The 72,089-nt window shown below is 40.8% G+C and overlaps 1 long non-coding RNA gene and 1 pseudogene across 2 annotated transcripts; both read right to left on the bottom strand.

Moving 5' to 3' along the window:
- Window positions 1-8,053: 8,053 nt before the first annotated feature.
- On the bottom strand, window positions 8,054-24,803 carry LOC109559180 (uncharacterized). 2 transcript variants are annotated; one of them, XR_011566581.1, is made up of 5 exons: window positions 23,237-24,803; window positions 10,772-11,008; window positions 9,537-9,608; window positions 9,304-9,414; window positions 8,054-8,936 (listed from the first exon to the last, which is right to left on the bottom strand). It is a non-coding gene; the product is annotated as an uncharacterized lncRNA (long non-coding RNA). The 2 variants fall into 2 exon arrangements; XR_002180725.2 differs by having other exon boundaries at window positions 8,054-9,414; window positions 23,237-24,798.
- Window positions 24,804-63,078: 38,275 nt separating this feature from the next.
- Window positions 63,079-71,245, bottom strand: LOC139183103 (large ribosomal subunit protein eL37 pseudogene; annotated as a pseudogene).
- Window positions 71,246-72,089: the final 844 nt, after the last annotated feature.

Below are 72,089 nucleotides of genomic sequence, written 5' to 3' on the forward strand. Positions count from 1 at the left end.
CCCCTGGCCTCCACCCTCTAGATGCCACTAGCACCTCTTTCTCTCAGTTGTGATAACCCACAGTGTCTCCCACCATGGCCAAATATCCCCCCCGGGGCAACCAGGCTAGACCCTCTGTAGCCTTGAGGCAGTTGCTGGTCTCATGTCATGGGTACATCCATTGCCGATTTCCAAGCTCTCTGCAGGCTCTGGTGATTTCCCAAGCAGAGGGACATTCTTCATGTGGAACATTTCCCTTCATCTGAACAGGGACCACTCACAAAGTATGCTATATAATGGGGAAGAAATTCTAATCAGTTGGAGATCTAGAAAAGATTCTTTAAATCCCTCAGTCATCCTCAGGGAAAATATGGGATTTTCTGTTTCTTAAATGTGGATTATGCTTCATCTGAAGTCAACGTCCACCTTTCGTAAAAGTGCGAGCCTTGCCATTCGACAGGAGCAGTCACAGAAGGAAAAGGATGCTTCTGTGCTATTAAAAGGACAAATGTGTTTGTGCCTCGGTATGAAAGGTGTAGGAGAGGGGTCTAAGGAGAGAGTGGAGAGCGATGTAAGGATTTTAATAAACTAACACAAAGGCTCTGATTACATCACTATTTATCCACATGTGAGTAGTCAGTTGTAATGAGTTGAGCAGAACAGAAACAGCAGCAGGCACACCGGTGATGTGGCTAAATCCTCTTTACAGCCTTTCCTGCCGGAGGGATTCTAAAAGGACACACCCTCAGAGCTGCTGTAATTATATTTTTCTCACCCCATGATCTCTTCCTAATGGCAATGCTACCAGCGATATTCAGGTGATGAATTTGTTCCAACAGGTCAATGCATCATTTTAAACAACAGAAAACTCTTTCTCTTTTGCTAATAGTTTAAGCATGTTGACAAAGTCTGATTATAAATCTTTCAGAGATCCTTTCAAGTAGGGCCACCTACAAATTCAATTAACTGCAAGATTTAGCTGACAGTACTAGTTCATAATTGACCACGCATTATTTGGTTTTCCCTTTTTTAAAATTTTAAATGTCTTTGCTTCTTTCTCTCTTTGTGCACAGATGTGCATACACTATATTTCTCTTTGTGTCACTGTTTTATTATGACTTAAAACTGGAATTAAATATTAATATCAATACTTCTTACCTCTGAAGCAGATACAACGATCCTTGTCTGCCCACCTCATAGGACTGTGAGAATCAGACGGTAAAAGATATGGAAATGGTTTACAAGCCATCAAGTGCTTCAGCATGGAAAATACTATTGTCATTACTCTGTCCCAGTGAATAGAGAGGTCAAAGGCCTAAGAAGGTTTAGAGCTGAGGGGATTAGTAACCAAGTTTCCTAGGAGTCAGTGAGCTCTGGAAGGAACCTTAGAGACATCTCTCTTTGGCCCACCAGGATTAGAGTTAGCTTCTTTAAATAGGAGTTTAGAGCTCTGTATTTCTGAGATTTGTTTTCCAAACATTTGTAATTTATAGCATAGGAACTGTTAAACAGTGACATAATCTGATATTTGTTATTTTACTTCACGATGTGAAACAAAACATGGGAGTTCTTATATAGGGGCTTTGTATGCAGGACACTTGTTTTTAGGAGGTCTTGAAAAGTGATAGACATTTTCCAGGCAGAGGAAGGGAGAAAGAGCTTTACAGGGAAACCAGACCAGCAAACCACAGACGAGGAGGAAATCTACAACAAGGTTGTAGAATGTGTCAGAATGGGCACTTGGGTTGCTTAACATAAAGTATAATGGAAAAAGTTTTGGAGACTAGGTTGTATAACCATGTGAATATACTTAACACTACTGAACTGTACTCTTAAAAATGGTGAAGAGTAAATTTTCTGTGACGTATACTTTACCACAAGGAAACATTTGTATTATGTTTACTTCACCACAATTAAAATTAAACATTTAAAAAAAAAGAAGAAGATGTTAAGACATCAGTGCATAGTGGCCACAGTTAAAAATATTTGCGCTCCACTTCTGACTCAAAGTCTGTAAAGCTCTGTTGCACTGTAAGGAAGTGAAAAAGAAACAATCAAAAATCCAGCAAGAGCAAAAGGGGAGGGCAGAGACCCCGCCCCCTCCTTTTTCTCATCATTTTCCAAATAGTGAAGTTCAGCATCTGGACACTTCTAGAATAAAATTCCTTTTTAAGGGGTGAGATTATAGGATATTTTTCCTCATCTCTATGTTATTCTATATTTTCTTGCATTTTGTAATGATTGTGGATTACCTTTATAAGTAGATGGGAGAGTGCTACTTCAGTATTAAAGGAGGCACGGTACACAAACCTTTGCGATGCCTGATTATCACAGCTTCACAATGATCCATGAGGGTGAAGTAACCCTATTATTTCCAGTGTGCCGCCCACCAGCCCCAGAAAGGATCTGGCCCTGACACATGACTGCTCTAGATGTAGGAAGAAAGAAAAGACCCACAGAAAGCAAATACACTTTCCCTAAGCCTCAAGCCAGTCATCAGGCCAGGACCAGAAAACAGACCTTACCACCTTCACTACAAGACCCTTTGCCCAACGTCACTGTTTCTCTAAATCTGAGGTGCTTGGTGTATGACTGAGGCCACGTTTATATGCAGCTATGATGGGCTACAGTCCATGCGGTCACAAAAGAGATGGACATGATTTAGCAACTAAACCACCAACTGCTTCATTTACATCAGGGTTCCTCAGCCTCAGCTGGGTATTTGAGGCCAGATAATTCTCTGTGGAATGGAGCTATCTTGTGTATTGTAGGATAATTAGCAGCATCCCTAGCCTCTCTCCACTATTTGCCAGGAGCACCCCAGCACCCCATCACACCCATGTGACACCCAGCAATGTCTCCAGACACTGTCAAACGTCCCCTGGGAGGCACAGTCATACCAGTGGGGAACCACTGACCTACTCTTGGTGAAAATTCATATAATCAGCAGACTTCTCCTCTAGATCTTTGTCTGACCTGTTCACAGTTCACCAGACTCTGGGAGGTTTATGGTAAAAAAAAAAAAAATCCTACTAGGGGTGGGGGTAGGCTGGATTGGGAGTTTGGAATTAGCAGATACAAACTATTATATATAGAATGGATAAACAACAAGGTTCTATATACCACAGGGCATATAGTCAATATCCTGTGAAAAGCCATAACAGAAAAGATACAAAAAAAGAATATATTTGTATAACTGAATCACTGTGCTGAAGAGCAGAAATCAATACAATATTGTAAATCAACTATACATCAAGTATAAAAAAAATCCTGCTAAAAATCTTTGGCCTGTTCCTTGATCCTTGTGCAACTCAACCTTACTCTTTCCTTAGGAAAACTTAATTAACAATCAAGTTGAGAAGAAAAAAAGGGAATCTTATTTTGAGCCAAATTGAGGATTATAACTCGGGAGACAGAAAGCTCTGAGAATGGCTCTGCTTGTGAGAAGTCCAAGGCATAATCATGTACATTTTCGAGACACAGGATCATACACCAGAATGAGATCCTGATATTTTACATAAAGTTCACCAAGAATACTTAGTCCAGGTAAGCACGTACAAAGCCAGCAGCAAGTCACCACGACCTACAGAACGGGGTGCTGGTTTCGTTGTTGTCTTCTGATTCTTGGACCCTATAGACTGTAGCCTGCCAGGCTCCTCTGTCCGTGGGATTTTCCAAACAAAAATACTGGAGTGGGTTGCCATTTCCTTCTCCAAGGGATCTTCCTGACCCAGGGATTGAACCTATTGTCTTCTGTACTGCAAGTGGATTCTTTATCACTGAAATAACTCTATTCTTTTAAGAAGTTACATTGCTAGCTTCAGAAGAAAGAGGGGGGAAAGAGATCTTTAAGGTTGAACACACAAGCCTTTCATTGAGGAAGTCTGCTTAATGTGTGACACAAAGGCACACTGCACATTAGGGAGGAAGGGAGGAGCCCCGAACAGACACACAGAGAGACACACAAAAATTGTGTTTAATTTTTATGAGAATTTCCTTGTCCTGCCTTAAGATATAAATTTTATTTAGTCACTGCTAAGCGGACTCCTGGGTGGTTAGAGTGAGCAGCTCTAGTGGTGGTTTTGCTGTTTCACTGGTACCCACCTCCAAGTCTCATCCTTAGCCAAGCTTCCCTGAGACTCACTGCTTTCCCAGTGCAGTGCCAGATTCCTTCCTGCCAAGGCAGCAAGCCTGCGTCTTTCTCCCCAGCTCAGAGCACATCCTGCATCTGGATGCCCTGACGTCAGGGATGGAGAGGGCCCCCCTGGCGAGAGGGTGCTGGGAAGCAGAGCTTGCCCTGCACTTGCATCAGAAAACCTGGGTTTGACTCAGGACTCTGTCTCCTCCTCTGGTATCTTGTAAGATGTTGTGAGAACAAGATGAGAAGTTATGTAAGTGCTTAGTGCCATAGCGGGGCAAGTCACCCTTGTTGTCACTGTCACTGTGATTTTGAAGAAGCCACTTAACCTTTCAGGGCCTCAACATTCTCATCGAAAAAAGGAAGGGGTGGGGTCAGGTTAACTTCTGAGGTGGAACTTCTAAGGCGAGAACTTCTAAGGTAGGGTTCGGTTAACTTCAGGGTCAGCTTTCAAAGACTATTTGCTTTGTATAACTTTATAACTGTGTGTGTGTGTGTGTGTGTGTGTGCATGCACGCGCATGCTAAATCATGTCTGACTTTGCAACCCTATAGACTGTAGCCTGCTAGGCTTCTCTGTCCATGGAATTTTCCAGGCAAGAGTACTGGAGTGGGTTGCCATTTCTAACTCCAGGGGATCTTCCCCACCCAAGGACTGAACCCATATCTCTTGAATCTTCTGCACTGGCAGCCAAATTCTTTACCATTGTGCCACCCGGGAAACTGCAAAATGGAGTAGTTATAATTCCTTACAAGATTATGGTGCAAATGACATATTTTGGGAAATCCTTGCAAACTATAAATCAGATTAAACCCCTGGTGGGTTTGGTCAGTTGGTTGGAAGAATAGTAGGCAGGTGGGACAGACACGAGGCTACGGGGACTGCTGTGTCTGAGGGCTTACACCACACTAGGACTGCTCCGGCCATCTGTGAGTGAGACCTCTGTTTTTCGTTTCTCTGTAGGGATGTGCAGAAGGTAGCAGCCACCTGGAACCCTCTCTGGCAGTGGGGGATCAAGATCGACTACCAGAATGGGAGGAACTGAGGAAGCTTGTCATTCCTCCAAACACAGACTAGTTTTCCCTTCTCAGAGGGCTCAGGGGGCCAAAGTGGAGGTGATAACTATTGTAGGTTATAGAGAGGCTGCAGTCCATGGGGTCACTAAGAGTCCCACACAACTGAGCGACTTCACTTTCACTTTTCAGTTTCATGCATTGGAGAAGGAAATGGCAACCCACTCCAGTGTTCTTGTCTGGAGAATCCCAAGGATGGTGGAGCCTGGTGGGTTGTTGTCTATGGAGTCGCACAGAGTCGGACATGACTGAAGCGACTTAGCAGAAGCAGCAGCAGAGAGGTTGCCCTCAAAACTCTAAGAGGCCAAATTCTCAGCATGAGAATTAAAAGGTCTGAGACAAGCAGAGATAAATTCTAGTGGCTCTCTGAGGAATTCTTAGAGAGTGCTGTTTTGATTGGTCAACTTCTGGCGGTAATGCCCATTAACCAGGTGGCATGCAACAAACTCTTTACCTTCAGAGAAAATAGTGGTAATGAGATTACTGTAACAGTATTACTAGTGATGATGATAATAACGGTAGACTCTTACAGCTACTGTTCTAAGGGCTTTACATATATTACCATTTAAATCCTAACAACAATATTTAACATTTAGGTATTATCACTCTCAGTTCCTAGTACACAGTGCCAAAGCCCAAAGAGGTTATAGAAAGTGCCTCAATTTTCTGGGAAAGACCAGCAGAGCTTATCTTGAAGTCTTAAGTGGGAGTCAGACAAGAAATGGCGCTGCCGTCTCCCAAATGACAGACTTTGTACAGGAGTTGTCATCTGAGTTCCCGTCCCTGCTGGTGACCATAAATTTGTTTTCTATGTCTGTGATTCTATTTCTGTTTTGTAAATAAGCTCATTTGTACCATTTTTTTTTGATTCCGCATGTAAACAATGTCATGATATTTGTCTTTCTCTGACTTACTTTACTCGATATGACAATCTCTAGATCCATTCGTGTCATTGCAAGTGGTATTATTTCATTCTTTATGACTGAGTAATATTCCAGTGTAATATTCCATTCCCTTCTCCAGGTCATCTTCCTAACCCAGGGATTGAACCCTGGTCTCCTGAATTACAGGCAGATTCTTTACCATCTGAGCCACCAGAGAAGATACCAGTAAGAAGATACCAATATTCTATTGTATATATGCACTGCATCTTTATTCATTTATCTATTGATGGACATTTAGGTTGCTTTCACGTCCTGGCTATTGTAAATAGTGCTGCAATGAACATTGGGGTGCATATATCTCTTTGTATTATTGCTTCCTCTGGATACATGCCCAGGAGTGGGATTGCAGGATCATATGGTAGCTCTGTTTTTAGTTTCTTAAGAGACTTCCATACTGTTCTCCATACTGTTGGACCAATTTACATTCACACCAACAGTGTAGGAGGGTTCCCTTTTCTAAACTCCCTCTCTAGCATTTCTTGTTTGTAGATTTTTTTGATGATGGCCATTTTGACTGATGTGAGGTGATAGATACCTCATTGTAGTTTTGACTTGCATTTATCTAATAATTAGTGTTGTTGAGCATCTTTTCATGTGCTTTATGGCCATCTGTATGTCTTCTTTGGAGAAATGCCTCTTTAAATTTGCTACCTATTTTTTGATTGGGTTGTTTGTTTTTTGATATTGAGCTGCATGAATTGTTGGTACGTTTTGGAGATTAATCCCTTGTCAGTTGTTTTGTTTGCAAACATTTTTCTCATTCTGCGGGTTGTCTTTTCGTTTTATTTATGGTTTCCTTTCCTGTGCAAAAGCTTTTTAAGTTTAATTAGGTCCCATTTTCAATTTTTGCTTTTATTTTCATTCATTATCCTATTTTATTTCATTGCTTTAGTTGGATCCAAAAAGATCTTGTTATGGTTTATGTCAATGAGTGTTCTGCTTATGTTTTCCTCTAAGAGTTTTATAGTATCTGGCCTTACATTTATATATTTATCCATCTTGAGTTTGTTTTTGTGTACGGTGTTAGGAAGTGTTCTGATTTCATTCTTTTACACAGAGCTGTCCAGTTTTCCCAGCAACACTTATTTTTGCCATTGTATATTCTTGCCTCTTTTGTCATAGATTAGGTGACCGTAGGTGCTTGGATCTATCTCTGGATTTTCTATCCTAAACAGCCTCTATTTCTTACCAGCTTTGTCATCTGAGGCCAAATTCTCCCTTTCTCTCCACTGTGGTTTCCTCATCTATAAGAGGGAATAAATTATTTCTTCACAGGGTGATGATAAAATGCCATCAAAACAATGGACTTAAAAGTTCTTTGTAAAGAGTAAATTCTCATAAAAAGACAAAGTGTTCTTAGTTCTTGGGGGAAAAACTTTTTACTTTTCTATTACCAAATAAATACTAATTCACATCATGATCATTCACATCCATGATACTAAGGAACAAAAGATATAATCTCTTCATGCAGAGACAGCAGTTAACACTTTAATATAGATCCTTTGAGACCTTTCATTGCTTCCTTGGTAGCTCAGCTGGTAAAGAATCCGCCTGCAATGCCAGAGACCCTGGTTCGATTCCTGGGTCAGAAAGGTCCGCTGGAGAAGGGAACGGCTACCCACTCCAGTATTCTGGCCTGGAGAATTCCATGGACTGTATAGTCCATGGGGTCGCAAAGAGTCGGACAGACTGAGCGATTTTCACTTTCACTTTTCATTAAAATGAAAGGTACTCCTGTTATAATTTTGTAAAAATAGGTGCTGATGAGGTAGAGAAAGGGAGGAGTTTGAGGGCCGCAGGTTGATCATGTGGAAGAGGGCACTGGGGGTGGGCCTCGTGGACACATCCTTTCAGAAGCCCCACTGGCAGGGAACTGAATAGTCAGATAAAGCACTTAGTCAATTAAAGTAGGGAAACGGTGAACATGGAAAACACTGATTTTATTAAAGTAGGAGTTTTTTTAGAAAAGAAGAAAACATAAAATATAGCTTAATTTAACAATATTTTGAAGGGATGAGCCTTCTTCTTTAAGTACATAACAGCTGATGGGAGTTCTGTGTGGAATTTTTAAAAAGTAGAAGTTGACACAAGGTCACTGGTTTCCAGTCCCAACATCTTTAAAGAAGGGGGAGAACTCAGAAAGAGCTGGGAAGCAACCTGAGTTCAGAATTCTTCTAGATCAAACAAAACTTCCCCAATTTTTTCCATTTGTCTTGCACATGCCAAACTCTCAGATTTTGCTTTTGTTTTGTTTTTTAAGCTACTTTCCTGTTACTGTTTATTAGAAGCATTCAGTTTGGATTTTGCACAATAGCAATTCTTTTCCTCACTCATATTTCCTTGGTTTACGTAGTTATAAACAGAAGCACAACTGGCCAAACTAGTTTGTGGACAAACACATCTACCTCTTGGTGAACCTGAACCGTGGGGGCAGAAAAGGCCTTGAGTCCTGCCTCCTGGACATAAGCATTTGCTCTGCCATCACACAGAATGTTCAACTGGGAGCAAGCAATCAGTTCATCCAGCTTTGAAGGTTTCTAATATAAAGCTGAAACTCCAGTACTTTGGCCACCTCATGCGAAGAGTTGACTCACTGGAAAAGACTCTGATGCTGGGAGGGATTGGGGGCAGGAGGAGAAGGGGACGACACAGGATGAGATGGCTGGATGTCATCACTGACTCGATGGACGTGAGTCTGGGTGAACTCCTGGAGTTGGGATGGACAGGGAGGCCTGGCGTGCTGTGATTCATGGGGTCGCAAAGAGTCGGACACGACTGAGCAACTGAACTGAACTGAATACACTGTAAATACAGAAAAAAAATTGTGTCCAGGAGAATGCTTTTGCTACAAGTAACAGAAATCCAGACTCCAGCTGTTTTTGTTTTTGTTTAATAAGATGGGTTTCAAGGCTGGGGGATTCAGAGATTTCGTGGCGTCAAGGGGGGCCCCACATAATTGCCACTTCCCTGGACTGCTACTCACAGGATGGGCTTCATCTTGCAACTCTGGCCAGGAGCTGGGGCTTCAGGTGCCCTGTCTCTTGCTAAGTGGGAGTGAGGAACAATGGGCATCCATCCTGGAATCAGGTCCTTCCCCTCCATCTTATTGGCCCAACTTGGGCCCCATGCCCACCCTGGGACTTCTTAATAACACCATCAGAGGACTGGCCTGTGCTGCTTGGTCTGAACGTCAGCATCCGCTGCTGGAGCAGTGGCTGTGTTCAGCTTCCCATTCCCATGAATCACAGCAGCTGAGTAAGCACCCGAACAAAACTGGATTCTAGGAAGGAAGAGAAAAGCGAAATAGATGTTGGGAGAGGTGTAGCCGCTCCTACAGGAGGCTTCCCTACTTCACAGTGTGGCCTCGGGCTGGCTCTGTTTCCTGAGGCGCCACAAACGTACCTCCCTGAGGCATCTTTGCCCCTGGTCAGAAGTCCTCCCATGGCATCGTCCACAGTTAGCGATTCTGAGCAGCTAAAAGTGACAAGATGAAAGCACAGAAACTGGCCTCACTGGAACTCATGTCCGAACACCTGGATGGCTCTCCCAGTGCCCGCCACCTGCCCACGCGCCCCTTGGTGGTTCACCGTCCCCTCAACAGGAAGCTGTTCGAGGCTTCTCACCCCTTGAACGCCAACACCTGCTTCCTCCTCTCCTCATATCCTGCTGACACCATTTTCTCAGACTGTGCAAACAGCAGCTGCCAGACTGCTCCTTGCTCAACTGTACCCTCTGCCTCTGGCCAGGGTGCTGCCTGGCTTGTGGTCACAGTAGGTGACCCAGCCCCTCTGCCTCGACCTTTGCCCCAGTTCCCTTCCCACCAGCGTCCTGCCCTTTGCAGGCCACCAGCCCCTCTCTCCAGCTCTAGGGGCCCACAAATGTGCCACAAGCTCATATGTTAAAAATAAAGCAGAAAACCTCTTCCTCGACCTTCTTCCTGCTCATGCCTAGCTCTTTTTTTCCCCACAAAGAAAACTCTTTTAAAGTGTGGTCTAGAGTCCCTGTCTGGGCCCATTCAGTCCTCATCCCCTCAGCTCACCAAACTTGAACTTTTCACCCCATTATCAGGCCCCAGAAGCAGCTCTAATCCAAGTAATCAAAGGCCTTGCCTTTTGCCAGATCCAGGCACCTGCTGCTTTTGTCTGACTTGACCCCTCAGCACTTTCTTCATCCTGCCACATTCCTCTCTCGGCTTCTAGAGCATGCTCTCTCAGGGTGGGTTTTCTGGGTGGATTTCCATGGGCTTCCCTGCTGGCTCAGCCAGTAAAGAATCTACCTGACTCCTGGGTGGGGAAGATCCCCTGGAGAAAGGAATGGCTACCCACTCCAATATTCTTGCCTGGAGAATCCCATGGACAGAAGAGCCTGTCCATGGGAGACACGACTGAGCCAGTTCTCTCCTCCCTTCCTCCCTCTACCTCTTCCCTGCCTTCCCCTCTGTCCTCCTTCCACACTCTTGGCCCCCAAGTATCTGTTCACCCTCTGTTTAAACAGTGATTGGCAGGCCTGGATCTCCCTCTGGCCCTGTGGTGCCCACTGGCTGCTTGCCCGCTTCTACTGGGATGTCTCATAGCATCTTCAACCCAATATGCCCCAATCAGAACGCTTGATTGCTCCCCACCCTCTGTCCCTCAAACCTGTTTCTCCTCGGATCTTCAACCCCTAGGTTGACCATCTACACAGCTGCTTCAGACTCAACTTGGATGTCATTCTTGGTTCCTCTTGCCCCATGCCGCTCCTCTCACAAACTCCATCCGAAAGTCCTGTCATCTCTTCCCCAGGACAACGTCAGTCCATCTGCTTTTCTCCATCTCTAGCGGCAGTCATCTCGCAGAACCACAGTGATCATTGGACCTTGATTCTCTTCTTGCCTACTGTACAGGGGCCAGAGTAAGCTTCTAAAAATGTTAAATCAGGTCATCTTGCTCCCCTGTGTAAAACCCTGTAGTGGCTTCCTATTGTGGGCAGAACAAAGTCTAGAAACCTTATCATGGCCTAAGTGGCCTTAACCGATCTCATCCTGACCTCTCTCTGCCTTATCTCTTCTGGTGAAACTCGACTTTAAGCACCCAGGCCTTTTCTTGTGGTGAAAATGCAGACTTGCTCCCACTCAGGCCCCTTCAACTTGCTCTGCTATCTGACTTTTGCAAGCTTGGTGTCACTCAAGTCTCTGCTTAAAGGTCAGCTTCACAGAGGCCTTCCCTGGCCAGACAGAAGTTAGCCCCTGTCCCCCATCACTCTCTATGCTTAACTCATTCTATTTTTGTTCTAGAATGTATCACTACTGAACTTATCTTTTCACTTGTTTGTTTTCTCTTTCTCATTCATACTAGACTGTCGCCATCAGGAAGCAGAACATTATATCTTATTGACTGTGGTGGCTGTTGCACCTAAAACAATAGTAGGAGCAAAAATGAAGTCGTGTCAGACTCTTTGCAACCCCATGGACTGTAGCCTACCAGCCTCCTCTGTCCATGGGATTTTCCAGGTGAGAGTACTGCAGTAGGTTGCCATTTCCTTCTCCAGGGGATCTTCCGAACCCAGGGATTGAACCCAGGTCTCCCGCATTGTAGGCAGATACTTTACCGTCTGATCCACCAGGGAAGCCCAGGAAAGTAGGAGCAAATAGTAATAATAATTTAATGAATGAATAACTCTGCTTGTCTGACTTAAAACTTACTTTACAAAAGGAATAACCACCTTGGAATGGTCAATAGAAGTCATGGGACAAATAACCCATTCTTTTTTCAGCTACAACTTAATTTATTTAGCAAATATTTATTGCCAGGTTGTGTGCTAAGCACTGGAGGAAACCAGATGAAGAAAAACTAAAAGCTGATTTCAAGAGTTCAGAGGTTAGGGAGTAGTGACAGATTAAATTTAGAAAGTTGCAGTTTGACAAATACATCGAGAGAGGGAAGCAAAGGATGGTATTGGAACTCGATGGGGAGCATCTAACCCAGAAAGCTGAGGTCAAGGAAAGCTTCCTGGAAGAAGTGATTCCTCAGGTGAGTCTTAAGGATAAGAGTCAGCCAGGTGAAGAAGTGGTAGAAGGTGGGACTGAACAGTCCAGCAAAGGGGACAGTAGAAGAACAGGAGCCTTGGGAAGGCATGAGGGAAGGGCAACGCGCTTAGAAGAAATGGAGACTGAGCTCAAGGAGGGGAGGAGGAGGGCCTGCAAAGATGCCAGACTGGACAGCTGAGGGTCCCTATCATAAAAGGTCTTGCCACAACAACCACAACACTGGACATTTATGGAGAGCTTGTTCTGGTGCCAGGCACTGAGTGAAGCATATCGCACCGTGTTATTTAATCCCCATGATGACCCCATGAGATAGATGCTGTCACTCTCCTCCTTTAACTGATGGGGAATGATAAGTCACTTTTCTGAGGACACACACAGAGAGAGCAGAGTCCACGTGGAAGCCCATGGACGCATACTACAAACGCTTTCAGACACAAGCCCTGGATCTCTGGTGAAATCTCTTGATTTCTCTCTGGTTCTTAGTTTCCTCATCAGTAGAATGGAGCTGATGGCAGTGTCCCTACCACGTGGAGTCTGAGGATTCAGTGAGATAATTCAGGTACTGAATTGAAACTTACTCACTGATTAATAAATATGAGCTACTACTATTATTTTTTATTTTCTTTTTGGAAAGACTACTATTTAAACCTGGGGATTTTTCCCTGGGAGCAGAAATAGGACTTGACAGTTCCTGAACACTGGGGCTCTCTTCTTTCTTTAGGATTGGTGATTAGTTTACCCTTTTGTAATATACTGTGAATATCTAACTTTGGTCTTTTCTCTTTTTTTCTAATATCTTTTATATCCAGATTGACAGGCAAAAATATAGAATTTATATTTGTAAGAAAGAATTGATGGTTTAATTTTTTTTCTCGTAAAGTAATGCACGCACAAGTTAAAAAAATTTCTAACAATAGGGTAAAACAAAAAATGTAAAATCCTCCCTCTTTACCTACACCCTCATATATAATGTAATTAGAGCTAAACATAATTAGAGCTAAACATAATTATAGCTATTATTTCTTTTTTCCCAGAAATTTGTATGTATATATGTACATGTATGTAAGTATATGTATAAAAATTTAACCCTTGGAATTCTCACTTTTAATAATATTGTATTCTACCTTATTTTTTCACTTAAAATAATTTAGTTTTGAGGTTGTTTATTGTACCAATTCAGATAAATATATTGATCTTTCTTTTAAACAATTTTATTTATTTATTTAGGCTGTGTGGTGTCTTCATTGCTGCAGGGGCTTTTCTCTAGTTGCAGAGAACGGGGGTAGTCTCTAGTTGAGGTATGTGGGCTTCTCATTGCAGTAACTTCTTTTGTCCTGGGCTCTAGGCTGAGTGGGGTCAGTGGTTGCCATTCCCAGGCTCTAGATCACAGGCTCAATAGTTGTGGTGCACAGGCTTAGTTGCTCCGTGGCATGTGGGATCTTGCCAGACCAGGGGTCAAATCTGTGTCTCCTCCGTTGGCAGGAGATTCTTCATCACTGAGCCAACAAGGGAGCCCAGATAATTGTATTGATTCTACTGAACAGCCAGGTAGTGTTCCATTTTATAGGGCCACTGTAGCATATTGAATCTTTTCTTGATGGGCATTTAAATTTCATCTAGCTTTCTTACTATTACAAGCAATATTATTAGGCTGTCTCTGTACTGTATATATTTGCCTCTGTGTACAAGTATTTCTGTGGGAAAAATTTCTAGAAGGGAAACTGCTAAGTTAAAGAAAATGCACTTTTAAAATTTTAATATTTATTGCCAAATTGCTTTCAAAGAATTTATAGCAATTTACATTCCATTAGAAACATGTGAGAGAGTTCATGTTTCCCATACCCTTGAGTATGAGCAAAGTTTTATTTTTGCAAGTAAATAAGTAAAAGTATATCTTGTTTCAACCTACATTTCTTTGTTATTTAAAAAGCTGGAAAAATGTTTTTATATGTTTGTTACCTATTTGCTTTCTTTTGCTGCACACTGTCTGCTTTTTGACTATTTTTCCAGTGAATCGTTCGTTTTTTTCTTGCTAATTCTTAAATCTCTTTGTTACAGTAAAGAAATTAACCCCCTTCCTTAGTTTTAGAAATTGAAAAATTTTTTTCTATCCTGTGGTTTATCACTTGATTTTGTGTATGGTATTCTTTGTCTTGCAAGTTTGTGTAAATTTGTTGATCTTATCTTATATGACTATTGACCTTCCCCAGTTCAAAATTATGAAAAAAGTTTTTGAAAAAAAAATTACCAGTGATTTTTCTAGTATTGTTATTACTTGTTTTACTTGATAATTATTGATCTACAGATATATTATTCGGGTATAAGAAGTGAAGTACTTTAGCACTTTTTTCCTAATGGAAATGTTTTTTGTCACAACATTTCTGAATTATTCATATTCTCCCTTTGACCTAAAATACCAATATATTTATATTCTAAATTCTCAAAAGGATATGGGTCTCTCTGTGGGATCTCTCTTCTCCACTAACACCTTTGTTATTTCCTGTACTTTCTCTGTAATGTCTTTCTGTTTTCCCAAAATTTATCTATGTATAAAATGTCTTAATGTTGGGTAAAATTAGTTCTCTTTCATTTTCTGTTTATGGTTGTACTGGCTATTCTCACTTCTTTATTATTTCACATCAGCTTTGTATCATTTTGTCGGATTCTCCAGAAAATCCTACTAGTAGTTGGATTAGAATTACAGTTGCTTCAGGGAAAGTAAACTATGTTGTTTCATTTACCCCATTTTTTTTTAATGTCCCTGTATTAATCAGGATAAGATGGACCATGCTGCAAGAATAGTTAAATCTCTAAATCTCAGTGGATTAATTCTATAAAATTTTGTTTCTCACTCATACAAATTTCAGTGCAGATCAGGTGCTCTCCAGAATAGGTCCTCCCTGTAGCAGCTCCACTGTCCACGCTATTTTGATCTTACAGCTGTGCTCTCTCAAGAGAGGCCTCCGTGGACTACGGAAGAGACATTTAGTGTCAACAGTAACCCATGTTCTCACTCGAATTTCCAGCCGCCTTGTAGTCAGTGGGCCATATGATTCTGGCCAATGGGAAAAGCTGGATTTTCTCTGTGATCTCTTCCCTTGTTGCCATAGCTGAGGTCATGAACTGAAGTGACAGAGCCCAAATAGACACCTTCTCAATAACAGTCACCTCGTGGGAGGCAGCTGCCCTGGAGACTCATCTGGCTCCCATCAGAGCTGGGGTGCATATGAAATAACTTTTATTGTATTAAGGTCACTGGGACTCTTAGGGTAAATTGCTACTACAATAAAACAGTTAAGATGGCACCAGTAGTAAAGAACCCACCTGCCAATGCAGGAGACAAAAGAGACACTGGTTTGTCCCTGGGTCAGGAAGATCCCCTGGAGGAGAGCATGGCAAGCTACACCAGTATTCTTGTCTGGAAAATCTCATGGACAGAGGAATCTGGTGGGCTACAGTCCATGGGGTCCGAAGAGTAGGACACCACTGAGTGACTGAGCAACACCACCGCCACAATAAAACGAACAACTCTATCCTGACCAATATACAAATTAGTACCAAAAGTGATATGCTGCTGGAAAAAAAAAACACCTTAAAATACCGGTTTAGCAATCTGTAGTAACAGCAAGGAATCTGATATCAGAGGCTGGGAAGAACCAAAACATCTGGTAAAGGTGTTACTTGTGATTACCTTGAAGGCAGGTTGTTTCACTATTGAGCTTGTAGTTCAGGGAGAAGATGATGCAAAACAGAACCTTAGTTCTCTATGAGGTTGCTACTGGTTGTGTTTGGCTAAGTGTTGAGAGAGAGAGAGACAGAAGAGTTGGAGGGGATTGGTGACAAAAAATCAAAGGCATAAAGCTCACATCATAAGTCCCTCAGAGAGAATATTGAATGTTTCCCTGCTCCCGGAAATGTCTGAAAGCAGATGGACCGGACCTACTGTACAAAGAGTTATGAAGTAGTGACAAAGAAGCATGAACCTGGGCTAAAAGGCCGGAGGCACCAACCTCCATCCTGAGCAGGAAGTGGCTATGTACAGCTGTGTGGAGAGCCAACACCCCCAGTACCCATTTCGGGTGTGACCGAGAATGTAATAGAACAGTAAAGACTTCTCAGAGGAAGTCCTGTTGACAAGAAGTTCTGGGACTGCCCCATACCCTGGAAATGAGCTCCTGAAGTCAAGTCTGTACAGACAGCCTTGTCTCCTGTTAGAGATGCTTAAACCAGCATAAGGCAATTGTCTTATATTTCACTAATCAGATTCAGTTGGATGTTTGAGGTGGGGACTGACATGTTGCTGTTAATCTGAGATGTTTTCTTGTTCTGAAGTAGTGAGAACTAAGGGTATTATGGGGAGTGGCCACCTCTCATGCATCAAGTTGCTGAGAATTCTGTAGGGAAGGCTGATTTAAAAAGAAAGAAAGAAAGAAAGAAAGAAAATGCTTCTTGTGCAGTAGTAGAGATAAGAAGCCATACATATAGAGGGAGAACGGAAAGAGAGAGAAATATGCTTCTGCCTGAGCCCCTTGGAGCTTTCTAGTCCTCTTGGCTACCTGTGGTTCACATCCCTTTGAGGACCAACTGCATTCCTGTGAATTCCAGAGGACACTAGTTATCTCTTTTTCTTATCTAAGTTTGATTGAATTGGTTTCTATTTCTTAAAATCAACAGAACCTTGACTGAGGAAGTTCCCATACCTTATCATAGCAAAACATCTTCAGGAAGGGACCTCCCCTTCCTTCCTGCTGTGTAGGTAGGTTATGGTTGTGGTCACAGCCACGGCAATGAGATTTCTCATCATGGTCAGATTTCAAAGTCATGATGAGGGAAGAAGAGTAGCTGGAAAATTGGCTCATGCTTCCGCCCAACTACACTGGCCAATTTTAGAATCACTTTTCAGTAGCAACACTGAAGAACAGTAATATTAAAATGAAATAGAATGATTCCAATTTTTCTTGGAAGAAGCTACTCTTTATTTCTGTTGTCCATGTATTCTCCTGCTCTCTGGAAAGTTTCTTCGCTTTCTTGGTTCCATCTGCTTTCTTCTCACACCTGCAACATCCCCTCTCCTTTCACACTCTCAGTTGATGACCTCACTTCCTTTTCCACCGAGAAAAAAGAAATAACCAGAAGACAACTGTCTTATCTGTCCAACACCAAATCTACCAAATAACCAACAACTATACCCTTTCTCTCTGCACTCCCCGCTTCCCTCCAGTGCTATCCTACAGAGATTTCTGCAATGACAGAGATATCCTGACTCTTTGTTCAATGCAGTAGCCACAACCCACATGTGGTTATTAAGCACTTGAAATGCAGCAAGAGCAACCAGGAACTGAATTGTACATTTTACTGAATTTTAATTAATTGAAGTTTAGTCACATGTGGCCAGTGGCTGCTGAATAGGACAGTGCAGGTATGGAGAAATCTTTTGAAGGGTTTTTCTATGAAAGGAACAAAGAAATGGGGTGGACAGTCCCAGAGGGATGGAAGTGAAACAGCACTTCTTAAAAAGGTGGATAAGTGACATTTCGGCATGGCTGGTGGAAATGGTCCGCTCTTTGTTGTCGTTCAGTTACTCTGTCATGTTCCACTCTTTGCAACCCCGTGGACTGCAGCACATCAGGCTTTCCTGTCCTTCACCATCTCCCAGAGTTTGCTCAAACTCATGTCCATCGAGTCAATGATGCCATCCAACCATATCATCCTCTGTCACTCCCTTCTCCTCCTGCCCTCAGTCTTTCTCAGCATCTCAGCATCAGGATCTTTTCCAATGGGTTGGCTCTTCACATCAAGTGGCCAAAGTATTGTAGCTTCAACTTCAACATCAGTCCTTCCAATGAATATTCAGGGTTGATTTCCTTTAGGATTGACTGGTTGGATCTCCTTGAAGTCCAAGGGACTCTCAAAAAATGATGAAGCAGAAGAAAGAAGGGTCAATGAAAAAAGTTGGTCTTAGAAACAGGCCATTGTGTACAGCTGCAGTGTCTCATGTGGCAGCCACCAGCCACGCATGGATATTTAAATGCACATTAATTAGAACTTAATAAAATGGTAAAATTTGTTCTTAGTCACACTAGTCACATTTCAAGTAGCTTCCCTATTGGATGTACTTTCCATCATTGAAGAAAACTCTATCAGACAGTGCTACTCTATACTTTGTCTTCATTTCATGCTATCATTCTCTTTTTCTAATTAAAGATTATTAAAATCAAATATGACCTTCCCTCATAGCTCAGTCGGTAAAGAATCTGCCTGCAATGCAGGAGACCCAGGTTTGATTCCTGGGTCAAGAAGATCCCCTGGAGAAGGAAATGACAACCCAGGACAGAGGAGCCTGGCAGTCTAGAGTCCATGGGATCACAAGAGTTGGACAACTTAGTGACTAAACCACCACCACCAAAACCAAATATATATATATGTGCATAGTTTTAGACAGCCCAAAAGCTCTGAAACCAACTTCTCGTTCTTTTCCACATTTTCTACTCTCCAAGCAATCATGTTCAGTTCTTTCCATGTTTTAAGGAATATTTGTATCTCCGATTCTAAATTTTATAATATGATTTCTTTCTTTCCAAGTTTTGGGCACGATCATGATTTGTTTATGGAATATGTGGATTTAGTGTTTCTCAATACTACTGGGTGGGCTTCCCTGATAGCTCAGTTGGTAAAGAATCCCAGGAGTCCCTGGTCTGATTCCTGAGTTGGGAAGATCTGCTGGGGAAGGGATAGGCTACCCACTCCAGTGTTCTTGGGCTTCCCTTATGGCTCAGCTGGTAAAGAATCCGCCGGCAATGTGGGAGTCCTGGGTTCGATCCCTGGGTTGGGAAGATCCCCTGGAGAAGGGAAAGGCTACCCACTCCAGTATTCTGGCGTGGAGAATTCCAAGGTCTGTATCGTCCATGGGGTCCCAAAGAGTCGGACACAACTGAGCGACTTTCACTTTCGCTTTCACTTCAATACTACTAGGTCTCGCTGGTGGTAAAGAATCTGCCTGCCAATGCAGGAGATGCAGACGTGGGTTTGATTCCTGGGTTGGGAAGATCCCTTGAAGGAGGAAATGGCACCCCACTCTAGTGTTCTTGCTTGGAAAATTCCATGGGCAGAGGAGCCTGGTGAGCTACAGTCCACAGGGTCACAAAGAGTCAGACGCGACTGAGCGACTGAGCACAGTACTCCTCCACCATCACACTGTACACATGTGTACACTTCTTGTTTCCCTATCTCCTAACAGAGTCAAATAATTTTATGGTGCGATCAATATTCAGCATTTTCGTTATTAAGAAATATCACTGCTCACCAGTGGTCCATATGATATGTCACGATCATTTTTTCTTTCAGATCTTTTTGCTTTCCCTAGAGTTAATACACTTAAAAATTGGCTTAGTTGTATCAGAATTTATCATCAGTTTGATGCCAGTCTCTTCCCTAGAAGTGTATGTGTTCTTTCCATATGGTCAGATACATCAATTTCCTCTTCTTGGAGTCCTTTCTCCCCGCGTCTTCTGACCTGCTCCATCTGTTCAGGTCACTCTCGGAGGCTGCTGCTCAGTTTGCATCCTGGGATCTCCCATTACCATCCTGGAGGTTCCCTTCTCCTCTTTCTGCACTTGGCTCCCCTGTTTCCCTATCTTCCCATGCTCCTTTCTCTTGCTATCGCTGTAACAGTAACCACGAAAAGGAAATGTTTGAGGATTTGTGTGTCTGAAAATGTCCTTAGCTCATCTTCCCACTTAAAGGCTTTACTGTATATGGAACTCTGAGTCAGAAATAATTTTCTCTCAAATTATGAAAATGTTTCATTAACTTCCAGTTTCCACTGTTGTTGAAAAGTCCAAAGTTATTCTTACTCTTGTTCCTTGTATATAACCTGTTTATCTATCTCTTTGTAACTGACATGCAATTTCTTCATGAGATTCCTTATTATGGGTCTATTTTTCATCCATTATGCTTGCCCTTTAGTGGGCCTTTTTAAAGTAGAAATTCGTGTGGCTCAGCTTTGGGAAGTCTTCTTGAATTGTTTGATTTCTTCACTTCTGTTAGTTCTGTTCCATCTTTCTGGAGCTCCTGTAAATCAGATATTAGACCTCTTGGACTGATCCTCTGATTTTTCTTTCTTTTTTTCCTTCTCTTAGTTTTTTGCTCTGCTTTTCTTAATTTATCTTCCAATCCTTGTATAGAGCTTTCATATTTTTAATTTCCAAGAACTCCTTTGTTTTTATTTTTTTGCAGCAACCTGTTTTTGTCTTGTAGATCCAATATCACCTCTTATCTGTGATAGTTTGTTTTCACGATTTTTGCTGTTGCTGCTGTAGAATCTGAACCTCCAAGTAACTTCTGTTTGATGATTTTATTTCTATCTTTCATGTTAATAGTTTTCTAAAGGGATGGCTGGAATCTTGGTGTGTGTACAGGACTGGGTAATGGGAGGGACTTACTTACTGAGGTCATTAAGGTACGTTTAGATCTTATCTCTTGGCCTAATTGGAGTCCCCTGAAAACATCATCCTGTCTCAAGTCTGGCTTTCAGCATTTGTGAGAGAAAGGTTGGTGATAGAGGAAGGAGCAGTAGGCATCTTACCATTCACTATGTTGATGTTCGTGTAATCCCAGTATCTCTCTCCAGGATCTCTCCTCCCACTATAAATCCAGTATATATCTAGTTTATCCTCCTACAGTGGTTGGGAAGGTCTGTTTCCCAGCTGTGGGAGATGGCGGGGGAATTAGGTGTGGAAATCCTTTTCAAACAGCTCTCAGACCCACATTTAGCCTTCACACCCAGTTGAACCTCTAAGAGAAATTCCTGAGCCTTTTAGGTGTTCTATCATGGCTTTCAAAGTTAGCTAGGCATTCCGTTTTTCACAGATCTGAGTCACCCTATTTACATTTATATCCATATTTTCCAGCTTCTAAATTGTATTTGAGGAGAGTATGTGATTTAAAATTTCCCTTATTGTCATTTAGTGAGACTTTTGAAGGTAAATGCACACATTAAGTCAGCTATCTGTAACCAGAAGGTTACTTGTTCCATGCCCTAAAGAGAATTCATCAACCCCCGTAACCTAAACTTGCCATTTCTCTTACCTTCCTTTCGTCAATGGCTCCAGCATCTACAGTGTTGTCCAAACCAGAAAACTGAGAGTCATAATCTGTTTGTTCTTCTCTCTTACTCTCCACATCCCATCAGTCATAAAATCGTTTTCCTTTGACTGACACCATATCATCCACAGATTTATCCTTTCTTTCCTGAATTATTGCCTGACTACTTGCCCCTCCACCAGTCTTTTCTCCCACCAATTCATGCTCCACCCACCACCAGTGAGATCTTCCCGCAATCATATTTAATATTCGTCAGTGGCTCCTCTTTACTGTAGGATAACACTCAAACTTTTAGGCATGGCATACAAAGCCATTTAAAATGAAATTCCTATCAAATTCCTAGAATTTACATCTTGCCATTTCTCTTTCTTTCATCTTCACCTTGCTCCGATGCCACCACTCACACTAGCAACATCACACTTGCACAATGATACGCAAGACATAAGTTGAATAAATATTTCTGAGTTACATTCTCAAAGAAGTATGTTTTTCATGGTTATGTAGGGTCCTCATGTTTCTAGATAAAGGGAGGGTCCTTAGAGTCAGCATGTCTGACGACAACCTCACTTTGGTTAAGACCTCGTCTGAAAGGGGTAGAACTGTGCTTCTGAAGGAACCTGTACAGACATGGAGAGGAAAACCTGTTTGTTTTCAGGTTCATTGTTTCCAGAGAAGAGCTAAACCTTCCTGTTTTAGTCATAGGATCCTCCTGGCACTGCGAACTTCCTCAGGTCACTGGACCTGCCACTGCGAAGCTGGCAGTGTTTCCATAAAGAGATGACAAAACTATTTTTTACATTGATGTAAAGAGCTTTTCAAACAGAACAGGGAATGTAGTTATTCTTTATAAACCTCAATGGAATAATAGGCACCTATGAGTAGAAGCTACCTTCATGCCTGCTAATTCCTTGGGCTCAATGAAAGGGACATATTTCTGGAACTCCAGGCTCTCCAACAAATGAATGGATTGACTGGAAAAGTAATGACTTACCCATCACTGAGAGTATTCAAATATAGCATAAATATCCACTCTATGGTTATTAGACATTTTAAAGGAATCATATATTGGACTAGGTATTAAATCAAAGGAGCACAGATGTCCCTTCCCCACTTTGATATTCTTATTTGTCTCTGAGTCAAAGGATAATTACACAATCTTCCATTTTGCTTTGGCTGTGTAGACCTAGACTTTGGATAACAGATGGGAAAACAGACTTTGAAACTAAAAGCCCAGGAATTATAGTGCCTATTTTTATCAGGTGCTTTTGTATAATCCAAAGATTAAGAAAAAAAATGCTCTGAAGAAAGTTGTTTGTAGAATAAATTTCATCACAGTCAGTATTGTCATGATAAAATATTTTCATAACCAGTACATTGTCAAACAACAGATGATGAGCAGCTATTATGAGCACTTTTCAATACATTAACTAATTTAGATTCTTTCTTGAAGTTTATTGGAGTTTGAGAAGAACAATTTTTCTCCCCCTTACATTCTGTTGGTTTGAGTCTATGAAATGAGCAGCTGGGTGTATCCAGATTTTTAAAGCTCTGGGTTTCAAAATAAAGATCATAGAGTAGCTTTAAATTAGCTTAAGGATTCAAGCTCTGAAAAAGTGTATATAGTATTGGTCAAGGTCCATTTAGGAAAAGAGAAATCATTTAGGTATTTCAAAAGGAGGGAACTTAACACAAAAATTGGTTATGAGGATATTGGAAAGGCTGAAGGAGCAAGAAAAAAGAATTAGGTTACTGAAAGATTAGAAACTGCAGGAAATTAATTTCTCTCTGAAATAGTGCCACTGTGACTTGGAAGTCAGGAGCAGAAACTCCAGGGCGGGCCTGCTGGGCCCTGAGACACTGCTGCCAGCTGGGGTCACCACCCCATCACCGAGCTGGTGACACGGCTGCTGTATCTGCTGCCACTTATATCCCAAACTGACACCCAACAAGGGGAAAGTCACTTCTCCTTTCTTACCTGCCAGTTCTCCCCAGTAGCCCTCATTGCTTGAATCCAATGGGAAGACAGGAAACTAGAAGGCCCGGAAAGCATGGTTGGCAGAAACAAAATCTTTATAATCCAGAGCAGTTCTCAGTGGAGAGCACATAAGCAAATGACCAGACATTGGCCAACATGGTCCTAGTTTTCAAAGAGGAGAGAAAAGTCATTTCTGTAAAGAGCAAACCAGTCAGACTGACACCAACCTCTAGCAAGATTCTTCAACGGGTGACTGAGTGGTTGTTTATGAGTCCTTACATAGGGAGGAGATAACCAGTACAAGCCAGCAGGGGACTACCAATGTACTGTGTTCAGTAAGTACCTCTGAAAACCACATAATTGCAGGGGCCCAATTTTAGCTATTCAGAAAATAGCAAATGTGGAATTCCTTAGGAATAAATGTCTGAGAAACTTGTCTGAAATCAGAGAGAGCAAATATTTTAGGTTTGCATAGAGCCAGTCACCTGTTCCATCAAAGTCCTTGTATACACTGCATTGCACAGATGGAGAAGACTTTATTGACCTGAGAGGACCACAGAGATCTCCTTTATCTCTGTAAAGGCCATTGGGATTCAGAATCACTGAGTGCCCTGGCTGAAGTCACACAGCTGGTTAATTGCAGAAGTGGATCTGCAGTTCAGATTTCTGAACTTGCGGTTCATGCTTTACTAGCACCACACCCTACAAAGGACTGACTGTATTACACAGCCTTGTATCATCTTCACAAGGATGGCTATTGTCTTTCCTATCTGGATGGACGATTTGCAAGGAATCACCCAAACGCTCATTCTCTGGATGCTATGCTTCCAATGGCAAGCATCTGTGAGCACTGCAGGAGACAGGCAAGGGTCTGAGGAATGTCTTGACACCAGGCTTATGCCTGGGCACCCTTGAAACTGCTGGTTTCCCTTGTCTCCATATCCTCTTTGTAGTTACAATTAGAAACTTTTTTTCAAACTACTGTTTACAGGAAAGGTATAGCTTCCTAAATTTATTGAAGTTTATCTGAATCACTGCTTTTAAGAATCTTGTTTACCTCTAGGAAAATCTGATTAAATCACAAATAAATTTGAAAAGGAAAATGCTTATGTCCACTGTCTTAGTTCATTTGAGAGGCTAAATCAAAATACCACCGACTGGGAGGCTTATAAACCATAGCAATTTATTTCTCACAGTTCTGGAGGCTGGAAGTCTGAGATCAGGTACAAGCACAGCCTCTTCTGGGTAGCTGACATCTTCCTGACGTGGGGAAAGGGGCCACAGAGACCCGTGGGGTCTCTTATAAGTACATTAACTCCATTCAAGAGAGGTCAGCCTTCATCACCTAAGCACCTTCCAAAGGTCCCACCTCCCAAATACCAACACATAGGACATTAGGATTTCAACATATGAATCTGGGGAGTGAGGGGAGCAAACATCCAAACTATAGTATCCATGTAACTCCCAGGTAAAGAATCTGCCTGCAATGCAGGAAACCCAGGTTCACATCCTGGAGAAGGGGATGGCCACCCACTCCAGTATTCTTGCCCCAAGAATTCCATGGACAGAGGAACCTGGTGGGCTACAGTCCATGGGGTCTCAGAGTCAGACAAGACTCAGTGACTAACGCTTTCACTTTCAACTCCCATTCACTAAATTACCACTTGGAAATCTGCTGTGTGTTGGGCTCTGATTGTGCATTTTAAATGCATTATATAAAATCCTTACTACTATCCTATGTATGTATGATGTAGGAATTATTTCAATATTAAGGACAGGAAACTGAGGTTCAGAGGGTCATCACACACTAGTTCAGTTCAGTTCAGTTCACTTGCTCAGTCATGTCTGACTCTTTGCGACCCCGTGAATCACAGCACGCCAGGCCTCCCTGTCCATCAACAACTCCCGGAGTGGCAAACTCATGTGCATCGAGTCAGTGATGCCATCCAGCCATCTCATCCTCTGTCATCCCCATTTCCTCCTGCCCCCAATCCCTCCCAGCATTGGAGTCTTCTCCAATGAGTCAACTCTTCGCATGAGGTGGCCAAAGTATTGGAGTTACAGCTTCAGCATCAGTCCTTCCAATGAACACCCAGGACTGATCTCCTTTAGAACGGACTGGTTGGATCTCCTTGCAGTCCAAGGGACTCTCAAGAGTTTTCTCCAACACCATAGTTCAAAAGCATCAATTCTTTGGCGCTCAGCTTTCTTCACAGTCCAACTCTCACATCCATACATGACCACTGGAAAAACCATAGCCTTGACTAGATGGACATTTGTTGGCAAAGTAATGTCTCTGCTTTTTAATATGCTATCTAAGAATGATGCTAGGTGGCCAGTACTTTGGCCACCTCATGCGAAGAGTTGACTCATTGGAAAAGACTCTGATGCTGGGAGGGATTGGGGGCAGGAGGAAAAGGGGATGACAGAGGATGAGATGGCTGGATGGCATCACCGACTCAAGGGACATGAATTTGAGTGAACTCCAGGAGTTGGTGATGGACAGGGAGGCCTGGCGTGTTGCGATTCATGGGGTCGCAAAGAATCGGACACGACTGAGCAACTGAACTGAACTGAACTGAAGTTGGTCATAACTTTTCTTCCAAGGAGTAAGCGTCTTTTAATTTCATGGCTGCAATCACCATCTGCAGTGATTTTGGAGCCCAGAAAAATAAAGTCTGACACTGTTTCCACTGTTTCCCCATCTATTTCCCATGAAGTGATGGGACCAGATGCCATGATCTTCGTTTTCTGAATGCTGAGCATTAAGCCAACTTTTTCACTCTCCTCTTTCACTTTCATCAAGAGGCTTTTTATTCTTCTTCGCTTTCTGCCATAAGGGTGGTATCATCTGTATATCTGAGGTTATTGATATTTCTCCCAGCAATCTTGATTCCAGCTTGTGTTTCTTCCAGCCCAGTGTTTCTCATGATGTACTCTGCATATAAGTTAAATAAGCAGGGTGACAATATACAGCCTTGATGTACTCCTTTTCCTATTTGGAACCAGTCTGTTGTGCCATGTCCAGTTCTAACTGTTGCTTCCTGACCTGCATACAGGTTTCTCAAGAGTCAGGTCAGGTGGTCTGGTATTCCCATCTCTTTCAGAATTTTCCAGAGTTTATTGTGATCCACACAGTCAAAGGCATTGGCATAGTCAATAAAGCAGAAATAGATGTTTTTCTGGAACTCTCTTGGTTTTTCGATGATCCGGCAGATGTTGGCAATTTGATCTCTGGTTTCTCTGCCTTTTCTAAAACCAGCTTGAACATCTGGAAGTTCATGGTTCACGTATTGCTGAAGCCTGGCTTGGAGAATTTTGAGCATTACTTTACTAGTGTGTGAGATGAGTGCAATTGTGCGGTAGTTTGAGGAATCTCAAAGAAAGGCATTGCCTTTCTTTGGGATTGGAATGAAAACTGACCTTTTCCAGTCCTGTGGCCACTGCTGAGTTTTCCAAATTTGCTGGCATATTGAGTGCAGCACTTTCACAGCATCATCTTTCAGGATTTGAAATAACTCAACTGGAATTCCATCACCTCCACTAGCTTTGTTTGTAGTGATGCTTCCTAAGGCCCACTTGACTTACATTCCAGGATGTCTGGCTCTAGGTGAGTGATCACACCATCATGATTATCTGGGTCGTGAAAATCTTTTTTGTACAGTTCTGTGTATTCTTGCCACCTCTTTTTAATATCTTCTGCTTCTCTTAGGGCCATACTACACACTAGTAGGAGGAGGAAAATCTGAGAGTTGAACCCAGTCCCTCTGCCCCCAAAGGACATGCTCTTCCCACTCTGATACGTACTCTTTGTTTATTCACCATTCCTGCCAATGTATGTCAATTTTTTTTTTTTTCTGGAAAAATCACAGAATTGTACCTCAAGTACTTGTAAAGACATTTGTTAAAGAAATAAAAATCCATTTTTATTTATTTACTTATTTAAAAAATTATTTTGTTTGCACTGGGTTTTCATTGCTGGGTGTGGGCTTTCTATAATTGCAGCTAGTGGAAGCTATTCTTTTGTTGCAGTACACAGTCTTCTCATTGCTGTGGCTTCTGCTGTTGCAGAGCATGGATTCTAAGCACACAGGCTTCAGAAGTTGTGGCTCATGAGCCTAGTTGCTTTGTGGTATTTAGAATCCTTCTAGATCACAAATCGAATCTGTGTACCCTGCATTGGCAAGCAGACCTGGGAAGTTCTACAAATCCATTTTACAACACAGACCAATGCCATGTTCCAATAACAGAAAATAAACTTACAGATCTGTTACATGAACTACTACTTCTAAAATAACCATGTGGTTCCCAGAGAGAGGTTGTTCCTCTAACCATTGATGATGTCCTGGGACTTCCTTAGCTTTAATAAAATTAGGTCTGGCTCTTTAAATGAAGCAAGAATAATGCAGAACTGAAGTCAACCTCTGGCCCAGAGTAGGATGTTGCCCATGGCTGGTGAATGTGTCACTGCGATGACATTAAGTATTTGGGAGAGCTAGTGAACAGCCCGAGGTTAAGTGGAAACCAACTGTAAGGCTAATAAATGGTTGCTATACTAGGAAACTACCTTATTGAAGACAAATGATTTCTTTGGGTAGATATTTTAAGGATGGAGATTGTATTTTTTTTCTTGCTACATTTTTTCTTTGCTTATTCTCCAAAGTATCCCAACTAACTGCCTGCAGCAGAGCTGGACAGTCTTTCCATAAAGGACTAACTAAAGAGTAACTGTGTTTGATGTTGCAGTTCTCATGGTCTCTGTTGCAGCCATTGGAGCCTGAGAGCAGCCTTAGACAACAGGTAAGAGAATGAGTTTGGCTGTGTTCCAATAAAGCTTTATTTGGTCACTCCTGGGCTACAAGGGCAAAAGCAGCAAATAATAAATATTGCTTCTACTTACATGCCCCCCAAACTTTCAAATCAAAGAAGCCAAGTTACACTTACTAATTTTTTACAGCATTATGAATGTTGCATCATTCACACCCAACACTGAATGTGACATTTCTTTAATGTGAATGTTTACTAGACTTGTTACAAATGATTTGGATGAAATCTTTGGTGTTTGCCTATCTGCTGTATTTCTTAGTAGCTCTGCATTCAAACAGAGAAGGATCTGGATGTGGATGATGGGAGGGGCCTCCAGGATGAGCCTCCAGGCCTCCAGAATCACACATCAAGTGGCAGTGCTAGGGTGGTATTTGATGAATAGGTGATGAGTATCTTTCTAAACCTGCCATAGTAGCAGGGTAATTTCACTTGAATAAGTTACTGGAATTTTCCATGGTCTAAGTACCTGTTAAGTCTTCTAAAGGGTCTAAGTACATGTTAAGTCTTCTAAAATATGGGGCTTCCCTGGTGGCTCAGGTGGTAAAGAATCTTCCTGAAATGCAGGAGACCCGAGTTTGATCCCTGGGTTGGGAAGATCCCCTGGAAAAGGAAATGGCAACCCACTCCAGTATTCTTGTCTGGGAAATCCCAAAGAGTCGGACACGACTGAGTGACTAACACTTTCACACTTCCAAAGCATTACTTATGATTAAGCAATTGGTCATGAGTGAGTGATGAGTGATAGTTGTTCAGTCGAGTCTGACTCTTTGTGACCCCATGAACTGTAGCCTGCCAGGCTCCTCTGTCCATGGAACTCTCCAGGTAAGAATACTGGAGTGGGTTGCCATTTCCTTCCCTAGGGCATCTTCCCGACCCAGGGATTGAACATGGGTCTCCTGAACTGCAGGCAGATTCTTTACCATCTGAGTCACCAGGGAAGGCAATTTGTCATGCAGATTCCTGATTTTGTTTCTTTGGGTGTTTGTGTGTTTGATCACTAAATGAAGCATCATTTTTTAGATAGCCAATAATAGCATATTCAATATGGTTTATGAAGCTAATAAATTAACTCAGTTGCAGCCCTTTTCCCTAGAGATTTTTTTCAGGGTTATGTTCCTTATAAAAGAAGACACTCATTCACATATTTTTCTTAGTTATGATGATAATGTGCTAGCACGAAACTTTAATCTCTAATGATACAGAGTGTGTGTGTGTGTGTGTGTGTGTGTACTCAGTTGTGTTCGACTCTTTGAAACCCCATGGATTGTAGCCTGCCAGGCTCCTCTGTCCGTGGAATTTTCCAGGCAAGAATAGTGGAATGGGTTGCCATTTCCTACTCCAATGATATAGTGACATAGTACCTCTATGATAATATGAAAATCCAATAATGTATCGTTCCTTACAATCTTAGTTATCAATCACATTAGGATGTCATAGCATATTAGACTTTGAAGCTCAGCTTCTTTTTAGGGAAGCGATAGCATTAACAATTTAAAAATTATTTTGAAGGAAGTCCCTGGTGGTCCAGTGGTTAGAACTGCGCTTCCACTGCAGGGAAGTTTTCAATACCTGGTTGGAGAACCAAGATCTCACATGCCTTTCAGTGCAGCCATGAAAAAAAAGAAAGAAGGAAACATCAAACTGTGAATTAACATTAGAATAGTTGCTCAATTGGTTAAATGCAATAACAGGAGAGAGCTACCCAGAACAACGGGGGGCTCACAGTAAACATTAGTTTCTAAGAGCTTATTTCTATTAAATATCAGCCATACTGTATATTGTGAGGTTAATTGTTAGAAGCTGTGCCTGAACTGCCATCAGAGTTAGGAATTCTGTTTTCTAAATGGAGGAACATAGTCTATTTAGAAAGGAAAACAGAGGCAAATATGAATAAAGTTTACTTACTGTCAACCAAGGCCTTCAAAGATTGAGTTTTTTTTAAATTTTTATTTGATTTGTTTGCTTTTGGTTACACTGGGTCTTTGTTGCTGCCTGCGGGTTTTCTCCAGTTGCAGGGAGCGGGGACTACTCTTTAGTTGCAGTGTGTGAGCTTCTCATTAAGGTGACTTTTCATGTTGCAGAGCACAGGCTCTAGGTGTGCAGGCTCAATAGCTGTGAAAGTGAAAGCATTAGTCACTCAGTCGTGTCCAATTCTTGCCCACCAGGCTTCTCTGTCCATGGAATTCTCCAGGCAAGAATACTGGAGTGGGTTGCCATTTCCTTCTCCAGGGGGTCTTCTTGACCCAGGGATTGAACCCAGGTCTCCCGTGATGCAGGCAAACTCTACCTACTGAGCCACCAGGGAAGACCTCAATAGCTGTAGTGCAAGGGTTTACAACATGTAGTTGTCCAGAAGCATGTGGGGTCTTCCTGAACCAAGGATCAAACCTTTGCCTGCTGCATTGGCAGGCAGATTCTTAACCCCTGGATCACCAGGGAAGTCCCAAAGACTGTTTTAAGCTAAAAACAAACCCCTTATTCTGTATTGATCGACATGTCCATTGCTTTATCTGATTTCAGGTAATCAGAAATACACACATTTGACAACATCCCTTTGAGCAAAACTAAAAAATAGTACTAGTGGTTGTAATCTGAGTGGTGAAGGTGCTGGTGAGCAATGAGATTCAGTGACAAATGGGTAATAATGGATCGTATCAACGACATGTTTGTTGGGAGATTTTAATGAATGCTACAATTGCACTCATCTCACACGCTAGTAAAGTAATGCTCAAAATTCTCCAAGCCAGGCTTCAGCAATATGTGAACCGTGAACTTCCAGATGTTTAAGCTGGTTTTAGAAAAGTCAGAGGAACCAGAGATCAAATTGCCAACATCCACTGGATCATCGAAAAAGCAAAACAGTTCCAGAAAAACATCAATTTCTGTTTTATTGACTATGCCAATGCCTTTGACTGTGTGGATCACAAAGATTATGGAAAGTTCTGAAAAAAATGGGAATACCAGACCACCTGACCTGCCTCTTGAGAAACCTGTATGCAGGTCAGGAAGCAACAGTTAGAACTAGACATGGCACAACAGACTGGTTCTAAATAGGAAAAGGAATACGTCAAGGCTGTATATTGTCACCCTGTTTATTTAACTTATATGCAGAGTACATCATGAGAAACACTGGGCTGGAAGAAACACAAGCTGGAGTCAAGATTGCCGGGAGAAATATCAATAACCTCAGATATGCAGATGACACCACCCTTATGGCAGAAAGTGAAGAAGAACTAAAGAGCCTCTTGATGAAAGTGAAAGAGGAGAGTAAAAAAGTTGGCTTAATGCTCAGCATTCAGAAAACGAAGATTATGGCATCCAGTCCCATCACTTAATGGCAAATATATGGGGAAACAGTGGAAACAGTGTCAGACTTTATTTTTGGGGGCTCCAAAATCACTGCAGATGGTGATTGCAGCCATGAAATTAAAAGACGCTTACTCCTTGGAAGGAAAGTTATGACCAACCTAGACAGCATATTAAAAAGTAGAGGCATAACTTTGCTAAGAAAGGTCCGTCTAGTCAAGGCTATGGTTCTTCCAGTGGTCATGTATCGATGTGGGAGCTGGACTATAAAGAAAGCTGAGCACTGAAGAATTGATGCTTTTAAACTGTGGTATTGGTGAAGACTCTTGAGAGTCCCTTGGACTGCAAGGAGATCCAACCAGTCCATCCTAAAGGAGATCAGTCCTGGGTGTTCATTGGAAGGACTGATGCTGAAGCTGAAACTCCAATACTTTGGCCACCTCATGCGAAGAGCTAACTCAGTTGAAAAGACCCTGATGCTAGGAAGGATTGAGGGCAGGAGGAGAAGGGGATGACAGAGGATGAGATGGTTGGATGACATCACCAACCTGATGGAAATGACTTTGGGTGAACTCCAGGAGTTGCTGATGGACAGGGAGGCCTGTCGTGCTGCAGTTCATGGGGTCTCGAAGAGTTGGATACAACTGAGCAACTGAACTGACTGACTGACCAATGATATAATTTAGTAGGATAATGCTAGTGATTTTTAAAAATTTATACTTTCAAGACCTATAAAATGTCCCCCCTCCACCTCTTTTTCGCCTCCCAGTTTTTGCAAACTCCTATGCATGCTACGGGGTCGCATAGAGTCAGACACCACTGAAGTGACTCAGCATGCATGTATATGGCTCAAAATACCAGGTATAATTGAAAGTTCCCACATAAGGAAAGAGAAAAACACAATGCTATTTAACACTTATTAATGTGAAAAAAACAGTAACATGTTCTTTTTGTTTGTTTTTTGGTAGGTTGTCCTGCGAACTACTTCACTATAATTGTTCCTTTCAAAGAATTAAAAAGGTAAGGTTTGAAATTCATCTGAAAGGCAGTGCTCAATGATGTGAGCTTCCAAATAGGAAAAAAAAAAAGGAGAACCAGTACTTTGTGCTGAAACAGATCCAGAGCACAGAGCTCTATAAGTGTTCGGTGCTCATGCCTGGGGCCACCTGGCACATTGACCAACCCTCCCCACACCGGCCACTGGTCTTGGGATGAACAGGAGCACAGGAAGGCTCAGCTTCAGGAAAATCTTTCACTCTGGCTGCCCTGGGCCATCTCAGGCACGCAGGGCTTTCCTCAAAATTTTTAATGTTTCTAGGGAGTCCTGGGACCCACCGGGACTGGCAGTGCCACTTGGGTGGAACATCTCCAACCTGGACAAAGGCCTGTCAGTCTCCATCCTTCAAGGCACTCTTTAACTCTTGACCCTGTGTGTGATGTCCCCACTAGCTTCAAGGAGCTCCAGGACTCATGCTCTTGGAGTCATAGTCCCTGCCCATGACCTGGACTGCTTCTAGGAGAGTGGACTTCTGAGCTGACTGCTTTTGCAGGCTGGTGAAATATTTCTTTCATGAGATTGTGACCCCTCCCAGGGGGCTGACACTCTGATGTGAGATGGCTTACTCACACTGGATACAAGAGATGATCAGGCCTCTGGGATGCCAGGACAGAGTACCCCCCACCCCCAGCTTTAGACCTGAGCTCAAGCAGCATCAGTGCTTGCCTGTGCCTGTCCTGACTGTGGTTTCCTCCGATCAACACCCAGGGGCAGCGGGAGGCTGCAGGCATCTCTTACCCTGTGGACCTTTCACTGCTGGGTAACCCTATCCCTCTGTAAGTTCCTTGCCCAGCTAGGCAGTCCCCTGCGGTGGCCAAGCCTATCTGCTCTGAAGGCGTTCAGATCATTGCTTTAGAACACTGACTGGCCCTTCTGATTTGGATTCTCCTTTGCCCCCAGGGAATTTGGTGGCTTCATGATCCCCTGGGATAAAGGGAGAACATTTCTTGCAGTTTTACTAACTTTACCCACAGGCCCCTCACCTACCCTGCTGGCTGGTGGCAATGGGTGGAAGGTAGGGGTAGGGTCAACAGGGAAAGAAGTCACATTATGGGAATGTAGTGAAAGAGAAAACAGAGTTGGAAGACAAGTTGTTCTCCCTTTATCCTATACTGTAAACTTGATATGACCCCCAAGTAGATTATTGCTCACATTCTCTGGATGAGATTTGCATTTGTGGTTGTCATCAGTGGAGCACAGTTATTACTTTTGAGAGAGTCCTTGAAAACCAGCACTCACAGGCTACATGATTGATGAGCCAGTATCGTACATAAATGTTACAAACAAACAGCATTAAATATACGCAGGGGTGAGGAGACCTGTATGGTGTCAATACAAACGTGTTCCAGAGAGTGATGACATTGTGAGTAATAATACCATGCTACATTATTTTGTTGTTGTTCACTTGCTAAGTCGTGTCCTACTCCTTGAGACTGCAACATGCCAGGCTTCCCTGTCCTTCACTATCTTCTAGAGTTTGCTCAAACTCATGTCCATTTAGTTGGTGATACCATCCAACCATCTCATCCTCTGTCATCCCCTTCTCCTGCCTTCAACCTTTCCCAACATCAGGGTCTTTTCCAATGAATCCGCTCTTTGCATCAAGTGGCCAAAGTATTGGAGCTTCAGCTTCAGCATAAGTCCTTCCAATGAATATTCCAGGTTGATTTCCTTTAGGATTGACTGGTTTGATCTCCTTTCTGTCCAACGATTCTCAAGAGTCTTCTCCAGCACCACAATTCAAAAGAATCAATTCTTCAGCAGTCAGCCTTCTTTATGGTCCAACTCTCACATCCATACATGACTACTGGAAAAACCATAGCTTTGACTATATGGACCATTGTTGGCAACGTGATGTCTCTGCATTTTTTTTTTTCTTTCCTGTTTTTTAATACGCTGTCAAGGTTTGTCATAGCTTTTCTACCAAGTAACAAGTGTCTTTCAATTTCCTGGCTGCAATCACCATCCACAGTGATTTTGGAGTCCAAGAAAATAAAATCTGCCACTGTTTCTATTTTTTCCCCATCTACTTGCAATGAAGAGATGGGACTGGATACCATGATCTTTGTTTTTTGAATGTTGAGTTTTAAGTCAGCTTTTTCCACCCTCCTCTTTCACTGTTATCAAGAGGCTCTTCGGTTTCTCTTCTCTTTCTGCCGTTAGAGTGGTATCATCTGCATATCTGAGCTTGTTGATATTTCTCCTGGCAATCTTGATTCCAGCTTGTGAATCATCCAGCCCAGCATTTCAAATGATGTACTTTGCATTTAAGTTTTTTTTGGGGGGGAGGAAAATATGAAATTATCCAAGAAGAGCACAGTTGATGATAAAGACCATGAAGAGAAAGAAGATCTCGGGACCTAGACAGAAAAAGAAGGTCCTTGGACATTTGCCACAACTGGATGATAAATACATATCAAAGTATCTCTTCCAGCTCTTTCTATCCATTATTCTGAATCTTCATCAATGAATCACAATACTTTCCAGGGACCCACACATTTTGTAAAACATATTTTAATCACAGTGTTTAGTTAGAGCCTTTCAAAAAATAAAGAAGACTGGGACCCCATATACCCCACATAGGGGCAGCTCTGTTTGGCTGTGACCTTTTCTCTCAAAGTTAGTATAAATTGACTCACTACAGAGTATCATGTTCTGTATCGAATGACTTGATATCATATGGCAAAACCAGTGTGATGTAGCCACGGCCCTGGAGAACCACACTCTTGCTGGTTACACAAAATTCAGACACATGAAACACATCAGGAAAAGTGTAACAGTAGACATTAAATGGTGCTTAATTAGACACATCTGAAAATAAAGGCCAGAAATGGTCGTGGCTCAGGGTTTTGGAAAGGGCAAGTTCAGTTTGGGCTGGTGTCCCCAGAACTGCTTGGTGGCTCTTGATGCAGGCACTGAAGTTCCAGCTGGACTTGGACCGGCTCAGAAGTATACAGACAGTGGACTTGGTGGGGGACAGTGGGAACCCTTGAGTAGGGAGACCTGAGGACACTCTGAACTGAAGAAGGCACAGCCTCCATTTTCTTGGAACTAGGCTCTCCCTGAAGAGCGTTTGACTGCCGTGGAATGGGCGTGGTGAGCCATTAGGGAACCCTGCCCTGCCTTGCCAACAGGTGAGGTTGATGGAATACCCTCTGGGGTAGAAGTCTCTCATTGGGAATAATCTCGGTGGTTTCTTCAACACCAATTTCTTGACATAGACCTAGCCCAACAATCACACTCTTTTCTGTCTCTCTTGCCATCCCGTTTCCATCCTCCTGCTGCCCTGCTGGCCCCGGTTTGGTTTCTGAATTTGCTGTCTGCCCTGGTGTCCAAGCACAAATGTTGGTCTTCTCCTTGTATTCCTAACCCAGCGTCGACTCAGTGTTACATGATGGCAGGAGCCTTGGACTTGATGTCAGAAGACCTAGGGCTGAGGCTGGCTCTGTGACCTTGGGCAGGGTCACTGCATGGCTCGGAACTTCTGTTTCTTTATTTAAAATGGAGATAATGATGCTTCACTACTTACATTATGGGGTGTTTTGAGGAGAAAAATGAAGTATTTTAGCTTAAAAGAGTAATGTGCTGTGCTTAGCCATATCAGACTCTTTGCGACACTGTGGATGGTAGCCCACCAGGCTTCTCTGTCCAAGGAATTCTCCAGGCAAGAATACTCTAGTGGGTAGCCTATCCCTTCTCCAGGGGATCTTTCCCAACCCAGGAATTTAACTGGAGTCTCTTGCATTGCAGGCAGATTCTTTACCAGCTGAGCTACCAGGGAAGCCCTAGAAGAGTATTATCTAATACTTAAATAAAACTTATTTTGTGTTGGGCAATTGTCTAAGTGTTTTAGATATATTGACTATTTTAATTCTCAAAACAACCGTATGAAGAAGAAGCTGTTAATATGGCCATTTATGGTGGGGAAGTGTAGGCACAGAGAGGTTAAGTAATTTCCCAAAGAGTTAACACATTTATTAAATATAAGACCTGGGGTTTTAACCTGGCACCCTGATACCAGAATCCGTCCTTTGAACAGCTACATTTTATTGTTTATCTAATTGTTGCTATAAGAGCTAACACTTACATAAGGCTTAATGTGTTCCAGTGTGTGGGCTCAGTCACTCAGTCGTGTCCAACTCTTTGTGACCCCATGGACTTTAGCCTGCCATGCCAGAGATGGTTCCAAATGTCCAGTTAACTCACTTAAATCTTACAGAAGTCCTTGGAGGGGTGTGGAGGCAGGTACTGTTGTCATCTGTATTTAAATCATTTGTAAAAACTTCCGCAAATGGGAAAATGGAATAAGTAGATGTAGCTTTCCCTGTTCCTCCCACTGAGTGCAATTGAAGGCCTTGTACATTATGTAAAACACACATAGGAAGGCTCAGAGGGATGGAGAGAGGCAGGCTAACAAGGGATTCAGAATCCAAGGAACCGTATGATCATGAGTTCCCTGTATTTTCTTTTTTGCCTCATGTATCCCAGACTTGGAGCTGAAGAAGCTGGCAACTTGGAAATGCCAATGAGCATGGACAAAAGAAGCCCAGCAGACGCCTGCTCTCTCCAGCCAAAGGAGCAGCCTAGCAAGACAGAAACCTCTTAGACAGTAACTGCTTTTCTCCAGCCAATCACTACAGCAAATCTGTGGCCCCATTTCCACCCCTGCAAGTGGCGAGACTAGATCCCCGCCCTTGTGAGGCTTATAACAGGAGCCCCATTCTCTCTGCCAGGATGGTGTCCAGAAAGGCAGAATAGAGAGCCAGGACATTCATCCATAGCCCTGGGAGATAATGAGGCCCCCTCCCGTGCTGTCAGTGGAGATCAGCAGAGAGCCATCTGTTACGAATGGGGTCACTCAGTGGTAAGGAACCCCCTGCCAGTGCAGGAGACATGGGTTCCATCCCTGGGTTGGGAAGATCCCCTGGAGAAGGAAATGGCGACTCACTCTAGTATTCTTGCCTGAAGAATTCCATGGACAGAGGAGCCTGGTGAGTTATGGTCCATAGGGACGCAAAAGATTTGGACATGACTTAGAGACGAAGCAACGACAACAACAGTTCCTCACAGAAGGCCCCATATGTCCTGGATTCAACTTTAAAAATCGCTCATCACACCAAGAACAAGGAAGAGCTCAAACTAAATGAAAAAAGACAAATCAATAGATACCAACACCAAGATGTCAGAGACGTCGAATTATCTGACAAGGATTTAAAGCAGTCATCATAAAGAAGCTTCTGTGGCTTATTTCACTTAACAAAATGCCCTCCAGGGAGGCCTTTCTTGGGAAGGAGAGTAAAAATAAGAAAATTAGGTCCATATGTGCTCATTTTTTCTTATTTTTCCTTCTAATATCTTAAAGAACTCTTTGACAACTTTCTGAAATAGTGCATCTGAAGTGTCCCTCCCCTAACATAATGATTAGAATTTCTCTAAATCTACTAACTCTCTTAACAACTTAGAACGTGTGTTATAGAGACAGTGGTTGAAAGATATTTCACCGTTTCTCATATACTGGCTTTTATTTTATCAACAACTCATTTCACACAGTTTCCCTTGCTTATTTCCCCAAATCTCTTTTTCTGACCTTTTTAAATCAAAAAGCAGAATTTAACTATAAAGTTGTACCCCTGAGATTTCTGATCATAGTGTCAACAAATTTTCATCTTTTTGGTGTTGCTGTTACCTCTGTTTGTATAGATTAATTGCTATCTTTTATCTTTAAGAATCTTTGTTATCACTAACAAGCTCCTATTTTCCTTTCTGGTTTTGTATCTTTTTTCCACACCTTTCTCACACTATAATCTTGCTTTTCTTCTTTATTTCCACCATGACATTTTACCAATACTTTGTCCCTACACTGGAAACCTAATATTATTTATTATTATTTTTCTTCTTGCTCCTGTGAATTGAAAAAGATAGATTTCAACATTGCAGTAAACTTCTTTTTCTAAATTACCTCAGAAATAGAGGTCTCACGTCAAGTGCTTTACACAACAGAAATCTCAGAATCCATTTTCGTTTTTCACTAACATGAAGGACGACAGAGAGATTATACAAAATCTTTTTTTCCTATCCTCAGGTACTTAGAGAGAAGATCCTTTGAAAAGGAATGAAGTTCAGAACTATCTGGGACTAACATGAGGTCTCTACAGAGTCCTGCATCATGGAGTCAGCTGGTCCAGAGACTCTTGTAATAGATGATTTCAGTTCCCCAACCAGTGCCCGTCATCAGCACTAAAGCCTGTTCGGCAGTGCATGTCCCAGCGTTTAGTGCTTTTGTCCTTAATGTTCCTGATGAAGGAGCCTCAGCCATAAGGTGTCTTGGGTAACCACTATATCTCAGGCTGGGAGGGCTCTGAGGTATTTATTTGTGAGATTTGAATTTATTCCCCCAAATCCAAGTCAAATCAGCCTAAGTATAAATAACTCATTGATCTAGGGAGCTTCTGGAACCCAAGGGAAGGATTAGTGTTCCTCCGGGATCTCAGCTTCTTATTCACCCATGGCTGGGACAGTGGGCAAGATAAGATTAGCTAAAAAAGATGGAGCAGTTCTTTTAAAATACTAGCGTACTGTCTGAGGATATTTATTTGTTTATTATAGTCTGGCAATACTTTTCAATAAAGCTTAACATTTGCTCTGGAGGAAAATGTTGCTCCCTCACAATTCAGTCTAAGCCAGCTGGGGACACTTTATTCCCCCGGGCAATACAGTCTGTGGGAGCTGCTATGAAAATTATGAGAATTGTGGTATTTGGTGGGTGGGATACTTGAAAGAACAATGGGTTGATGGGTGGAAACCCAACATGATCCCAGTTCCCTCTGTGACACGGAGCAAGTCCAGCTTCTGGACATTTTTTTGTTTTTTGTTTTAATTTGTATGGAATTAACCAGTAGTTTTCAGGTTTTTACAGTATGAAAACTCTTTTCAGTTTCAAAAAGTTATGGATAGCATGTGTGAAGGTATCAATTTTGTTGCCTGGTGGAGGGGAGAAAAAAACCTGTAAGTGTATATTAGTTTCAAGACTTGCAGCAACTCCAGTCTCTGTAAGTTCAAATGCTGCAGACTGGAACCAGCGGTCTGGTTGACTTTGCAATCCCTTCTGGCTCTGATATTCTGGGATTCACGTCAGAAGAATTTGGACTCCTTAGAACACATTCATTTATTCAAGAAGAAAGCTGACATTAAATATTACCAGACTCGAGAGCAGCGTTAGAAATTTGGAGAGAGATGGATTAAGGCAGATTTCAGGCTCAAAAAAATCTGAGCTGAGAGAAGCTGGAAAGAGGGAGCAATACTAAGAACAGTGGGAGGCACTGAGCCAGAATGGGGAGCCTGTTACACAATGTGGCTCTGCTTTGTGCCCATCGAAGCTTACTAAAAACACTGCTGTGGTTGGACCAGCTTGTGATTTTATGATTGCAACACACCCTTCAGAAATAATGATCAGGAAAACTTTGAAAGAATAAAGGTTTACTACTTACAAGGCCTAGAAATTGCAGAGCACACACCTTGGCTCCCACAGTGAGGTCCTAGGTAGGAAGATAATGCTTTGGGGCCTGGGCTTCTGCTTTTATTGGGGGCCTAGGGTCTTGTAGTTCACTTATTGAAATCAACCAAGATCTGTAAAACAAAGGAACCTCCTTGGAGGGGGAGGCCTGGGTTCAATCCCTGGGTCGGGAAGAGGCCCTGGAGAAGGGAATGGCTACCCCTTCCAGTATTCTTGCCTGAAAAATCCCATGGACAGTGGAGCCTGGTGGGCTGCCATCCAGAGAAGTCACAAAGAGCTGGACATGACTGAGTGACCAACACTTTCACTTACAGGAACAGGGTCAGATGTCATGATGGCTAACCAAAGGAAGCAGAGGAGAAGGCAATCTTGACTCTCTGACAAGGTGGACCAACTCTTCTGATCTTAAGCAAATATATTATGTAATAATATTTAAATATAAAATAATAATATAATTAATTATATGTGGTACCATTTGTTCTATTAAATAGTGTTTGCATATAAAGGCATCAGGACAGTGGGTAGTATAAAGTAGGCTACTTTCCCTTCTCCTTAATCAAAATAACAGTTGATGTGTTACTTATAGCCTTCTAGCTGTTGATCAGTCACTGTCATGTCCACCTCTTTGCAACCCCCTGGACTGCAGCACACCAAACTTCCCTGTCCTTTGCCATCTCCTGGAGTTTGCTCAGATTCAAGGTTAGCACCAGTTGAGCTGACATCAAGAAGTTACTGGCGATGTTTGGGGATAATTTCTACATTGTATTGATATGCTTACAGAAAAATACATCTTTGTAGCTTGTCTCTTTTTTATGTTTTCAGTATTTTGTATGCGTCACATAAAAAAAAGAGATTGATTCTCAAAGACATTCTGCCTTATAGCACTCTTCCTGAAATGTTAAGGACATCTGAACTTGACAGTTTTTATTTCCCAGAGTTAAACACAGATTGGGTATTAGGTTGAGGATATCAAGTCACATTTCTACCCAAATAGTCATCTAACTGATGAGAAACAAGACAAGCAAATAGGGACAATCCTCAAGAATTTTTTTTAATGTTATATATTGCGGTTCATAATTCACTGTTTTTTAAAAAAATATTTATTTATTTTTACATTTTTGGCTGCGCGGGGTCTTTGTTGTTGTGTGTGGGCTTTCTCTAGTTGCTGCAAGCAGGGGCTACCCTTCACTGAAATACACAAGCTTCTTATTGCAATGGCTTCTCCTGCGATGGAGCACAGGCTGTAGGCACGTGGACTCAGTCATTGTGGTGCATGGGCTAAGTTGCCCTGTATCATGTGGAAACTTGCTGGACTTGGAATCCAAGTCCCCAAGTCCCTTGGGACCCCAAACTTGGGATCAAACCTGTGTCCCCTTTATTGGCAGATGGATTCTTAACCACTTGGCCACCAAGGAAGTCCCTTGAGAATTTTTAGAGTTAACAGTTGTCAAGATTTTTATAGATTATTAATATTTTGATTCTCATTTTCAAGCAAATATTCCCTTCAGATCAGATCAGATCAGTCGCTCAGTCGTGTCTGACTCTTTGCGACCCCATGAATTGCAGCACGCCAGGCCTCCCTGTCCAACACCAACTCCCGGAGTTCACTCAGACTCACGTCCATTGAGTCAGTGATACCATCCAGCCATCTCATCCTCTGTCATCCCCTTCTCCTCCTGCCCCCAATCCCTCCCAGCATCAGAGTCTTTTCCAATGAGTCAACTCTTCGCATGAGGTGGCCAAAGTACTGGAGTTTCCGCTTCAACATCAGTCCTTCCTTCCAAAGAACACCCAGGACTGATCTCCTTCAGAATGGACTGGTTGGATCTCCTTGCAGTCCAAGGGACTCTCGAGAGTCTTCTCCAACACCACAGTTCAAAAGCATCAATTCTTCAGCGCTCAACCTTTTTCACAGTCCAACTCTCACATCCATACCTGACCACAGGAAAAACCATAGCCTTGACTAGACAGGCCTTTGTTGGCAAAGTAATGTCTCTGCTTTTGAATATGCTATCTAGGTTGGTCATAACTTTCCTTCCAAGGAGTAAGCGTCTTTTAATTTCATGGCTGCAGGCACCATCTGCAGTGATTTTGGAGCCCCCAAAAATAAAGTCTGACACTGTCTCCACTGTTTCCCCATCTATTTGCCATGAAGTGATGGGACCAGATGCCATGATCTTCGTTTTCTGAATGTTGAGCTTTAAGCCAACTTTTTCACTCTCCACTTTCACTTTCATCAAGAGGCTTTTGAGTTCCTCTTCACTTTCTGCCATAAGGGTGGTGTCATCTGCATATCTGAGGTTATTGATATTTCTCCCAGCAATCTTGATTCCAGCTTGTGCTTCTTCCAGCCCAGCGTTTCTCATGATGTACTCTGCATATAGGTTAAATAAACGGGGTGACAATATACAGCCTTGACGTACTCCTTTTCCTATTTGGAACCAGTCTGTTGTTCCATGTCCAGTTCTAACTGTTGCTTCCTGACCTGCATACAAATTTCTCAAGAGGCAGGTCAGGTGGTCTGGTATTCCCATCTCTTTCAGAATTTCCCACAGTTTATTGTGATCCACACAGTCAAAGGCTTTGGCATAGTCAATAAAGCAGAAATAGATGTTTTTCTGGAACTCTCTTGCTTTTTCCATGATCCAGCGGATGTTGGTAATTTGATCTCTGGTTCCTCTGCCTTTTCTAAAACCAGCTTGAACATCAGGAAGTTCACGGTTCACATATTGCTGAAGCCTGGCTTGGAGAATTTTGAGCATTACTTTACTAGCGTGTGAGATGAGTGCAATTGTGTGGTAGTTTGAGCATTCTTTGGCATTGCCTTTCTTTGGGATTGGAATGAAAACTGACCTTTTCCAGTCCTGTGGCCACTGCTGAGTTTTCCAAATTTGCTGGCATATTGAGTGCAGCACTTTCCCTTAGAAGAATAGAAACTCCCTCTATTTCTCCAGCAAACTCAAGTAGAAGCTCTAAGAAAAACATAGAGCTCAGAAGAAAGTGTTGATCCAAATATGAATCAAATTAAATGTGGTAGTGTACTGAGAAGTTCATGCAATGTAAGGAAAGTAGATCCTTTACATTCTCTTTGAAGTTGTAGAAGTGTTCTAACAGAGGAATTACATTATCTTTTTTCAATGAATCATGTTACTTGATTCTTCAGTGAATAATGATCATATACTCATGTACTGTGAGTGATGTGCTGTTTTCACTTTTTAGAATCAACCTTAATAGCAAAGCATGTTTAGGTAAGGACATATAAATGTTCTAATCTAAACCTGGAAATCTGTAAATGGATACATAGCTGATAGAAATTGAAAGTGGATACATGAGAAAGAGGAAATGGAAGTTCCAAACAGAGAAAATAGTGGGGAGATATCTATCAAAGAAACGATAGAAGACATTTTTCCAAAATAAAGCACATGTCTCCAGGTTGAAAGATTGGACTGATTGCTCAGCTCAATGAATGAAATATATGTCCACCATGAAGCCACATTGTTGTGAAATTTCAAAAGCCCAAGGATAGAGAAAAGATCTTGAAAACTTACAGATAAAGAGAAAACCACTTTAGAAGTAAGTCAGAGGAGAAATACTGTATGACATCCCTTATATATGAAATCTAAAAAGAAATGATACAAATGAATTTACTTACAAAACAGAAAGAGACTCACAGACTGAGAGAACGAACTTATGGTTGCCTGTACACACTGCTATATTTAAAGTGGATAACCAACAAAGACCTATTGTTTAACATGGAACTCTGCTAAATGTTATGGGACAGCCTGGATGGGAGCGGGATTTGGGGGGAGAATGGATGCATGTACATGTATGGCTGAATCACTTTGCTGTTCCCCTGAAATTATCACAACATTGTTAATTGGTTATACCCCAATACAAAATAAAAAGTTAATTCCAGGAAAAACTAAAAACTGAACAAAAAATGAAAAAAAAAAGAGAGAGAGAGAAAGACACTTTATATACAAAGGACTGGTTTTAATAATGGCATTATTTGTAGCCTTGTTAATCTTGCCACAGAGATTTTTTTCTTCCACTCAAGCCAATATTACTATAGTCAAACCCTTTCTCCTGAAAGCCTGTCTTCTGAGTTTTACCTCTGAACTCTTCCCTCACTGCCCTTCTTATTCCACACACTGAAACTCTTCCTACAAGGTTCTATCAAATACCCACAACAATCTCATCTCTCTTTAACCCATTTCCAGATCTGACGCTGGGACAAAGTGAATACTGGCCTGGATCTGCCTCTTTGCTGGGAGAGGCATCTCTTCAGCTGTCTTCTGTTCTGGGCAGTGTACTGAGTGTGGAGTTCTCACTCCAGGCCAGCTGGCCTCAGCAAGGTTGAGGAGAGTGCCTCCAATCTGCTCTTGTCACAACAAGATATTGATAACTCCTTTTTTTTTTTTCCTGCTTGGAGATGAGTCAATCTATAAACACTGTCACACCATCACTAGAATTCTCTCTGCTGATTCCAAAACAGACCAATCTACAGCATTACTATCAAGTGGAGACGGCGAGGTAGCAAGAGTCTGCTTCAACTGACAGCAAATGCATGGGTGGGTGGGCACTGTTCCTGAGGAATGCTTAAGGATTCATGCTCGAATCTACATATTTGTACAAGATCAAAACCCCTTCATTACTTTGTTCTGTCTCTGCTCTCCCTAATTTCCCTGTATTTCTCGCATGACAGTCGCACAATACTACACTCCCAGGGACCTATTGGCCTCCACACATCTATATCTTCCATTGTGTGTGTGTTAGCCGCTCAGTTGTGTCCAACTTTTTGCTATCCCAAGGACTGTAGCCCACCAGGCTACTCTGTCCATGGAATTCTCCAGGCAAGAGTCTGGAGTGGGTTGCCATTCCCCTCTCCAGGGGATCTTCCCCATCCAGGGACTGAATCTGGGTCTCCCACATTGCAGGCGGATCCTTTGCTGTCTGAGCCATCGGCTTGTTCCTGACTTCCATTACCATTTCATTACTCCATGCATTTTTAGGTGTTCCTGTGTCCTTACAGCCTGCAGATGTCCTATAGCTTTCATGTATCATTTAGTTTTTGATGAATAGCAAATTACCACAAAATTTAGTTTTGTGGTAAAGTAACTGTTTTTTAGCTCATGATTCTGCAGTTTGGCTATTTGGACTGGGTTCATAAGGGTAGTTCTGATCAGATTGGCTGGGGATTGGCTGGTTGGAGGACTTCAGTTGAGATGACTCTTCTTTACTTTAAGTGGTTTCTCATTTTCCAGCAGGTTCTTCTGGGCATGATCACCTAATGACTGCATGGTTCCAATAACAAAATATAAGATGCTACAAGGCATCTCCCCCCATTCAATTTTATTGAGAATAATCGGCACATGTCACTGCATAAGTTTAAGTTGTACAGCATGATGGATTGATTTATACATGTTATAAAATGATTATCACAATGCATTTGGTTAACATCTCTCATCTTCTATAAGTACAATAAAAACATTTGATAAAAATCTTCTATAGGTACAATTCTCATATACTTTACAGTAGTGTTAACCACCCCATCATGCTGTTCATTACATTTCTAGTACTTATTTAAATTATAACTAGAAGTTTGTAACGTTTGACCAGTTTCCTCCAACTTCCCTCCACTTCCTACCTCTGGTATCTTATCTGATGTCTTTTTCTGAGTTTGACTTTTTATTTTTATTATTATTATAGATTCTACACACATATATACAGTATTTGTCTTTCTTTGTCTGACTTATTTCACTCAACATAATGCCATCAGGCTCCATCCATGTTGTTGCAAATAGTAGGATTTGCCTATTATTTTATGGCTGAGTTATACTTCATGTATCTCTATGTCCTCAATATGTCCTTACTTTACCCATTCACCCATTGATAGACACTTAGGATTTAGGTTGTTTCCATGTCTTGGCTATTTTAAGTAGTACTGCTATAATGCTGCTATGAACATGGTGGTGCACTTATCTTTTTGAGTTAAGGTCGTGGATGTAGTCCCAGAAGAGGAATTACCAGATCTCTTAATTTTTAAATTTTTAAGAAAGCTCCATACTGTTTTCCAAGGTGTCTGTAACCAACTTATAATTCCATCAATAGCATACAAGAATTCCCTTTTCTCCACATTCACACCAGCATTTGTCCTCTCTTCTTTTGTGGATCATGACCATTCTAACAGGTGTGATGTAATGTCACACTGTGGTTTTAATTGCTTTTCCCTGCTTCCCTCGTGGCTTAGAGGGTAAAGCGTCTGCCTGCAATGCAGGAGACCCGGGTTCAATCCCCGAGTCGGGAAGATCCCCTGGAGAAGGAAGTGGCAACCCACTCCAGTACTCTTGCCTGGAAAATCCCACCGACGGAGGAGCCTGGGAGACTGCAGTTCATGGGGTCGCAAAGAGTCGGACACAACTGAGCGACTTCACTTCAATGACTGGTAATATTGAGCATTTTTTTCATGTACCTGTTGGCCTTTTTTGTATTTCTTCCTTGGAAACATGTCTACTCAGGTTCTTTGCCAATTTTTAAACTGGACTGTTTGCTTTTTTGCTACTGAGTTGTATAAATTTTTTATAATTTTGGATATTAACCTCTTATTGGATATGTGCTTTGCAAATTGTTTCCCCATTCTGTAGGTTATCTTTTTGTTTTGTGACTGGTTTCTTTTGCTGTCCAGAGGCTTTTTAGGTTGATGTGGTTCTATTTGTTTATTTTCTATTTTGTAACTAGTACTTTAGGCATGATTTCAAAAATATCACATCAAGGAGTTTTTTCCCCTGTATTTTCTTCTAGAAGTTTCATGGTTTCAGATCTTTCATTTAAATCTTTGATTCATTCTGAGTTTTAATTTTTGTGAGTGGTGTAAGGAGTCAAGTTCCATTTTCTTACATGTGAATATCCAGTTTTCCCAACACCATTTATTGAAGAGACCGTCTTTTCTCTATTGAGTATTCTTTACTCCTTGTCAAATATTAGTTGACTGTATATACTTGGTTTTATTTCTAGTCTCTCAGTTCTGTTTCATTGGTCTATTTGTCTGTTTTGATGCTGATAATATACTTTTTAAATTACTATAGGCTTGTAGTATAGCTTGAAATCAGGAACTGTGATACTTCTTTATTTGTTCTTCTTTCTCAGGATTTCTTTGGCTATTTAGGGTCTTTAGTGTTTCCACATAAATTTTAGGAGTGTTTTTTTTCTATTTCTGTAAAAAATGCCTTTGGAATTCTTGATAGAGATTATATTGCATCTATAGATTATTTTTGGTACTATTGATATTTTAATTATATTAATTATTCCAATTCATGAACATGGGATACCTTTCCTTTTATTTGTGTCTTCTTTGATTTCTTTCATGAATGTCCTGCACCTTATAGAGTAGAGAGCTCCAAGTCCTCTTGGAGCCTAGGTTTGGAACTCAAACATTACTGCTCCAAATGTTCTATTACAGTAAATTTCAAGGTCATCCCAGATTCAAGGGAACCCTATCTCTTGGCAGGAGGAACTACATAGTATTATAGTCACTTTTATATCACACTATATTTCAGTGGGAAAAAAAATGGGGGTAAAGGAGGAAAGGGATAGACAACTTTTACTTTTCATTTATACCATCTGTTTTGTCTGAATTCTTAGAATCATGTATACATACACATTATTTCTATAATGATACTTAAATATAAGTTCAAATATTTATTTTATTAATTAAAGTTACATACCAGGGTAATAATCCAGACATTTAGAAGGACTCATGATTTTGAGTCACAACAGCTAATTCAAGATATGTCTTCAGATTTCCTCTGATTGTAAGGTCAAGATTTCCCGAAATCCGCAGCATGGAGCTCAGTACATGATACATGATAAATGCTTAATAAATGTTTGTTGAATCTGAATCTGAATGAGAAGATGGGAGCAAAAAAGATGTACATATCAGGAAAAATTGCCTTAAAATATGTCTTAATAATTTACTTTATAATCAGCTTTTATCTTGCAACTTAGAATTTAATGGGGAAGAAAAGAGATTTGATTTAACTTCCATACAGTGGCAAGCATGGGCTGCTGGATGAAACAGCAGCGTGTCCATTGCTGAAAGTCGCAGTAGTTGGAAATTATAACCTACAGCAGAATCAAGGGAGCCCTTAAACTCTAGTCCTAAAAGTCACCAGTCTGATTAAAGAAATAATGTACCTTTGCAAATGCCAAGGATGCTCTCAACTATTTCAAGCAGGACCTTGGAAAAGCACCCAGAAGTGCTATTAAAAAAAAACAACAACAAAACACCTTTCTTTAGCAGCTACAATACACATTACTAAGAAGCAGAAGGTGACCTGTTAATTTTAACAGACACCGTATTCAGTTTGGTTTGCTGCTGTTACTAATCTTTCTGTTTCCTCAAATTAAAAATTGATAAATAAAAGCAATAAGAACACATTTGAGAAATTCTTCAAGATTCCTTCTTGGCTGATTTTCAGTGTAGAATGTATTTCCCTAAATCCTACTTATTAAGCAATTGCAAGAGTAGGTTGGTTGGTTATTCATTTAATTACCATTTTGAAACCATCCTTACCCTTCCCAGGAAGGTCAAAGAGTAGCCTGTTATTTGAGTGCCTAATTTAACTGGAAAAAGGAAATTGCTTTCATCATTTTAACTCTGCCTTTTCTAATTGGATCGAATGTCAGCTTTCCATGCAGCGTTCCTGACATACACTCATGCTTCTAGTGCACAGATTAGATCCGTCTGCATCTGTCTCCATGTACCCTGGGATTGCATACGCTTTGGATACATATTTATTTTGTGGATTTCATTTCCATGTTAATTAGAATGTAGGTTCCTGGAATTTCCATTCTGAGTATGATAATCTTCTTACAGTCAGCAGGATGGAAACAGCTGCATGCTGTTTACTTTGTGAAAGATGGTGTTCCTTGCTCAGATGATCACTAGATATTTACTTTCTAAATCAAAGATTGTGCCTCCATTTTTCCTTACAGATTTGTCAGAATATGTCACTTTATTGAGAACTTTTAAACTCAATTATATTAGGTCATTGCGGGTTTTTGGAAGGCACAGTGAACTAAAATTATTGGGAAATCAAATTTACTAATATGCATCTCATTCCTTTTTCTTCTACTCTAAACTCTGCCATTTCTTGAAATAGATTTTTTAAGATTAATTATTTTTCTAATTACAAAGGTTATATATGTCAAGTGAAGTAAATCTGGAAAATAGACAGTCACACTACAATTAAAATTTGATGGCTTTATTTTTTGCATAAGTATAGCAGATTTTTGTAAGATTTATTATTATGTAGATAAGTATGGTATTGGTTCCAAAATGCTTTTTTTTTTTTTACCAGCCATCCTTCTAACTGAATCAAGAATTTGTTAGATAATAAAATGCAGCAAATTATTCAATTCAATATTAAATACGTACTAAAGATTTATTATGTGCCACCCACTTTCCTCTCTCTGGGGTGGGTGGGAAGGGCACAAAAATAAATAAGACATATCCTTGCTTTGAAAAAGCTTATAACTAGAGGGATAAAAACACAGTTAAAAGTAATTAATATAAGGTAGACTGTGATAATAATAACCATTACCAAGCACTAATTATATACTTTTATTCCTCATACAGCTCTATGATGGGGGTGCTCGTATTTATCCCATTTTATAGAAGAGTACACTCAAGGTGAGAGATATTAAATATTGTGCCCAGATGACATAGCTAGTAAATGGTAGAACTGGGATTTGAATTCAGCAATATGGTTTCAGCCAGGTTCTCCATCACTGTAGGAGAGCACTTTAATTATAACATTTCTTTGATTTATAGAAACATATAAAACACTCTCAGAGTTTTCTTGACATAAACTATAGTATTCCACAGGGTCTTTCCAGTGTTCCTCATTCTCACCTTCTTAAATGAAAAGACCAACAGTGGAAAATTTATTTTTGAGCTTGTAGGTCTACGAAAGCAGTTTTGTTATGACAGCAATGGAAAGGATAAGAAAATCAAATAGTTTAAAATTTGGCCATACTCATGTTCTGGGATTATTTTCTCTGAGATTAAAGAGTGAGTGCAGCTCATGAGATAACTCCTTGACAAAATCCAAAAAGTAGCAGGTGCTTTTCAATGAGGGATTAAATTTGGCTGTATATAAGAGAAAATCCAGAAAACAGTGGTTTTTAAAATATAAATGCCTATTTATTTTTGTTGCATAATAAAATTAAGGTAGGTCTCCTGGAGTGGTCTGATGTCTCTATGATATTTTCAGGGTCCTGGTTTCTTCTATCCTTTCTCCTAGTCATCATGTGCTTGTAGTCACAGGTGAGCTGCTGGAGCTCCAGCCATCACATTCAGGTTCCAGGCAGGTAGAAGAGGAGGGGCAAAGGAGAATAAGGGGCTGATGACAAGTGAGTCACTTCCCTCTAAAGACCTTTCCCAGAGGCTTAATTTTAAATATGGATGTTTATTTGTATGAATGAATGTTCTACTTTTAAGAAGGTTAAAGTGGACAGTCCTTGTGGAGTACCTGGATCTGCAGTAGGATAACTCTTTATTTTTCAGAAGATTGAGTATATTCATACTACTGTTCCTAGAACTAAGAACTATGGAAATTTTGGAAAAGAATGATGCTAAATAGTGCGAGTTCTATTTATAAGGGACATAGTTCCAAACGTTCCATGAGGCCAAGATAGATATTTCCTTGTAAAGGAAATCTGAAGTTGTCACAACAGACCTTTTTTTTTTTTTTTTTGAATGGTTATAATAATAAAACACGATGTCTCCTGTATAAAAGAGCCTTGGCTAGTGCCAGCCGTGAAGCATGTAAGCATGAAAGACACATAAATTTATGCTGAAGTCTCTGATTTTAAAAATAAGGCTATTATTTAGCTTTGTTATAGTCAGTCATTCAGTCATATCTGATTCTTTGCAACCCCATGGACTGCAGCACACCAGGCTTCCTTGTCCTTCACTAACTCCCAGAGTTTGCTCAAATTCATGTCTATTGAGTTGATGATGCCATCCAATCATCTCATCCTCTGTCACCCTCTTCACCTCATGCCTTCAGTCTTTCCCAGCATCAGGGTCTTTTCCAATGAGTTAGCTCTATGCATCAGGCGGCCAAAGTATTGGAGCTTCAGATTCAGCATCTGTCCTTCGAATGAATATTCAGGGTTGATTTAGCCCAATTAATATACTGTGAAAGTCTAAAATGCTTTGGAGATGTCCATTGATTAAAGGGCTTTGGGTGACCTGTGAGTAATGATTCCATAACTTGCAGATCTATATTCAACCTGAATATCCAGTAATATTTGATAAAGCCGCCGAGTACTTGCTACAACCTCATCCTCCCCACACACTTCTCCCCAACACACATACAAAGTTGATAAAGCTCAGGCAAGGTCTGTGTTGTCACAAATGTATACCTCTGATTTTCTCTCGTTTGACCAATGTCACAGAACATCTCTCTTTCAGGACTCATAAAATTTTAGTTCTTCTCTCTTGCTATAAACAGATTCCTGACCCATGATGCCAACCAGAGTTTTGTGGGATGGTTACTTATTTATTTCTATCAGTTCAGTTCAGTTCAGCTGCTCAGTGGTGTCTGACTCTTTGCAACCCCCTGGACTGCAGCACACTAGGCTTCGCTGTCCATCACCAACTCCTGGAGCTTGCTCAAACTGATGTCCACTGACTCAGTGATGCCATCCAAACATCTCATTCTCTGCCTTCCCCTTCTCCACCTGCCTTCAATCTTTCCCAGCATCTGGGTCTTTTCCAATGAGTCAATTCTTTGCATCAGGTGGCCAAAGTATTGGAGCTTCAACTTCAGCAACAGTCCTTCCAATGAATATTCAGGACTAATTTCCAATGAATATTCAGGACTGATTTCAGTCAAACCAGGATTAACTGGTTTGATCTCCTCTAGGCTAAGAGACTCTCAAGAGTCTTCTCCAACACCACAATTCAAAAGCATCAATTCTTTGGTGCTCACCCTTCTTTATGGTCCAACATTCACATCCATATATGACCACTGGAAAAACCATAGCCTTGACTAGACGGACCTTTGTTGGCAAAGTAATGTCTCTGCTTTTTTAATATGCCGTCTACATTGGTCACAGCTTTTCTTCCAAGGAGCAAGCGGCTTTTAATTTCATGGCTGCAGTCACCATCTCCAGTGATTTTTGAAGACCAAGAAAATAAAGACTGTTATTACTTCCACTGCTTCCCCATCTATTTGCCATGAAGTGATGGGACCAGATGCCATGATCTTAGTTTTTTGAATGCTGAGTTTTAAGCCAGCTTTTTCACTCTCCTCTTTCACTTTCATCAAGAGGCTCTTTAATTCCTCTTTGCTTTCTGCCATAAGGGTGGTGTCATCTGCATATCTGAGGTTATTGATATTTCTCCTGGCAATCTTGATTCCAGCTTGTGCTTCATCTAGCCCAGCATTTTTCTTTTTTTTAATTTTATTTTTTAACTTTACAATATTGTATTGGTTTTGCCATATATCAACATGAATCCGCCACAGGTATACATGTGTTCCCCATTCTGAACCCTCCTCCCTCCTCCCTCCCCGTACCATCCCTCTGCGTCGTCCCAGTGCACCAGCCCCAAGCATCCAGTATCATGCATCGAACCTGGACTGACAACTCGTTTCATATATGGTATTATACATGTTTCAATGCCATTCTCCCAAATCATCCCACCTTCTCCCTCTCCCACAGAGTCCAAAAGACTGGTCTATACATCAGTGTCTCTTTTGCTGTCTCGTATACAGGGTTATTGTTACCATCTTTCTAAATTCCATATATATGCGTTAGTATACTGTATTGGTGTTTTTCTTTCTGGCTTACTTCACTCTGTATAATAGGCTCCAGTTTCATCCACCTCATTAGAACTGATTCAAATGTATTCTTTTTAATTAGCCCAGCATTTTTCATTATGTACTCTGCGTGTAAGTTAAATAAGCAGGGTGACAATCTACAGCCTTGATGTACTCCTTTCCCAATTTGGAACCAGTCCATTGTTCCATGTCCAGTTCTAATTCTTGCTTCTTCATCTGCATACAGGTTTCGAAGGAGGCAGGTAAGATGGTCTAATATTCCCATCTCTTTAAGAATTTTCCAGAATTTGTTGTGATCCACACAGTCAAAGTCTTCAGTGTAGTCAATGAAGCAGATATAGATGTTTTTCTGGAATTCTCTTGTTATTTCTATGATCCAACAAATATAGGCAATTTGATCTCTGGTTCCTCTGCCTTTTCTAAATCCACCTTGAACACCTGGAACTTCTCAGTTCATCTACTATTGAAGCCTAGCTTGGAGAATTTTGAGTGTGTGAGATGAGTACAATTGTGTGGTAATTTGAACATTCTTTGGCATTCCCTTTCCTTGAGATTGGAATGAAAACTGACCTTTTCCAGTCCTGTGGCCACTGATGAGTTTCCCAAATTTGCTGGCATATTGAGTGTAACACTTTCACAGCATCATCTTTCAGGATTTGAAATAACTCAACTGGAATTCCATCACATCCACTAGCTTTGTTTGTAGTGATGCTTTCTAAGGCCCACTTGACTTTGCACTCCAAGATGTCTGGTTCTAGGTGAGTGATCACACCACTGTGGTTATCTGGGTCATGAAGATCTTTTTTGTACAGTTCTGCTGTGTATTCTGGCCACCTCTTCTTAATATCTTCTGCTTCTGTTGGGTTCATACTGTTTCTGTCCTCTATTGAGCCCATCTTTGCATGAAATGTTCCCTTGGTATCTCTAATTTTCTTGAAGAGATCTCTGCTGCTGCTACTGCTGCTAAGTCGCTTCAGTCGTGTCCGACTCTGTGCAACCCCATAGATGGCAGCCCACCAGGCTCCCCCATCCCTGGGATTCTCCAGGCAAGAACACTGGAGTGGGTTGCCATTTCCTTCTCCAATGCATGAAAGTGAAAAGTGAAAGTGATGTCGCTCAGTCGTGTTCGACTCTCCTCGACCCCATGGACTGCAGCCCACCAGGCTCCTCCATCCACGGGATTTTCCAGGCAAGAGTACTGGAGTGGGGTGCCATTGCCTTCTCCTGAAGAGATCTCTAGTCTTTCCCATTCTAATATTTTCTCTGTTTGCACTGACCACTTAGAAAGGCTTTCTGATCTCTCCTTGGTATTCTTTGGAACTCTGCATTCAGATGGGTATATCTTTCCTTTTCTCCTTTGCCTTTCACCTCTCTTCTTTACTCAGCTATTTGTAAGCCCTTCTCAGACAACCATTTTGCCTTTTTGTATTTCTTTTTCTTGGGCAGGGTTTTGATCACCACCTCCTGTACAATGTTACGAACCTCTGTCCATAGTTCTTCAGGCATTCTGTCTATCAGATCTAGTCCCTTGAATCTATTTCTCACTTTCACTGTATAATCATAATGGATTTGATTTAGGTCATACCTGAATGGTCTAGTGGTTTTCCCTTTCTTTAACTTAAGTCTGAATTTGGCAATAAGGAGTTCATGATCTGAGCCACAGTCAGCTCCCGGTCTTGTTTTTGCTGACTGTATAGAGCTTCTCCATCTTTGGCTGCAAAGAATATAATCAATCTGATTTCAGTGTTGACCACCTGGTGATGTCCATGTGTAGAGTTGTCTCTTGTGTTGTTGGAAGAGGGTGTTTGCTATGACCAGTGCGTTCTCTTGGCAAAACTCCGTTAGCCTCTGCCCTGCTTTGTTTTATACTCTAAGTCCAAACTTGTCTGTTACTCCAGGTATCTCTTGACTTCCTACTTATGCATTTCAGTCCCCTGTGATGAAAAGGACACCTTTTTTTTAGTATTAGTTCTAGTAGGTCTCGTAGGTCTTCATAGAACATTTCAAATTCAGCTTCTTCGGCATTAGTGGATGGGGTATAGACTCGGATTACTGTGATATTGAATGGTGTGCCTTGGAAATGAATGGAGATCATTCTATCATTTTTGAGACTGCACCCTTGTACCCAAGTACTGCATTTCAGACTCTTTTTTCAGTAACCAATAGAATAAGGCGAAGATGATGGAATGGGATTACCTTACATAATCCTGCTGCCATTTCTCTTACTTGTTGGCTTTGAGGGTCACATTGGGAAGGCCCAGGTGGCAAACAGTTGAGGGAAGCCTCTGGCTTGGTCAACATCCACGAAGAGACTGAAACCCTCTGTCCAACAGCCCATGGGGATTGAGCCTTGCCAATAACCATGTGAGCATGGGTCCTTCTCTAGCCTAACCTCAGCTGATTGCAGTGGTGGGGGACCCCAAACTGAAGAACCCAGCCTAGCCTAGCAGCCTAGCCTCATCCTCACCCGAAGACAAGACGAGACAATGTGTGTTCCTAAAGGCTGCTAAGTTTGTGGTAATATTGTTAGATGGCAATAGATAACTAGTATAAAACACATGATAATAATGTCCAGAAAAGAAGAGCAGACAGTGAAATTTTTGCTTTGTCAAACTTTATAATCACATCAATAAAATAAATAACAGTAATAAAAAGTAAAATAAAGAGGATGAGATGGTTGGATGGCATCACCAATTCAATGGACATGGACTTGGGCAAACTCTGGGAGATGGTGAGGGACAGGGAAGCCTGGTGTGCTGCAGTCCATGGGGTCATGAAGAGTCGGACATAACTTGGTGACTGAACAGCAACAACAAAAAACTAAAGATAATTAAATGGACTAAAACTTCAGAAATATATTAATATTTATGAAAAAGAGGAGATATTGTCCTGTGACAGAAATTAATAAATTTGTGGTTTCTGTTTTTAAGCCTTAATATCTGCAAATTTGTCAATGACTTCCTCAAAATAGGTCTCTTTTGCATATTCATGTTCAGCAGAGGATAGGTAGATTTGTTGACTTATCATTTCCCACGACTGATCCTTACATAGGAATTTGTCTATACCACACAAGGATTGGGATGACCAGCAGCACCCAAAGCAAGCTCAAAATTATATTACAAATTTACTTGCAAACAATATGTATCATCCTGTCTACTTGTGTCAGGCTGACTGTATAGCTCAGATTTCTCTGAAGTAACTTCCAAGTAGAATACCATGCCCAAGCACTTTCAAGTGGAACAGCATATTTCTGGAAACAACCTAACTATCCATCAACAGATGAATGGATAAAGAAGTGTGGTACATGACATACAGTGGAATACTACTCAACCATAAACAGTGAAGTAATGCCATTTGCAACAACAAGAATGGACCTAGCGATTACCATACCAAATTAAGTCGGAAAGAGAAAGATGGACACCATATGATACCACTTACATGTGGAATCGAAAATATGACACGAAGGAGCTTACCTACAAAACAGGAACAGACTCATAGACATAGAGAACAGACTTGTGGTCGCCAAGGGAGAGACAGGATGGGGGAACGATGGATTAGGATTTAGGGATTTCCAGATGCAAACTAGTATATATAGCATGGGTGAACAACAAGGTCCTATTGTATAGCACAGGGAACTGTATGCAGTATCCTGTGATAAACCATAATGAAAAAGAATATATGTGTGTGTATATATATATTTGAGGAGGACATGGCAACTCACTCCAATATTCTTTCCTGGAGAATCCCCATGCACAGAGGAGCCTGGCAGCCTACAGTCCATGGGGTCACAAAGAGCTGGACACGACTGAGTGACTAAGCACAGCACAGTACAGCATGTATGTATATATAACTGAATCACTTTGCTGTATAGCTGAAATTAACATGACATTGTAAATCAACTATATCTCAATTTTTTAAAGAGTAGAACACCATGTTTGTTAAAGAATAAATGATTAAAATGTGCTAATTTCAAGTGTGCATTTTAGATGTTTAGAAATGTAATCATGGTAATTGTCTAGAACTTAGACCAAGGAAAGGTTTGTTTTTGTTTTTTTTATTGGAAGAGTATTCCATCATTGATGTTTAGAATTTCTAGTGCACAGTGATAATAAAAAGCAGACTGAATTTGAGTCAGTTTTATTATTGCTGGTCTGTGCCTGGGGCATATTTTGCCCCAAACTCAGGGCATGGGGTAAAGTGTAATGAGGGCTTTATTATGTGTGGGGTTTCCAGGAAAGGGCTCTCTGATAACTTCATATTTGGGCAGTCCTCTAGGGAAGTGAGAGAATGAGCTGTGCTACTATCTGGAGGAGGATTGTAGCAACCACAACAGTTCTGAGGCCAGAGTGCAGCTGGTATGTTCCAGAAACAGCAAGAAACCAGAGGACTGAAGCAGGAGTGAAGTGGGTGTAAGAGCTGAAGAAGTTAGAGAAGCAGCCAGTCAGGGGGCGGGGAAGGAAGGCATGACTGCCTGAAACATGTAGTACTTGTTTCCATCACCATCCTTTACCTTGGGTGGCGGGCACTTGGGTCTGGATTTCCAACTGGAAAACCCCACTTGAATCAATTTTTTCCACTTAATAGAACTGTTTCCCAGTGTAGAAAATGAGGGTAATAAAACCTATCTCGATAGGGCTATTGGGCTTATTAAATGAATTAAGATGATGGTTGTGCAAGTGTAAATCTCTGTGATAAAAACCACTCTTTGATGGTTAAATGCTGAAGAACCAGGGAGGTGGAGGCATTCCAAGCTGAGTGCTCTGGACCCTGTCATCCTCTTCCTTAACTGACCCCATCCATTGATTTCCAGCACCCTCTCCACACCTCCCCTCTTCAGGCAGGAGGCCTTGGTGAACACAGCCAGGCAGGCACGCTTCTCATCAGCATGACAGGAGGAGTATAACCGCCCACTGTGATAACGTTTAAACCAAGCTAAACAGTATAAGATAACCTTCATTTGCAAATCTGATGAGCAAAATTACAGGGTTCAGCTCTAATAGAGGGGGGAAATGAAGCTCGAGATCATTATTTCCACTTCTAAGATTAGCAGCTGGAAAATACAGTACATCTGTAAAATGACAGTGTCAAAAATACCCTAGTTTTGCATGACAACAGCCTCCACGAAGAAGAATTGCTTCAGAGAGTAGAAAGGGAGACATAGTTCTCCCAGAGGTCATATCAGATGGACATTTCTGAGTGCTTGCCACATACCAGACCAGGCTACCATGACATCATTTGCTGAAACGACGGATAAAGGTCTTTGAAAAATAGCTGCTTACCCAAGGGAAAACATGAGCTGTCTTTCCATTCTTTTTCTCTTTCATGGGTCAGAAGAAAGTGTTCTTTGCTTGGAGAAATACTCCTTTATATAAATCAAGTAGGGAAGATGGGGATAGAAGGATTAAATGCAGGAGTAAGAGGTTGTCCCGGGAGAAATTGAACAGCTCCCTTACATTTCCACAGGGTATTTATTTCTGCATCATAGTCAGTAATTTACTGGGGTTCTTGGCCCCCAATAGACCTGGGTTTAAAACCTTGTATTCCATTGACTTATGGGACCTAGAGCAAACTACTTAACATTTCTAAGTTTCTGTTTTCTTAGTAAGAGGAGATAATAAGCGTAGTAGGTAGGTCTGTGATGAGGATTAAATGAGAATAATATACGTAAAGCACAGCACAATGTTCAATAAATTCTGGCTATATCAGTACTGGAGGGAAATTATATAAAAGTCTTATCAGAGGAAAAAAGCGTAAGAATGGGGGAAAATAATCAACTTTAAAAATCATTGTAGTTTCCTACAGTTTGTTTAACATCCATCCACTGTAACATTTAATATATGTGAATTGTTTTTTTAAGTCCATATTCTACTTGCTACTGGTGTTAGAAATAGTTTTTTTTTCAAACATTTGCTTATTTATTTTTTAAAATTTCTTTCTTTCGGCTGTAGTGTGTAGCATGCACGATATTAGCTCCCCAACCAGGGATTGAACCCATGCTCCCTGCAGTGGAAGTGTGGAGTCCTAACCACTGGACCATGAAGGATTCCCTGTTGTTTTTTAAAAAGGAGATTTTTCAATATACATTATTTCACAATACACTTGGTTTAAAAGTCAGTGTATGAAGAGTCAGCATAATGTGAATTTAAATTTAATGATAGTGTTAATATTTTTAAAGAAAACACTTAAAAATTACCAGTAGAAATACTTATTTTCAGTACAGTACACCTTCATCTGGAGCCATGAGTAAATGAAATATTCATGACACATAAGTAAAATTTCCAAATTACTAAAACCAAATCCTTAAACATCAAAACTTTGAAAATATTTCCTAAATGTATTTTATGTAATTATATCTATTATTTATTAAATGTAAGTATGCACATGCATAAAAATAACATTTTAAGCAGCCGTACTGAACAATTTTTCTTATTCTTGGTATTTTCTTATTGACTTTGCTTCATTGATCTGAACATCATTACTGCACAATGCTGAAATATGAATTGCCCTCAGGAGCTCATAAAATAGAAACTCACCAATCTAAATGGCTTTGCAGTGAAGAATTCTTCAAAAATTACAATTAGAGTTCCTTTTTAATATTTTAGGGGAAGGAAAATTTTCCCTTGACCCCTGGCTGGGTCTGAAAATTAAACTGACAAAAACTGGTTGACAGGAGAAAAGCATACAAATTAATTTAATAGGAGTTTTAAGGGACATATGTGCTTTTGCAAGAAAATGAAGACCTGGAAAAAAGGTTAAGCCTGAGCGTTCTTATAGAAGGTTTAATGAAGAGTAGAAAGGGGAAAAGCATGATAGAACAAAAGGTTGAAGCTAGGCTAGCAAACTGGGGGGAAATCATCAAGGGCTGTTTGTTTGGTTCCCTCTCCCTTTGGAGATGAGGGCACTTCTGTGTGCTAGGTGTCGGGAGGGTATCTCTCTCAAGAGGGTCCTACAACCTGCATTAGGGATAAGAGGGAAAATCAGTGTGACCTTCCTATACTTGTTGTTTATCTATATTAGCTTAAAATATTCAAGTTGCCAAGGTGCCATGTATTGGGGGAACATGTTCTGAACCTCACCAGCATCCTTTCTTCTGGCCAAAAGAGGAGAAAAATAGACTTTTAAAAAAAACAAACGGGAAAATGAGTCGCACAGCAGGCCTCTCTGTGTTACTCAAGGACAGTCACATCTCCACCTCAGTTTATATGATCCAGAACTAGAGGATGGGATGTGACTTCCAGGTCACCCCCAGTTCTCATTCCTGAGCTTCCTCCTACTCAGCTATTTAGAGAGGACTTCTTCTATGCTGAGGACTCATTCACAGGGAATGCAGCTGGACCTGGGAGAGGATTCTGACTTTCTTTCCAAGGATTCTGACTTTTCTTTGCCAATTAGAATTCTGCCAAAGTAAAAAATTTTAACTAATAATCAGACCAGCAAATCATTGTTGCCATGGCCATACACCACTACCATCATCAATAAAGTGTCTCTGACTTTTTAATGACAGCAACATAGCAGGTTTTCAATGCATCTTAGTTGAATTGAGTTTGAGAGTGATTTTTCTTTTTAGTAAAAAGAGAACATACATAACAGCATGTATACTTATATAGAACTTATTATGTATTAAGCATTATTGAGTGCCTTACAGATATTAACTAAAGTGACCCACACAATCTATGAAGTAGACAGATGATGTGACTCCTATTTTACAGATGTTTATTCATGATTATCTTATACTGAAAGATTTTGTAGTCTGCTCAAGATCACACAAGTTATTTTTTGTTTGTTTTTATTTTTTTCTCTTTCTTTTTCTTTTTTTTATTAAACTTGTTATTTTGTATTGGAGTAGAGCCAGTTAACAATGCTGTGATAGTTTCAGGGGAACAACAAAGGGACTCAGCCATACATATATATGCATCCTTTCTTCCCCAAACTCCCCTTCCATCTGGGCTACCACATAACACCAAGTAGAGTTCCCTTTGTTATACAGCTGGTCCTGTTGGTTATCCATTTTAAATATAAAAAGATTACATAAACTATTAACAGTAGAGAAGAAATTTAAATTAGGCAGCATTCATGTTTTTACCACTAATCTACATCAATTCCAATTTTACATATTAAAACTAATCTATTTGTATATAAAATATCTGGAAAGTGGTATATGCCAAATGCATAGAGTAATTCTATTAGAGTGGTGAATTTCCAATATTTTTTCTTACTTATTTTTTGATTATGTGAATTTTCTAATTTTATACTTTTTCAATTAAAATGTTTTATTGTAGTTCTGGGTAAGGTGAAATAAGCATACTCCAACGTGTGTCGCTGTTAAATGTAACTACAGAACCTGGACCTGGACAGAATGTGTGGTACAGCTAGTTCATGATTCTGTAACATAAACAGTGGCAGGAAGATCAGGAATTAAGACCAGGATTTGAAGGTGCCACCAAATAGACAGTTTGCTGTTTTAACCCTGGTTTCTCCTTGGACTCGAGTAAGGCTGAACTTGGGAGAGCACAAATAGAGAGAGCTCTAGAAATCTTCTTGCAAAAGGGGTTCTCATGCTCAGAAAGAGCAGAGGAACTCCTGGGGTTTCTTCTTCATTTTCTTGCTCCCCAGCCCCCTAGTAATCCTGCAGCAGTGACAGGGACAGGAACAGGAACCTAAACTCTGAGGAAGAGAGAACTTTCTCTCCAAGGGAGAGGGGTTTCTCTCCAAAAACCCCTGTTGTTTTTTCCATTCTTTCTCTCCCTCCACCAACCCGCATCTTCCATCTGCGCCAAATTCAGTACAGTCATGGCAAGTGCATGGGAGAACAGAGTAAAGTCCCAGGTTTCTGGCCTAAGGACTGAAACAGGGGAGCTCAAGGAACTTAAAAGTAGCAGGGAGATTGCAAAAAGAGGAGTTTGGAAACATAAGCCCATAAAAGTTCTTTCCAAAATCCTGGACTTACCTCTGAACATGGTCCAATCCTGAACACCACCAAAGACTCTGAGAACTGAACTAAAAGAGAGACTCTGTCTAAATCCCAGACTAGCTGCTACATGGAGCACCCACAGGACACACCTGAGCAGCGTGGCAAAAGCTTTGAAAGTAAAACTGATTGCGAAACCACAACCAAAAGAACCTCAGTCTTTCAAAAGTTGAACCATTTGGGTCAGTTGTCCAAAGTAAAAATATCAACATGATCTATAGGATTTAGAAAAGACCTAGAGTCTAATAACACGACATTCAAAACATCCAGTATACAATCCAGAATTGCCGAGCATATGAAAATCTCAATTGATGTGGGAAAAAATGATGAGTAGACATCAAAGCCAAGAAGGCCCAGATGTTGAAATTATCTGACAAAGATATTTTAAAATGTTCCAAGCAATAAAGGCAAATATCCCTGCAATGAATGAAAATAGAAAGTATCTACAGAGAAAACAGAAAATATGTAAAAAAGAATTAAATGGAAATTTTAGAACTGAAAAATAGAATAACCACAAAAGAAAATCTTACTGGACACAATAATGTAATAGAGGCAACAGAAGAAGGAGTCAAAAAGTCAGTGGAATTGAAGATAGATCAATAGAAATTATCTATATATGCAACAGTGGAGAAGGCAATGGCACCCCACTCCAGTACTCTTGCCTGGAAAATCCCATGGATAGAGGAGCCTCGTGGGCTGCAGTCCATGGGGTCACTACAAGTCGGACACGACTGAGCGACTTCACTTTCACTTTCATGCATTGGAGGAGGACATGGCAACCCACTCCAGCGTTCTTGCCTGGAGAATCCCAGGGATGGGGGAGCCTGGTGGGCTGCCGTCTATGGGGTCACACAGAGTCGGACACGGCTGAAGCGACTTAGCACAGCAGCAGCATATATGCAACAGAGATGAAAGAAAAAGAACAGCGCCTCAGGGACCTTGCTCTCCTCAGAGATAATACCAAAAGATCTAACATTTATGTCATCAGAATCCCAGAAGGAGAACAGTGAGAATATGGTGCAGGAAAAATGTTTGAAAAAATCATGGTTGAAAACTTCAAATTTGGCAAATAACAAACCTAAAAATTCAAGGAGCTCACAGAATTCCAAGTAAAATACATGCAACGATGTGCTCAAACATCATAATCAAACTGCTGAAAACTAAAGGCAATGAACAAAGTGTTGAAAGTAGACAGAGAAAAGTGATGCCTTACTTATAGAGAAAAAGCAATTTGAATGACTGTGAATTTCTCACCAGAAATCACAGAGGCTGAAAGGAAGTAGCACATCTTAAAAATGCTTAAAAAAAAGGAAAAAAAAAATGTAGAGTAAATATCCTCCAGAAAAGAAAATGAAATAAAGATATTCTCAGATGCAGAAAAATTAAGCGATTTTATTGCTAGCAAACTGACTCTGATACCCAAAGAAACTAGAACATCAATGTTTTAAAAAGAGCGATATAAGTGATAAATGTCTGAGTAAATAAAATAGACTGAGTTATTTAAAAAGTGTTTGACGTTTGAAAGCAAAAATTATGAAATTATCTGAATAGTTTGAATATACGTTGATATAATATGTAAGAAAGTGCCAACATAAAAGCAGGGGAGATGAAGGGACTTAAAAGATGGTAGGATTTCTACATTCCATGAAAAGTGGTACAATACTATTTCTAAATGTGTCAAATGTTAAGTATGCCCTAAAGCAATACCTAAAAACTATGCAAATAAATGTTGACAAAAATCAGAGTAGGCAAGTTAAAATGGAATACTATCAGATATTCAAATAGCTCAAGAGAAAGCAGAAAAGGGGAAACAAACAAAAAAAGAGGAAATAAACAGAAAATAAATATTAACATGATATACCTAAACCCAAACATATCAATATTTACATTAAATATAAAGGCTTTATCTGAATTATAGAGATTGGCAAACTTTTTCTGTAAAAGGCCAGATAATAAATATTTTTGCTTTTCTGGCCAGGGTGTCACAACTGTTCAATTTGCCCATTGTAGCACAAAAGCAGTCATAAACAAAGCATAAATAAGTGTTTTGGCTGTGTTCCAAGTATACCTTATGATTAAACACCAAAACAGGTAGTGAGCTGCATATGGCCCATGGATGGGCTGTAGGTTGGTGGTTCCTGTCCCAGACAAATTAATTAAAAGACAAATTGTCAGAACAGATAAATAACCATGGTCAAACTGTATGCTATCTGTAAGAAACTCACTTCAAATACAGTGGCATAAGTAGACAAAAAGTAAAAGGGTGGAAAAATTATTTATACCATTAATCAAAATGGAGCTGAGGTGGCTCTATTAATATCAAACAAAGAAATCTCATAGCAAAAAGTTTACCAACAGTAAATAGGGACACTACATAATGATAAAAGGATCCATCACCAAGAAGACATAATGCTCTTTGATGTCAATGAACCTTACGATGGAGCTTCAAAATGCATGGAGCAAAAACTTGTAGAATTGAAAGCATAAATACAAAAATGCATAATTGCCATCAGAGATGTAAACACTTCTTAATAAACAATGTAATTATTATAGTAAAATTACCAAGGATATAGAAGAACTGAACATTATCAAATAATTGCATCTAATTGATGTTAATAGAAACATTACCTGACAGAAATATTAACAACAGCAAATGGAATATAGCAACACATGAAAAGAATAATCTACCATGGCCAAGAAGAATTCCAACAGTTAGAACCGGACAAAAAAGAAGGGACTGGTTCAAAATTGGGAAAGGAGTATGTCAAGGCTGTATATTGTCACCCTGCTTATTTAACTTATATGCAGAGTATATCATGCGAAACGCTGGGCTGGATGTAGCACAAGCTGAAATCAAGATTGCCAGGAGAAATATCAATAACCTCAGATGTGCAGATGATACCACCCTTTTGGCAGAAACTAAAGAGGTATTAAAGAGCTTCTTGATGAAGGTGAAAGAGGAGAGTGAAAAAACTGGCTTAAAACTCAACATTCAAAAAACTAAGATCATGGCATCTGGTCCCATCACTTCATGGCAAACAGGGGAAAAAATGGAAGCAGTGACAGACTTTATTTTCTTGGGCTCCAAAATCACTGCAGACGATGCATGCAACCATGAAATTCAAAGATGCTTGCTCCTTGGAAGAAAAGCTATGACAAATCTAGACAGTGTATTTAAAAAGCAGAGACATCACTTTGCCAACAAAGGTCCATCTAGTAAAAGCTATGGTTTTTCCAGTAGTCATATGAGGATGTGAGAGTTGGACCGTAAAGAAGGCTGAGCGCCAATGAAATGATGCTTTTAAACTGTGGTATTGGAGAAGACTCTTGAGAGTCCTCTGTCTCTGAGGACAGAGATCAAATCAGTCAATCTTAAAGCTAATCAATTCTGAATATTCATGAGAAGTATTGACCCTGAAGCTGAAGTTTCAATACTTAGGCTACCTGATGAGTACAGCTGACTCATTGGAAAAGACCTTGATGCTGGGAAAGATTGAGGGCAGGAGGAGAAGGGGGTGACAAGGATGATATGCTTGGATGGCATCATCGACTCAATGGACATGAGTTTGAGCAAACTCTGGGAGATAGTGAAGGACACGCAAGCCTGGTATGCTGCAGTCCATGGGGTCACAAAGAGTCTGACATGACTGAGTGACAGAACAACACCAACAAGGAGAGTTTATCACAGGAATGTGAAGCTGACTCAATATTAAAAATCAATCAATGCAATCTACTATATGAGCATCCTTTTCAAGTACATTTTGAACATTCACCAAGGTAGATTATATTCTGAGTGACAAAAGAAATCTTAAGAAATTTTTTGAAAAGGAAATAAAATAAAAAGTATGTTCTCTGACAATAATATGATAAAACTAGAAGTAAATAGGAGAATAATAAAAGGAAAATCTCTGAATACTTGGAAATTAAATGATATGCATCTAAATGAGCCACAGGTCAAAAGGAAGTCTTCAGGAAGATTAGCCAAGATTTAAAACTGAACAAAAATAAAATACAACATAACAGAAACTGTGGGATGAAGACAAAGCAGTGCGTGTATGTGCTAGTCACTCAGGCGTGCCTGACTCTGCAACCCCATGGACTGTAGCCCCCCAGTCCTCTAACCATAGGATTTTCCAGGCAAGAATACTGGAGTGGATTGCCATTTCCTTCTCCAGGGGATCTTCCCGAACTTGGAATAGAACCTGGCTCTCCTTCATTGCAGGCAGATTCTTTATCAACTGAGCCATCAGGGAAACCCTACTTAGAGGGAAATTATAGCATTAAATGCTTATATTGAAAAGAAAGATTTTATATCAATAATCTAAGCTTCCTCCTTAAGAAGCTAAAAAAAAGCAAAATGAACACAAAGCAAGTTAAAGAGAGAAAATAATGAAGATAAAGGCAGAAATCAATAAAATTTAAACCAGGAAAACAATAAAGAAAATCAGTGAAACAAAGCTGACTCTTTGGAAAGATCTATAAAATTAATAAATGTCTATTAATATTAACCCCCCCCCCCCAAAAAAAAAGAAAGAGAGAAAACATTATTTACCAATTGGAGGAATAAAAAAAGATTATCACAATTGTCACCAAATATCTCATAACTATTAAAGAAATTGAATTCATAGTTTTAAAACTTCTGCAAGAAGTCTCCAGGCCTAGATAATTTCACTGGAGAATTTTACCAAACATTTAAAGAAATAAAACCATTCTATGTAATCTTTTCTAACAAGTAAAAATGGGCAAAACATTTCTCGAGTCATTTTATGAGGCTAGCATTATACTGACACCAAAATCAGACAAAGACAGTACAGTCAGTTCAGTCGCTCAGTCGTGTCCAACTCTTTTCGACCCCATGAACTGTAGCATGCCAGGCCTCCCTGTCCATCACCAACTCCTGGAGTTCACTCAAACTCACGTCCATTGAGTCAGTGATGCCATCCAGCCATCTCATCCTCTGTCGTCCCCTTCTCCTCCTGCCCCCAATCTCTCCCAGCATCAGAGTCTTTTCCAATAAGTCAATTCTTCGCATGAGGTGGCCCAAGTATTGGAGTTTCAGCTTTAGCATCATTCCTTCCAAAGAATACCCAGGACTGGTCTCCTTTAGAATGGACTGGTTGGATCTCCTTGCAGTCCAAGGGACTCTCAAGAGCCTTCTCCAACACCACAGTTCAAAAGCATCAATTCTTGGGTGCTCAGCTTTCTTCACAGTCCAACTCTCACATCCATACATGACCATAGGAAAAACCATAGCCTTGACTAGACGGAGCTTTGTTGGCAAAGTAATGTCTCTGCTTTTGAATATCCTATCTAGATTGGTCATAACTTTTCTTCCAAGGAGTAAGCGTCTTTTAATTTCATGGCTGCAATCACCATTTGCAGTGATTTTGGAGCCCCCCAAAATAAAGTCTGACACTGTTTCCACTGTTTCCCCATCTATTTGCCATGAAGTGATGGGACCAGATGCCATGATCTTAGTTTTCTGAATACAACAACTAAATGCCTACATACCAGTATCACTTATAAACAAATCCTCAAAAATATTAACAAATTAAATCTAGCAAAATATGAAAAGAATAATACACCATGACCAAGTCAGCTTTGTCTCAGGAATGCAAAGCTGGTTCATTGTTCAAAATCTATCAACATAATTCACCATATTAACAGTCTAAAGATGAAAACTCTTATGGTCATATCAATTGACATACAGAAATCATTTTAGGAAGTTCAACATTAAGGAAACTTCCTCAGTGTGATAAAGGTCATCTGTAAAAACACAACTAACATCTTACCTAACGGGGAAATGCTGAATGTTTTTCTAAGATCAGTAATAAGACAAGCATAATTTTAGGCATGCATATTAGATGGCTGAAACTCTAAAGCAAAGCAAGGAGTCTATTATTCAAGCCAGGATAATGGTTACCTCTGGGAAAGGAGGTAGAGAAGTGGTTGCAATTCGAAGGGGCTCAGAAGGGTCTTCCAAATGTTGGCAATACTGTTGTCTATTTTTTGACCTAATGGTATTCTCATCAGTGTTTACATCACAATTTGTTGTGTATTTATCTTTGGCACTTTCCTGTATTTCCATTATATTTTTCAATGCAGTGTTATAGAAAAAAATTAATATTTAAAAAAATTTTAAATGTTACTTTCTTTAGAGAGAATTTTTTCTTTAGAAAGAATAATTTAGTACGATACTCCTCGTAACTTTATATTTTTATTTTACTTTGCTTTTTAAAGCCAGAACATTTATTGCTTGACTAATCATTGAAATCCTTAAGATGAACCAGATACCGCGACAGCTGCCCTTTGGGGTTTAAGTGCTGTTCTTTCATGGAATCCATGCCTGAATCTGCCGTATACAGATTTTAGGTGCTGCATTCGACCAGTCCCTGTGGTATTTCGTCTTTTAGCTTTGCCACTCCAGTTATACTTTCTCTTTTGTTTGGCAGGATAGCCACATTTGCCGTAGGTTGACTTCTGAAGGTGGTAGGCTTTAGAGCCACAGCAGCAGCACAGCGTGTGTGTCTTATTCTGATGCTTTCCAAATGATGAGGTTCCCTTTGTCATCTTGCCCTGCCCAACTTTCTATATTTTTAATATTAATGCTGCTGCTGCTAAGTCTCTTCAGTCATGTCTGACTCTGTGCGACCCCATAGACGGCAGCCCACCAAACTCCCCCGTCCCTGGGATTCTCCAGGCAAGAACGCTGGAGTGGGTTGCCATTTCCTTCTCCAAGGCATGAAAGTGAAAAGTGAAAGTGAAGTCGCTCAGTCATGTCTGACTCTTAGCGACCCCATGGACTGCAGCCTACCAGGCTCCTCCATCCATGGGATTTTCCAGGCAAGAGTACTGGAGTGGGGTGCCATTGCCTTCTCCAATATTAACGCTAACAATTTATAAATACTTGAAGTAAAAAATCTCTGGAGATTTTATTGTATTCAAACCAAAGTCATAGTTTTAACTACTCAGCATGGAACTTGCTTAACTCCTGAGGTTTGGTTTTCTCACCAATACAGTGAGGAGTGGGCTAGAAAGTTTCTTCTGGTTGTGGGTGGGGCCCCAGCGCAGAAGGAACACAGGGGATCAACTAGCAAGCTTCTTAGTGTGTTTTAAGCTTCAATCCAACCCTTTCTGATTGAAAAACTGTCAAAAATTGGCCTTAATTACCTAAAAGCTTTTTATATAAGTTCCTTAACAGATTATTTATAGTAAAGCCATTTAATATCATTAAGATAATTCCATGTGCATGTAAAAAAAAAAAAAACTTATTTTAAATTCCAGTGATGGCTCAAAATGTCTGTCCTACTTTTTTAGGTTTCCACTTGCTTAAAATAGTATTTAAAATAAAAATTTGAACCAAAGAGCCAATAGGAATTTGGAAAAACAAGCATGGATAGAAAATTAAGAATGTGTAAAAGTCCTGTAACTAAATCCTAATTTGTATCAGTATTATGGAGAAAATATAAAGTTATGCAAGCAGACGTTAGCAAAAGTACAGATAATAACCTCAACGCTTTTTTTCTAGATTTGGAAAAAATGACTTAAAGCTTGAATTTTTATTATGAATGCTCATGTATTTAAAAACTTTTAAAGGTCTTACTTTGGGAGCGATATGGGGGTTTTCTAAAATATATAAAATAGTAGCCTATCTGTGTTTTATTATACATGATAAAGTTTTAAATTTGTATGTAGTAAAATGTAGAATTCCCTACTCTATGATTCCTTTTAATCTTTGCCTAGAAAGTAGTTCCTCATTCATTTCTCATTCATTTAATTAATGTCTTTCATTTATTTAATAAATACTGAACATTTAATATGTTCTAGGTATACATCAGAAAACAAAATAGACAACATTTCCTACCCTCTTGGACCTTACTTGTAGAGGAAGTAGACAAAAAAACATAATTAATAAGTATATTATATGATGTGTTAGAAGGTAGTAAGTGCCATGAGGGGAAAAAAAAGTAAAGCACAGATATGGAGATCAATAGTGAGAGGAGGTAGGGGATTGTAATTATAAACAAGGGAGGATCAGAGTAGAACTCATTTAAAAAGGATATTTGAACAAGATACTTAAAGGAAGTGAGTGAATAAGGCATGCAGATATTTCGGGGAAGAATTTTCTAGGTGAAGGGAATAACATGAACAAAGTTTCTGAGGTCAGAGGTTGCCTGGATTGTTGAAGGAACAGCATGGAGTCCACCGTGGCTGGAGCAGTGACAAGTTGGGAGATTAAGAGGGGTAAGGGGACTCTTGTGAGACTCTAAGAAGTCTGATATTCACTGTGAATAAAATGGGAGCCATTGAAAGGCTCATAATCTAACTTGGGTTTTGACAGGGTCACTCTAGCTGTTCTTCTGAAAATGACTGTAGGGAGACAAGAATAGATGCAGAGTGACCTGTTAAAAAGACTATTACAATAATCCTGGCAAGACGTGAGGGTGACCCAGATCGTAGTGTAACAGTGGAAGTAGTAACAAGTGGTCACATTTTGGATATACGGTGAAGGTAGGATTCCACTGGAAGAATGGATTTTTTATCAGCTGAGATGAAGACTATGGATGGAAAAGAGATGGATAAGATTAGTTCAGTTTTTGACATCTTAAATTAGATGCCCATTTGATATTACAGTAAGTCACTTTTGTACATACAAACCTTCAAGTTGAGAACCTTCAAAAATGTGAACATGTATTCCATCAGTGCCAGGCATGAATGAAATTGCAGCTTGCCCTCTGTGAGCTTCCCTGGTGGCCAGCTGGTAAAGAATCTGCCTGCAATGTGGGAGACCTGGGTTCAACCCCTGGGTTGGGAAGATCCTCTAGAGAAGGGTACGGCTACCAACTCTAGTATTCTGGCCTGGAGAATTCCTTGGGCTGTATAGCATGGGGTCTCAGAGAGTCAGATATGACTCAGCGATTTTCACCATTCACTCTGTCTCCTACTGCTGACGATCCTTCAGCTCTACCATCTCCCACCTCCTCTCCCTCCTCTAGTCAGTAACTCTTCTTGCCTGTTCACTTGACACCAACCCATATAGATCAGCTGTTGTACTGTACTACTGTACTTTTTAAAGTCCTGCTGCCACTGCTGCTGCTAAGTTGCTTCAGTCGTGTCCGACTCTGTGCGACCCCATAGACGGCAGCCCACCAGGCTCCCCCATCCCTGGGATTCTCCAGGCAAGAACAATGGAGTGGGTTGCCATTTCCTTCTCCAATGCATGAAAGTGAAGTCGCTCAATCGTGTCGGACTCTAGTGACCCCATGGACTACAGCCCACCAGGCTCCTCCGTCCAAGGGATTTTCCAGGCAAAAGTACTGGAGTGGGGTGCCATTGCCTTCTCTGTTAAGTCCTGCACTATAAGGTTAAAAACATTTTCTTTATTTTTTGTGCTTTTTTATGTATTATTTGTGTGAAAGTATTAATAAGTCTATTAAAGTACAGTACGATGTGTTAGTTGGGTACCTCGGCTACCTTTGTTGGAGAAGGAAATGGCAACCCACTCCAGTGTTCTTGCCTGGAGAATCCCATGGACAGAGAAGCCTGGTAGGCTGCAGTCCGTGGGGTCGCACAGAGTCGGACACGACTGAAGCGACTTGGCGGTGGTGGCGGCGGCTACCTTTGTTTGACTTACAATTAAACTGGACTCACGAACACACTCTAGGAACTGAACTCATTTGTATGTAGGGAACTTGCTATAAATGACAATGTTGAGTACTGGACTGGACTGAATAGCATCCCCTCAAAATCATGTCCACTCAGAACTTCAGAATATGGCCTTATTTGGAAATAGGATCTTTGCAAATGTAATTATTTAAATTCCATTAATCATACTGGATTAAGATCAGTTCTAATCCTGTGACAGCTGTCCTTATATGAAAGCGAGGTGAACACAGGGACACACCAGGAACAGTACGATGTGAGGACAGAGGCAGAGACTGGAGCAACGTGTCTATCTATACATTATAAGACATGCCTGAGATTGCCTGCAAGTACCAGAGGCTTTGAGAGAGACACCGAGCAGCCTCTCTCTCAGCGCCTCCAGCAGCCAGCCTGCTGACGCCTTGGTTTCAGGTTCCTGGCCTTCTGAACTGTGAGAGGATAACTTTGAGTTTTATGCCACCCAGTTTCTAGTAATTTGTTAGCGCAATGCTAAGTGAGCAAGTGGAAACATGAGTAAAGTTTAGGGAAAAGATCTGGACTGGAGATATAAATTTGTATATTGAAATCATATAGATAACATTTAGAGCCTTGAAATTCAATTCCAAGTAAATGATATAATTAGGCTGGGGAAGAGATCCAAATTCTGAGCCATGGGGCCCTCAACATTC

The sequence above is a fragment of the Bos indicus genome, chromosome 5 (genome assembly GCF_029378745.1).
Source record: "Bos indicus isolate NIAB-ARS_2022 breed Sahiwal x Tharparkar chromosome 5, NIAB-ARS_B.indTharparkar_mat_pri_1.0, whole genome shotgun sequence".
NCBI classification, from domain to species: Eukaryota; Metazoa; Chordata; class Mammalia; order Artiodactyla; family Bovidae; genus Bos; species Bos indicus.